At 36.0% G+C, this 66010-nt stretch overlaps 7 protein-coding genes across 11 annotated transcripts; 5 read left to right on the forward strand and 2 right to left on the reverse strand.

The window, feature by feature from the left end:
- The first annotated feature begins 1486 nt into the window (after positions 1 to 1486).
- On the forward strand, positions 1487 to 5372 carry LOC121807324 (phosphatidylinositol transfer protein 3-like). Its single transcript, XM_042207545.1, has 8 exons — positions 1487 to 1616; positions 1739 to 1856; positions 2074 to 2162; positions 2254 to 2300; positions 2379 to 2467; positions 3471 to 3604; positions 4108 to 4198; positions 4908 to 5372. The coding sequence occupies exons 1-8, from the start codon at positions 1530 to 1532 to the stop codon at positions 5288 to 5290; spliced, it is 1038 nt and encodes a 345-aa protein (XP_042063479.1). The 5' UTR covers positions 1487 to 1529; the 3' UTR covers positions 5291 to 5372.
- A 4763-nt stretch (positions 5373 to 10135) lies between these two features.
- LOC121809925 lies at positions 10136 to 11753 on the forward strand. Its single transcript, XM_042210772.1, has 2 exons — positions 10136 to 10423; positions 10532 to 11753. Exon 2 carries the CDS (start codon positions 10557 to 10559, stop codon positions 11460 to 11462), a length of 906 nt encoding a protein of 301 aa, XP_042066706.1. The 5' UTR covers positions 10136 to 10423; positions 10532 to 10556; the 3' UTR covers positions 11463 to 11753.
- Positions 11754 to 15648: 3895 nt separating this feature from the next.
- LOC121809074 (vacuole membrane protein KMS1-like) lies at positions 15649 to 19306 on the forward strand. 2 transcript variants are annotated; one of them, XM_042209627.1, is made up of 8 exons: positions 15649 to 15995; positions 16962 to 17173; positions 17423 to 17501; positions 17671 to 17970; positions 18094 to 18251; positions 18398 to 18514; positions 18591 to 18770; positions 18852 to 19306. In XM_042209627.1, exons 1-8 carry the CDS (start codon positions 15932 to 15934, stop codon positions 19044 to 19046), a joined length of 1305 nt encoding a protein of 434 aa, XP_042065561.1. In that variant the 5' UTR covers positions 15649 to 15931; the 3' UTR covers positions 19047 to 19306. The 2 variants fall into 2 exon arrangements, with proteins under 2 accessions (XP_042065561.1, XP_042065560.1); XM_042209626.1 differs by having other exon boundaries at positions 15652 to 15995; positions 18846 to 19306.
- A 1414-nt stretch (positions 19307 to 20720) lies between these two features.
- Positions 20721 to 22528, forward strand: LOC121806816 (mavicyanin-like). Its single transcript, XM_042206968.1, has 2 exons — positions 20721 to 21029; positions 21959 to 22528. The coding sequence occupies exons 1-2, from the start codon at positions 20843 to 20845 to the stop codon at positions 22345 to 22347; spliced, it is 576 nt and encodes a 191-aa protein (XP_042062902.1). The 5' UTR covers positions 20721 to 20842; the 3' UTR covers positions 22348 to 22528.
- Positions 22529 to 22810: 282 nt separating this feature from the next.
- On the reverse strand, positions 22811 to 29545 carry LOC121808543 (chloride channel protein CLC-d-like). 3 transcript variants are annotated; one of them, XM_042209092.1, is made up of 23 exons: positions 29102 to 29545; positions 28622 to 28694; positions 28276 to 28497; positions 28152 to 28198; positions 27961 to 28059; positions 27613 to 27687; positions 27273 to 27361; positions 26935 to 27075; positions 26779 to 26849; positions 26619 to 26698; positions 26374 to 26523; positions 26081 to 26137; positions 25924 to 25998; positions 25643 to 25818; positions 24992 to 25127; positions 24578 to 24709; positions 24398 to 24475; positions 24268 to 24323; positions 24070 to 24156; positions 23828 to 23987; positions 23606 to 23707; positions 23473 to 23519; positions 22811 to 23268 (listed from the first exon to the last, which is right to left on the reverse strand). In XM_042209092.1, exons 1-23 carry the CDS (start codon positions 29291 to 29293, stop codon positions 23193 to 23195), a joined length of 2421 nt encoding a protein of 806 aa, XP_042065026.1. In that variant the 5' UTR covers positions 29294 to 29545; the 3' UTR covers positions 22811 to 23192. The 3 variants fall into 3 exon arrangements, with proteins under 3 accessions (XP_042065026.1, XP_042065027.1, XP_042065028.1); XM_042209093.1 differs by having other exon boundaries at positions 25643 to 25794; positions 29102 to 29544; XM_042209094.1 differs by having other exon boundaries at positions 23828 to 23984; positions 25643 to 25794; positions 29102 to 29542.
- Positions 29546 to 35214: 5669 nt separating this feature from the next.
- LOC121808282 (cyclin-T1-5-like) lies at positions 35215 to 40842 on the reverse strand. Of its 2 annotated transcripts, XM_042208683.1 has the most exons (7): positions 40629 to 40841; positions 39553 to 40186; positions 39364 to 39445; positions 39042 to 39176; positions 38739 to 38914; positions 36024 to 36169; positions 35215 to 35627 (listed from the first exon to the last, which is right to left on the reverse strand). In XM_042208683.1, exons 2-7 carry the CDS (start codon positions 40179 to 40181, stop codon positions 35596 to 35598), a joined length of 1200 nt encoding a protein of 399 aa, XP_042064617.1. In that variant the 5' UTR covers positions 40182 to 40186; positions 40629 to 40841; the 3' UTR covers positions 35215 to 35595. The 2 variants fall into 2 exon arrangements, with proteins under 2 accessions (XP_042064617.1, XP_042064619.1); XM_042208685.1 differs by lacking the exons at positions 35215 to 35627; positions 36024 to 36169 and adding an exon at positions 37357 to 38427 and having other exon boundaries at positions 40629 to 40842.
- Positions 40843 to 51033: 10191 nt separating this feature from the next.
- Positions 51034 to 53380, forward strand: LOC121806640 (WAT1-related protein At5g07050-like). The gene is made up of 6 exons (XM_042206757.1): positions 51034 to 51289; positions 51493 to 51555; positions 51643 to 51759; positions 52072 to 52486; positions 52765 to 52916; positions 52989 to 53380. Exons 1-6 carry the CDS (start codon positions 51096 to 51098, stop codon positions 53206 to 53208), a joined length of 1161 nt encoding a protein of 386 aa, XP_042062691.1. The 5' UTR covers positions 51034 to 51095; the 3' UTR covers positions 53209 to 53380.
- Positions 53381 to 66010: the final 12630 nt, after the last annotated feature.

Below are 66010 nucleotides of genomic sequence, written 5' to 3' on the forward strand. Positions count from 1 at the left end.
ATCAAATCAAATTATGCATTACTACTATTTTATGTATGTCGCGTTTCTATATTTATTAGTATAAGTAGAAAATAGCTTTGAGAGGGAAAAAGAGACACCAATAGAACTGACGCAGAAAAGCAGCGCAATTTCATGCATTATTTATGCATAACAACAAAGAACAAGTGTACAAAAACACAGTATACATATCTTAATAAAGCACAAATAGTGTGCAGGTCAAAACTCCTTAGTTTTACCATTTCTTAGCAAATTCTCTCTTTTTCCTATTCTCCCAACTTTCCCGTCACAATTTATGTCTTTCATTCAGTACATTATTTTTACATATTTACACATTGAAACTATCACTATGTACGTGTGACATAGGATAATTACGCAAGAATATAAACGAACACACTATTTGACTTGTGACCAATGGTGGATCTAGTGGGCTGGGTCGACTGAGCCCACCATTGCCTCATTAGGGTTAGAAAACTACATTAAATTCAATCTTTGGAACTATCGCTAATTCTACCGTATACGACACTTCATCTGGCATCTATTGCTAGTGACAACCGTTGAACTACATGCTTTCTAACGCTAGCGATGACCTTATTAATTGTGGCTTTACATGGTCAACTTTAAATTCATAATAATAATAATAATAAAACTTTAAATTCATAATCTAAATTGCGAAATTATTGATTCTTGCTTCCACCAAGTATGTTACTTCTACTAAATTTTAATTCCGTGACTAATATATAGGGGAATGTAATAATAACCTTTTTTCTGCTTTGGAATTATACTATTGATAATTTTTTCTTTTCAATATCCACTCTATGAGCAACAAATTTTTCTCTGAGAAAAAAAAAGAGCATAATTAATGTTTTATTACTTGTACATATCCACTCATGAGTGTGAAACATCATTAAATGGACTGCACCAATAATCTCGATGCCTCCCACTAACATAGACCCATTAACAATTTGAATTTCAATTTGTTTCCTATATATGGTTGCAATAATTTTCTTTAACCGTATGCAACAAATACTGAAGTTATACAAGCTTAGCCATAAATCCTTATTAAAATACATATATAATTCGTTTATTACGAAAATATTGCCTTACTGTAATTATCTTTAGTTATTCAAATTATACTAGTATTAATTTTTTAAATTCCCCAATTCAACATATATATTCAAAGCAATCTTTACCAATATTTTTCCAGTTTCACAAAAATAACCCAGTCATATTATCACTCCATTTTTTTTATCCTTATTGCAATTCACTTTATTTTCTGAAAACGGAAAGATTGAGATATAAAAAGTATGTTTCTCTTTAGAAACCATTAATGCAGGTTATGAAATAGGAGTGTTAATTACATAATTTAATGTAGCCATTGAGACTGTTTAACGGTTTTGCTGAACATCCTAATTCCTGAGCTCTCATTTACTCACTCCTATAAAACCCCCCTCTTTTCCCACAAATCCCAATCTCTCTCTCTCTCTCCCTCTCCACACACACACTGACTTCTTCTATTCTCTTTCAACAAAATGGGATTTGGCAGAGAAGATAATCACACAGCTGTTCAAAGTGTTCTTCAACTCCTCAACAAACAATCTCCACTTTCTCTCGAACAGGTATATATATATATATGTGTGTGTGTGTGTATGTATGTATATAATACAGTATCACTTATTAATTTCCTTCTCTTCATCATCATCATCATCATCATCATCATCTCTCTGTCTCTCTTTTGCAGGAGAAATTCTGCAACACTGCATGCGTGGAGAGGTTTCTCAAAGCCAAAGGCCAAAGTGTGAAGAAAGCAGCAAAACATCTCAGAAATTGCCTTTCTTGGAGAGATTCCTTTGCCACTGGTAAATTCTCCCTTTTCCTTTCTACACATAGTATTTAATAATTTTAAACTTTTTATATTTTCCCCTTTATTTCATGCAACACAATTTTCTTGTTTTCAGCTGGGAATATTCCTTTTCTTTTTGTGAAAATTTGAAACTGATGAAATATTTAGGTAAGTAAAGACAAATAGTATGAAACAGTATATAACTATTATGTTGACTTTTGAATTATTTGAAGATCATTTGGTGGCTGATGAATTCTCCCATGAGCTTGCTGAAGGAATGGCCTATGTTGCTGGTCATGACCATGAACTAAAACCTGTCATGGTATATGTTTATTTAGAAAAATTTAATTATTTTTAGTTTTAATTTCTTCAAGAAAAAAGAAATTTTAAATCTTATTATAACCTATTTGCAGATTTTCCGAATAAGGCAAGATTACCAGAAATTCCACTCACAGAAACTGTACGTATATTTATCTATATCTGGATTATATTCTCCTTTTTTTAAATGTACTTGAATTTTATGTTTATTTCTCTATAGATTTAATCGGTTGCTAGTGTTTACACTGGAAGTGGCAATTCAAACCATGGCAAAAGATGTTGAGCAATTTGTCATCCTCTTTGATGCAAGTAAGTTATAGTAATATTTATATAGTCACTAAATTTTAAATTTTAGTACTTTTAATATTGCAAAAGTATATGAGCCTTTACTTTGAAAAATTTAGTCTTGCATCGATTTTAGCCCATACTGCTTTAATTTGTTAGCTCGTGCATGAATATTATTTTCAGAAATACACCTATAAAATTTATGAATTACTATATATACACACTTAATATTATGAATATGCATATATACGCCTACACTACATATGTCACTGGTCGTGCTAGATATTTTACGATGCTACAAAAAGTAATAAATAGTTCATCGTAGGATCCTACATGTTTATATCTATTGTGGGTCTTTCGTATCTGTACGAATATTAAAAAATTATAGACCACATGAATTTCTCGTGTAGTATTATAGAATTTTCCGAGCTGGAAATCACTATAAATTATTAAAAGTCAAACATGCCTCCAAAAATGTCTTTATGCTAGAGTGGTTATTATTTCTACAATTACGATTGGTTAAACACTAAATGTTCGAAATTTTTAGTATTATCTTATTATGCCCTCTTTAATCTTCCCAAAGCCACGCCTTTGCAATAAATCACTAATGTATTAAACTAACTAAATCAGTAAAAACATTACTACCGCAAAAGGTGCCTGAAAAATGAACATCCAACAGAAATTGCCCGGAATGCCCTTGATGTGTCGCGATCAAGTTTGTCCATAATTAGGTCATTTTCATGACTAAATCAGTAAAAACATTACTACCGCAGGGGTATATTAGGTCATTTTCATGGCTAAAATTATTTAAAGCAAAAGTGTCCATAATTCCCCTTTTTCCGACCTGACACAACAGCGAAGTTGAATTTTCTGTTGACCTTTTTCATAGTAATAACTTAACAACTTAAATTCCTAAATAATCATTTTTATTACTCCATAATATTACAAAAGATTAAAAAAAAATCCGTATTTTATATTAAAAAAGTAATCATAAAAATTTATTGATGAATAATGCTGTTTCATACAGGCCTTTTCAGATCAGCAAGTGGGTTTATGAACATGTTGGTTGGAAGCCTGAAAATCATAGGCGATTATTACCCAAGAAGGCTTCACAAGGCTTTTGTGATTGATCCGCCATCTCTCTTCTCTTATTTCTGGAAGGTACACCTTCAAATCATGTTCTTTTTCATATATTCGACAAGTAATATTAGTGTTTCAATGAAAATATATTTACTTTTAGAGTGGTTGAAAAAATACGGTCAATTTTTTTTTCAAAATTGTTTCTATAGTATTTCAACGCCTCCTTCCAGCTCTAGGGGCAATTTGGTCCGAAAACTTCTAGACAAGATATTTGTTAGCCTTGCTTGATTGAAACATTAATATTTTCGTGATTACACATTTTGCCATAAATTGCTAAAAACGATAGCGTTTTAACGAAAATGTTTTATAATTTTAAGGTGATTGCTTTTGGAGTATTTCAACTACTCCCCTTCACGCTCCAGGGGTAATTTGGTCCGAAAATATTTTGGCGGGAAATATTTTAAATCATAATTGAAATACTTATTAGTTATTTTTGCATTCACCTGATATTGCGACATTTCCACATAAAATGCTAAAACCATGGTACAAAAACGAATATTTACCTTAACACGCGGGTTTTGTAGGGAGTTAGGGCATTCGTGGAGCTTTCGGGAATCACAATCACGGTATCAACGGCGAAGTGGGAAGAATCACTCGGATTCGACGCATCGCCACCACTAGGGATGTCAATCGGGCCGGCCCGTCGGGTTTCGGGCCAACCCTACTCGGGTTGCGGGTCAATCGGGTGCGGGCTAATCGGGTTGTGATTTCTTTCGGGTTATAAAAGCTCAGCCCTAACCCTAAAAGCTCGGGTTTCGGGCTAGCCCAGTGGGTTAATCGGGTTGCTACCGATAATATTAACATGCGATCAACCCAATAAATAATTATTAAAATTACTAATATTCATGCAATGTAAAACATTTAATTATGATATATTTGAGATATATGCTTAAACTCAATCATAAACATGATCAAATACTAATATTTCAGATATTTCGTAGAATTTTAATGCATGTTTTAGAAATTTAAATATTTTTCTTGTGAATTTGAAGTTTTTAATTTATTTATCAAATATTATATTAATAAAAATTCAATATATAATTTGTATATATAATATAAAATTGAAAGTTCTTTTTTAGTTAAAATTAATCAATAAAATGTCGAATTAGGAGTAAAAAAAATAGAATAATAGAAACTTTATCGGGTTTTCGGGCCAGCCCATCGGGTTTTCGGGTCTGGCCCTAATGGGTTGCGGGTTAATCGGGTGCGGGCTAATCGGGTTTTGATTTTATCGGGCTAGAAATTTCCAACCCTAACCCTATAAATTTGGTGGGCTATTCGGGCCAGCCCACGGGTTACGGGCTACATTGACATCCCTAGCCACCACCCTCGAGAAGACTAGGGTCGTCGTCGTCGTCAAGATTCTCCTTCACCGTCTCCCATCATTTGGATTTGCAGAAACCGTGGTATCTTTCGCTGTCGTCAGAGCCAAAATCATCGGCCGGGCGGAGGATCTCTCACCTCAATGCTAGGTCTCTCTCTTTCGCATCAACGCCCGCTATCTCTCCCGGCTCTCTCTCCTTCGCATCCACGCCGATGCTGTCGTCACTATTTTTGAGGCGAGGCCGGGCGGAGCGAAGCAGCGAATCGTTTGCGCCGTTTGTAAGGTTTTACCGACGGCCCTATTGCGAGATCATTTATAGGTCCAAGATCATCAGGCGCTCACAGCACGTGTCTCATTCTCAACGTTTTTCGTCGCAAATTTGATTTCTAATTAATTGTATAAGCAGTACATATTTCATGTTTTTGGTTATGATTTCATATATTGTAGCTTGATTGAAGAACAAAATTTGGCATCATTGGTTTGTTACTAATTTAACGTGACGTACTAGTCCATCATGTCATTAATTAATAGAGTGAACTAAATAAAATGTGTCAACGTAACAACAAAGATATGGAGCTTTTTGATGAAATTTTATATCGGTAAACATTGGGAATCTAGATTTTGGTCAAAATTTATCGGCGGTTAACGTTGTCGGTACATTTTACCGATGGACTATTGACTATAAGTGTCCGGTGAAAAATTTATCTTGTAAATGCCAGATTAATTCGTCGTGAAAGTTCCTAACGGAATATTATGTTGATAATTTTTATTTTCCCAATTTTAAATAATACTTATATTAAATTAAAATAATTTTGCATATGGAATTAAATGTTAGCAGTTGGTAATACGACCACACACTTGTTTGTTGATAAAGTCGGTGGTAAATTTGGTCCGAAGCATGCGTGCCAGCCAACATCCTTATAAGAATTTACCAGTGAAAAATCCTCCGGTAAATGAGTGTTGGTAAATCTGTCACTAAATTAAGTCTTTTTTGTAGTGTTCTATTACTCTATTATTAATTCGGGCATTTTTTTAATCTTTATTTTACTATCAATGGTTGGCAATTGAATCTTTCTTTTAAATAGATAAATATACTTAATTCAATCTTAAAAGGCTTTAATGTATTTGCTAACAATGTGTTAGCAAATATAAAAGAGAGGAGAGAGAATAAATGATTAAATTAGCTCCATATGGATTTTTGTTATAACTCACAAAATTAATTCAAGAACTTCAAGCATATTATCTATCCATGGTAAAATAGAAAGAGAGTTCATTTTAAAAGCTTGATTTTCTTTGGCGGGTTGTGGCTTTTCTTTAGCTTTGAAATTTTTATAATTATTTTTTTTAGTTTTTTAGTTTTTTTTTTAATGTTAAACCCTTTGCGTTAATTATCGTTGTGTATTTTCTTCTTATTTCGTTTTTTCGAAAAAACAAGTCAATATTAGGTGCATGTCTTTCATCAAACTGACTATTACAAGAACTCAAATTTCATCAAATTATAGTAGTAGATCATATTATATAGATAGATACTGTTTGGCTCTTGGAATTTTGTAGATTGTAATTTTATAACACACAGTCCATGACTTTGGCAGCAGCCTTTTACAAGTGTCGTTTATGAGTTCATTGCTCTTCAGTCTTCACTTTGCAGCCTTTTCATTTTCAAAATTGACATTCGCATGTGTCATAATTTTGTGTAATAACTCATTTAATTTCATACATATATAAAGCATATCTCACAGTGTACGTATCTTTTCACAAATACCCATCTCAATAGTTTAGTTCTAGTTATAGATTGGCTATGTGTACTACTAGACTATAGTAAAATTTTAATACTTCCTACACACTATATAGTACTCCTTCTGTCCCAAAAGGCTTGTCCCAATTTGACTCGGCACGAGTTTTAAAAAATTATTTTTGACTTTGTATTAAATGGAGATGTGTAGTAGAATAAGGATACAACATTGAGATAAATGAAAGGGGTGTATTCAAATGGGACAAATTTTGTGGACGCACAAGAATGGTAAAATGGGACCAACTTTGTGGAAGTGGTATATGACATCATATGATTTTGATTTTGATTTTGATTTTGATTTGTATGATTGGTTATGTGTTGATGTATTATCACATCTAACAATATAAACCAAATGTGTACATATATGGTCAGGATTTATCAAGACGTTTGAAAACTCATACATATATTATGATGTTTGGTGGGAGCCATGTATTATCTGGTGTGAGTTTTCATATCATGAAAACTCACTACTTTGATCTCTTGTCAACAATAATTCTGAAATTCCTTTGATTGAGCATTGTTTATGACAGTTTATACAATTGCCCCACGTGAGTACTACACACACACGTTGTAATAATACATCAAAATTACTAGCTCGGTTATTAAATAAATAATAGTACGATTTTTAATACACAATTGATAAAGTTGGAGAGAAGAATTGGTAAAATAAGAGAGGAAAAAAAAAACAAGTAAATTAAGAGGGGAAGAAAAAAAATAATGAAAGTAGTATTAGTGAATTGTTTCTATTTTATATTCTAAAGGGCTACTCAAAATATAAATAGTTCTATTTTTAAGGGATAAAGGTAGTACTAATATTTTTGTGCGTTCTGAGATTTTCTTTATTTCACTTGTGACCTTAGTACAAAAAAAAATCATTTCCCCCCATAAATTCGATATATATTGTGTGCTTTATTGGATCCAAGTGAAATAATGCGCTTTTTTGTAGTAGTACTACAAAACTTGAATTTCATTTTATAAATCGATATTCTTTTTTCTCTATATACGATATGAATTGTAATACTAGCTTAGGTATAACCTTTTATATCAATTGTAAATTTGATAATTCTATCTGAGAAAAACAAGGAATAATGTTGACGTGGAATATATTAGAGTAATTCATAGAAATAGTGCGTAGGCTATTAGTAATTACAAACATGTGGCCTGGCCTGGATCCAATAAAGATATTTTGGTTGGGCCTTATTGAAATAAACTAATTACTTGGGCCAATTTCTTAGACCAATGGATCATGAAATTAATATATATAGAGAGAGTTGTGATCAATGTCGAACCAATTTTAAAGACCGAACTAGAGACCAAATTTGGGCCATTAGATCTAGTTTTTTTTTATGAGATGTGCTGCTGTGTAAATTTTTCGGTCTTCATTACAAGCCCATTTTACTTCAATTACTTCATTCCGTACGTAATACCTTGAAACTACAACATGTTTTTACTTTCTTCCAGTAGGTTTTGAAATGATTCAACATATGTTTCATTTGAATTCATTGACTTGAGTTTTTACTTTATTTACATTAAAAATGCAATTTATTCAAGTGCGTTTATTACTTCATTCAGAAACGTTATTACTTCATTGGATAAGGTTTTTACTTCATTCCAGTAGGACTTCAAATGCTTCTACACATACTTCATTCCAATAATTTATTACATCATTCCATGTGTTTATTACACCATATCAGCGTTGTGGCGGTGGTGATAGATATTGTAGAGAGAAAGAACGGCACGTGACGGCAAAACCGCATTTACGTACTGGAATGAAGTAATAATCCTACTCGAATGAAGTAAAAACCTACTGGAATGAAGTAAAAACCTACTGGAATGAAGTTAAATCTTCGTAACATGTTAGTATGACTTATTTACCTTCGGATGAATTAAAATAGGCTCGTGATGAAGGCGAAAATAATTGATAAATTTGTGTCTCTCATCCATAAAAAACTAGATCTAAAAACCCTAATTTGGTATGGTTCGATGGTTCGGTGTTTAAGAGTGGATTTGTGAATAATGAGACTCAAGCTTCTTTAACTTCATCCAACTACCTTAGTTCATAATTTCAAGATATCAAGTCATGCATAATCACGATTAGTCTAATTGATGCTATAATTGAACAATAAATATATATATTTAATATACATAGGCACTTATTTAAACAGAAGGCAGAATATAGTGCCATTTAAAGGGAATTTAAAAATAAAATTTTGATATAAAGATTTAAAAGTGGTGAAGATCACAGGGCAGAAGGGCTGTAAAGCTTTCAACTTTTTATAGCCAAACAGCTTTCATTTAATACTTTTTTTTTTCTTGGCTGGCCAATGAAGCATTAATATTTAATCAAAATTGTTATAATACATGACGAATATATATTGATGTTAGTTACAACAATCCATCAAATAATTTTCATATTTTGGGCATGTTTTTTCTGTTACAAATCTACCTTTTGACCTTAATGATCTCTCCCGCCCACAAGTTGTTATACATTTTAAATTACTATTTGAAATTTTACCCATATAATTAACAAAGAAAAAAAAGAGGGTAATTGATGCTAATTCGTCAAATTTGTACAAGTGCAATCTTTATTCAAAGGCCTAAACAAAAACAAATACTTTACCTTGGATTCTACTTTATCAATAAAGTTGTTATTGCCAATATTTTTGTTCATTATTCTGTTGCCTACACGCTTTTGCTTTGTGTTAGTTACACGCTTTATAGTTTGTAATCATCCACAACGAGAATGTTGGTTCCTCTACATTTTGATTTTGTTTTCTCCATTTCAATTAACTTTTGAATTGACGGTGAAATAAAAAGAAAAACGAACAGGTAAAAATATATCACGCATTTTCCTCTCTCTTTTTTTTTGTCAATTCATCAAAGAAAAATAATACTCCTAACAATTTATTTTTCGAAATAATATACTCATATTTACATAAAATTCAGTGCATTAAATACAAGTACAATTATTAGTATCGGTTGGCACATCATTTAGCATTCATTATAGTATTTCTTTTTCACATAAATGAATGCTTGACCAAAATGTGGATATCTATCTATTTGTCCACAGTCTATACTATACTACACCTCATTAAAGTATATGTAGTTTCTAAATCATATGCCAATTATCAAAAAATAAATAGTGAATTTTTTAAATTCTCAAAATACCTCCTCTCTATGAGTTACCGGAATGAGAAAAAATACTTTACTTACATAAGAAATTTCGACAACTGATACTTAACCACAATTAGTAACTCTAAAATTAGCCGTAAGTATTTTTTTTATTTGGTAATAAAAGCAATGCGAGATCGTGTAATCATTAAACAATTGAAAATTTGTCAACAATCTTGGTAAGGTAAACCCCACTGCAAAAAAATGGATCTGTTAAATATTCAACCTTGATTTACTTGCATTGATATGAGGGATCTATCTTACACACTGTTAGCAGTAGAGATTTATTTCCCTTTTTCCATTTCTGGTATTTCAAGATAAAACTCAGAGAGAGAGAGAGAGAGAGAGACAGAGAGAGAGCGTCACTTGTCCTTTCCTTAAAAAAGATGATTCCTTGTACCTCAAAGAACAATTCATCTTCCGCATTCAACTCCAAGTGTTCATTGCATCACTACCCAAACTTGTTAAAGTAGTTCCATTTTCCATGAATTCAAATCCCCCACACCGAAACACACCGAGAAGCTGAATTTCTTGAAAAAGATTCAATTATTTGGTATGTTTTCGCCTGCCCTTTTCCATTTCTCCAACTTTACTTTCTTGCTCTTCTTCAAAAGGGAGTATAAAGATTAGATTTTTATTAAGGTAGGGTTTTTTTTTCTAGGTTTTCTTCTGAATTTGGTGGAAAAATGAGGGATTTCCCTTCTTGTTTCGGCGAGAGTGGAGTTCAAGTTGCTGATGCCTCTTGTTCAAGTGTAGCTGTGAGTAAAGCCTCTCAGAATTCTGTGACTTGCATGTATAGGTGTAGGCTGTTTGATAAATCTTGCTTGATTAGCATTGTTTGGAACAAGAATTTGATGGGGCAATGCCTTAGTGTTGAAATAGATGACACATCTCATCAGTTTATATGTAAGATGGATGTGAAGCCCTCCTTGTTCTCTAAGAGGAGAGGCTCCAAGTGTCTGGAGCTGAATTCTTGTCAAATTGAAGTGTTTTGGGATCTCTCTGTGGCGAAATTCGGATCAGGGCCAGAGCCGTTGGAGTCGTATTATGTAGGAGTTGTGTGTAGAGGGGAGATGGTTTTGCTCATTGGGGATCTGGCAGAAGAGGCATTCAAGAAAACCGGAGCAACTTCTTCGGTTTCTAATGCAATGCTTGTTGCCAAGAGGGAACATATTGCAGGGAAGAGGGTTTTTGGTACCATGGTCCGATTCTGCGATAAGGGCCCTGTTCATGATCTCAAGATCGAATGTAACACGAGGGGGAGTGATGATCCATTTCTTGTGATTCGTGTAGATGCAAAAACTGTTATGCAAGTGCAGCATTTGCGTTGGAAGTTCCGTGGGAACTGCACAATCTTGGTTGATGAGATGCCGGTGGAGGTGTTTTGGGATGTCCATAGCTGGTTGTTTGGTTCGGGTGTGGGGAGTGGGGTTTTCATGTTCCATTCAAGTCTATCAGCAGAGAAACTGTGGAGTAGCCCTTCGGTTTCTGATCCATCTGCCTGCTCGTGGAGCTGCTCCGGGAGTTTCAAGGAGTCTAAATCGAAAAGCCTTGGATTTTCGCTAGTTTTATATGCTTGGAAGAGTGAATAGGTATTTATTGATTTTTCCTTTGTTGCTAACGTTTGATGTTATTTTATCGGCTTTTCTTTGATGGCGAATTTGGTTGCTTCTGTTACATAGAATCATTCACTGTCACCATAGGATGTTAGCAAAATGGTATTATGATGCTTCAATTCGTGTCTTTGAATGATTTCATTGAGAATTTCATCTTCATTCATCGGTCTTTTTTGAAGAACAACTTTGTAAATTTACTTCTAAGAACCATATGTATAATGTAATTTCTCTTTCATACATTAGTTGATGATAGATTCAACCAGAGCCTGACCTGTCTGTAGATCACATTTTCTAGCTCAACAAACAATTTTCTCGATAGTTCTACCTACTTCGTGATGCTAGACACGATAAACTTAGTTGGAGATTAGGTGTTGTACTAGCATCATTCTTCCTTGGAAGGAAAATTTTTGGTATTGTTGTTGCTTGAATATTTTCATGTTCACTCTTAACTCTATATTGAGATTATGATATAATGTGACAATATCTTTTTCCTTTGCTATATGTTGCCTTCTCCCCATATCCGAACCTTGTTTCTTGAATGAAATTCAACTCGGTTGGAGCCACGAACATGAGGTAAAGACGAACACTAGTAGACTGTAACCTTTAGGTGATCTGACATACAGTATGTCGTCGTTCACATCTAGCTGAAAAACTATGATTTATCACGTTTTGAGATCGCGTTCAAACGAGCTTTTCGTAGGATATTGGGAGTCTTGATTGTCTCCCTTGTTTTGGTTTCTTGTATGAGTAAAATATATTCTTATGCAAATTTTCATTGGTTTGGATTTGGATTTTCGTTGTGATTTCATCTGGTTTGAATATACTGTTATTGTGATGTTAGTTTTGTGACTTTTGTCTCATAAGTTGAAAATATTACATGGTTAGTTAAAAGAAGGAAATTGATTAGTGCCTTGACTATGTTAGTTGACAGCTATTATGATATTGTTAATTTGTAGTTCAACTATAAATTCTCTGTTCAATCATGTCCTAATTTGGTGCTTAAATTTTAGTATTAGTTGAGCATCATCTTACAAATTTATTTGTATTATTTGATGAGAAATGTGTAATCGTGTGATTTTTTATTAATATGAGAAATGTGTGATCGTGTGATTTTAGTGATTTTTTTTATTGTAAATTCATTAGAACTCTACACAAATATATCACCTTAGATTTCACAAAAATAGTTCATATTTTATAGTTGAAAAATTAATTATTATTTGAATTCTGTCCTATACATACTATATAGCACCACTGACATTACGACCTAGTAAAAAATGTATCGTTAAAAAAATTAAAACTTAACCTTAAACTTAAAATATAATACGATATTAGTCAAATTATTAACGAGTTAACTTATAAGCTATAAGACTATATATAAGTATTTTTTTTCTTTAATCAAATTGTAGTACTGGGTTTCATTTGATGGCCCATTTAATTTTACTAGCCTATTTTAGATAAAATAACAAAAAAAATTGCATTAACCACATTAGGACTTTTGTGCTCATGTATAATACACCCTCACGATCATGTCCATTAACCAAATTTAAATATAAAATATAAACTACACTTCGTTGATTTGCTCGTAGCCTCACCTATACCCAAAACAACTCGAACGACCAATCTATTAATTGAAGAAGTAACGTTTTATCAATTGAAATACACTTTGTTGTGATAAAATATCAAAGGTTGGGATGGGGAGCATGATGAAGTGGTAATTTATATAGTATTTTTTTTCAAGTATTGCTAATATTGCTATTATTAATAGGAGTAGTATTTATTATTTAATCCCAAACATGAATAAATGTATAACATAGTATAGATACGAACATATATATGGAATGGTTCAAACTTCAAATAAGCAATAAGTTGGCACGAGTAAGGTGCAAACATTTAATGACATTAAATGATAACGATATTATCTAAGAAGAAATTCATTTTTGAGCAGTAGATTATATTTGTATTTCTCATCCAAATATTCATTTTCATTAGCAGAAGAAATTCCAAATATTTTATATTTATTCTTTAATCCTATATACAAGAGGCCCTTTACTTTTTTTTAACTTAAATACATACGGAGTACTTATTAAACTGATTAAATACCAAAAAAGAAATCATAATATTATAAATTCTCAAATATATCATCATCGATTTTAAATGATATATTGGGGGGAGGATCCCCTACTGTGGGGGAAAACACAGCACAAGGTGCTGTGCTACAAAACGACACAGTTTTGACATAAGTTACTGTACATTTATTTTCATTAGTCAGTCGATCATCATTTTCCTCTTTTTTCTTAGTACATAACACATGTTTACTTAAGATGGGTTCATGGTCCATGGAATTTGAATCATAATTTTTTAGCGTTTTTTTATTTCGTACTTTGCAAAATTTTAAATTTTGAATTTTATTACAAATATATAGAAAACTAGAATATAGGATTATATAATCTTTTATTTCTTACATATATTTTTAACCATAAACTTAAACGGGTCAATTTATTGAATTATTTAATAAATAATTAAAATTTTCAATATATCAAAATACTACTCCCTCTTCCCTTTGTCCTACGAGGATATATATTTTTTTATTGAGCACGAGGTTTAATGCTCAATTGCTAAAAAAAAGGTAGAAAGAAAAAATAATTTATTGTTAGTAGAGAATGAGTTCCACCTTATTTGAGTGAATTTTTTTTTTCAAAATTAGAAAAATAGTACTTCCTCCGTTTACGAAAAATAGTATCATTTTGTCATTTTGGGGGTGTCCATGAAAAATAGTCTTATTTCAAAAATGAAAACTTTACCTCCCACTTTATCTACTTTTCTTATCATCTCTTTTACTTTTTTCTCTTATATCTCATACTCTACCTACTTTTCCTCTATCTCTCTCGTACTCTACTAATTTACCATTAAAACTCGTACCGTCCACAAATGAGACTATTTTTTGTGGACGAATGGAGTAATATATATGCATATAGGACATGGTTTATTTCATAACTTTTTTTAAAGTTATAATACAAACATTAATATCAGTTAGTATCACAAAATATATTCTGTCTCAATATCAGTTTGTTGATTCATATATATTAGTTCCTGAGTCAAATTAGTTCATAGGACAAATATCAGTAATTGATATGTTTTGTGATATCAATTGATATTAATATATCGGCCAACTGATATGATTTTTAGTTCTCAAAGTTATCATTTTAAATAAATTATCACCAAAATAAAAAATATATAATCATTTATTCCAGCAAATAATTCAATAGATTGACTAATTTAAGAATGTTAAAAGTATATGTAAGAATAATAGTAGAAGATTGGATCGTATGTAATCATCCTATATTATATATATTTGCATTAAATTTGAAATGTTAGTATAGTATTTTTGGTATATTTCAACTATGTTATAATTATAAAACAAACTTAAAATTTGTGCGAAATAAAAGAAACTTTAAAAAATTATATACTTCTAATTCCACTGGCACTTTTTTATTTGTGGAGGCAGTATAAAAACATGTATCATATGAACAAGAAAAAAGGAGGAAAAGAAAAGCATTGTGCCGTGATGTCTGTGTTTATTGACAAAAGATGAGTAGTTTATGGCAAAACTACGTCGTTTTAGAGCACAGCACCTTGTGCTGTGTTTGCTTCCACAGTAGGGGATCTTTCCCCGATATATTGAATTATTGATCTTGACCGCTGACCCAAATTATATAAAAGTATGTGCCTCAATTAAAATGATGATAATTTGAAATGTATGCACATTCATGGATTATGAACGTAGTTATGAACATTTATAAGTTAGACACTATACTTAAACGTGACTCCACCTAACTTAATTTTCCAAAAATAATTTAAATTATATTCCTAATTTCATGGAATATGCCTGCACTATAAAATCAATGCCAAACGTCGAATATTACGCAACAATAGTAACAAATTAGACAATTTACACGACAAGATACTCTATTGACTCATTGACGTTATATTCAACTTGTTGTTGTGACAATCTTAAGCATCAAATATTTCAAAATATTTATATCCATAATTTATATTTTTATATTAGTAGTATTATATTTAAAATAACATAAACTATTAAGGATATTTATGATTGAATTCAAAATAGTAGTCCAATTGAGTAAAGCATAATTCTCGTTTCAATTATCCAATTTACAGTGCTTGTGTGTGAGAGAGAAAAACGTGATAAATCAATCTCCTCCGTCAAAATCAGGTGAATTTTCAACCAACACAATCGCCTCCACAAACACACTCAGATCTCTCTCCAAAATCCGATCTTTTCTCGTTTGATTTGAGCAGAATCAAGATTATTGCATCCCCTTTTACTCTCGCCCTGCAATTCAACAGTAACTATTACACGCACGGAAACGCATCAGTGTGTGTAATGCCTGTTTAACATGGCGTGTATGTGAGTATAAAATAAAACAATGGGGTCGAAGAAAAAATCGAAATCCACCAGTAGTCGTCGAAACGGCGGCGTATCTCTCTCAGGCAAGTTTTTTCTTCTTCCCGGATTTATGGAGTTGGTTTTCACAGATGTGCTTCATTAAATGGAAGAGCAGAAATCTACTTTGTATTTGATTTAATGATTCGTCAGTTTTTGTTGATTTGCCTCATTAAATGGATGAGGGAAAAGTTTTTTTGTTTGTAGTTGATTTAATGATTCTTCAGTTTTGTGTATCCACGCTTTGGGTGGGATGAATGTTCGTTTTTTTATTCTGTTTTGCTTATTTTAGAATTTGTTGATGAGAAAGCTTTTTGTTATGTGCAGATTCATAAATGGTGTTGAACTTTCTGCTATATGAACATTCATGGGTTTAACTATTTGATTAATGATTAATGGTGCCATTACTTTTATTAGGATTTTTAATTTTTCTTCTGATTTAGTAGATGTTTTTTTTGGAGGAAACTAAGAGACTGCCACAAATAGTCACCTGCACTGAGTAGTTACTATGTATGTATGGCAGTGTGTGCTTTTTTGAGAAAAATGAGTATGTGTTGAAGACTAATGGTATGAGATGTCTCTGCAATGCATTAGGTCGGTCGAGAACTCGTATGCAAGTTTGTCTGAGTCTTTTAACTTGGTTCAAAAAGTTTGTCGGATAAAATTTGAGGAATCAAGCCGTGCCCTTTGTTGCTAAGTATAAGATGCAAGTTGAGTTGGAACTATTATGCGCGATATAGTGATGTGGGAAGAGAGATTTGAATTGGTGTTGTACTTGTAACTCTCTTAGGTTGGAGGTTTTCCACTTTGCTTATGTATGGATTGAGAGGGAGGGATGGCCGTGCTTGATATTTGCTCTAGTACTAGTATGCAACGGGAGACACCTAGTTATTTGATAAATGGACATATGTATGATACTGAAAATTCTCGTGGAGTGTGTTCCTATAAGTATCTTGGTTTCCGGTTAATGAATCTTATGTTGATTTCTTACTGTAAAATATATGCTTTTGTAGGACTTCGAGTGAAGCACCAGCAAGAACTAGAAAAATTGAATCTGACCACCCAACCGTTCAAGACGCTAAAGCTATTCCTTTTTGCTGTTGTACTCTACATCAGACGGTCGTTTACATATGTTTTGTCACATGGCGGTTGGCTTATGCTTTGTGGTGCCCTTGTTGGGGTTGCAGGGATACTACTCGTTATAGTTGATGGTCCTCATGATAAGGTAATTCATTTGGTCATCCTAAATCAGAGAAGTCGTATTTAATGCGGACTTGGTAATTATGCAATAGTTTGGTGTTAGTGTCTCGTCATTTAAACTCAGAATCTCAGATCTCCAAGCATCTTCAGAAAATGATAGTTCTCTTATATTACTATTTATGATTTTAGGAATGAGAGAATGCTTGTTTATATTTTTCTGGTCAGAGTTTGACACATTTTGGGTCTTTCCACATGTATCTTAATTGAAATGCAGCATGTTGAGGAAGTTTTACGTTACATGCGGTTTGGACTGTGGTGGGTGGCTCTAGGTGTAGCATCTTCCATTGGACTCGGTAAGAAAAATTAGCTTAACAAGATTATCTATTCGATATGCTGATGTTGATGACTTATTTGATGATTGATTGTTGGGAAAATATTTTGATGACGAACAATTAAACATGTTTTCTCATGCATATCTTCGCAGAGTATTATCCTAGCTTCATAAGTTCTTTATTTTCGTAGGTTCTGGGCTGCACACCTTTGTCCTCTATTTAGGACCCCATATTGCGTTCTTCACATTAAAAGCAGTGCAGTGTGGTCGAGTAGACATTAAAAGTGCCATTTACGACACAATACAACTAAAGAGAACTCCTTCATGGCTTGGCAAAGATTGTTCCGAATTCGGGCCTCCTATATTTCCGTCCTCACAAGGTGTGCGAATTCCCATCAGTAGCATCTTACCCCAAGTCCAGTTAGAAGCAATACTATGGGGTCTTGGTACTGCACTCGGCGAACTGCCCCCGTATTTCATTTCAAGGGCAGGTATGTAAATTCACAAAGTTGTTAGTTACTTTAGATCTATTGTCTATTGACATATGAAAAACAGGAATTATGTGGTTGGTATGTAGTATATGAAGGACCTCACACATGCTATTCATTATACAGCTAGCTTGTCGGGAAGTACAGTGTCAGCCATGGAAGAACTGGATGCTTCCTCGACAGGAGACGAAGGGTTCCTTTCTTCCCTCCTGAGTAGAATGAAGCGCTGGTTCCTTTCACATGCCCAATATATGAACTTCTTCACCATTTTGGTTCTTGCTTCGGTTAGTTCCTTTGTCTACTTTAACACCACCCCAATTACGGTTATTAATCCCTATCTAGAGTTTGTTACTCACAATTAGGATCTAATCCACATTTTTTAGTCAATTTTGGGGTCCATTTTAATGAGTTGTCTCGATATGCTCTGTAGATACCCAATCCTCTGTTTGATCTCGCGGGCATAATGTGCGGACAGTTTGGAATTCCTTTCTGGAAGTTCTTCCTAGCAACGATGATTGGGAAAGCAATAATCAAGACTCACATACAGGTTTGTGATTCGAGCTTACTCCACTCTCTTCTTTATTCACAGGACATATTTTCTCACAAATGTCGATAATCTGCAGTCACTTTTCATCATCTCCATCTGCAACAACCAGCTTCTTCACTGGGTAGAAAACGAACTACTTTGGGTGCTCAGCTTCATACCTGGCTTCGACACCATCCTATCCAACCTCATCCCCAAGCTTCATTCAATGAAGGACAAGTACATGTCTGCCAAACCTCACGCTCAAGCAGATAGCAAGGTTCGTGTCGTTCAAACTTGTCTAGTCCAGTCCAACTTCTATAATCACCCCGTTGCTCACAAATTCGCTTTCCAGCCTCAGGGGAAGAAATGGGACTTCTCTCCTGCTTTTATTTGGAACACCGTGGTTTGGTTCATGCTGATGAACTTCTTCGTCAAGATTGTGAACGCAACTGCACAACGGTATCTGAACAAGCAGCATGACAAGGAAATCGCTGCAATGAAGAATAAATCATCGAAACAATCTGATGATTCTGATACTTCTTCATCCAGATGAACTTTTTTTTTTCTTTCTATTCTTCACCCCACATTAAGCTATATCTCGCATGATTCATATGGATTAGGGATAGGGGTTCGGATTCCGGGTGATGACTGTATGCATTCGCTGCAAACAACCAAATGCACCCGCAAGTTATCAATTTGAAATTGTTTAGGGAAAGAAGGGATGAATTGTGGGAAGTCTAAAATACATTACTAGTGATTTAACATGAAAAATTGGAAATTTGAGTAATTCTAGTCAATGTTCTAGTTCTTGTATGGATTTATGTTTTCTTACAACAGAATTTGAAGACAATGACACCATGATTTATGACTTGTGCCCTAAATTGTGTGATGTTGCTTTAAATGTAATAATTCAATTATGTATAACAAATTTCATCTAGAATGTTGTATGATTGAAATTTCAATTTCTAACCAAGATTTTTCCTATACTAATAGCTAGGTTAAATGGGCAAGATATTATACTGCATAATGAGTTCTGTACAATATCATGGTTTTAGGATAATAATTAGCGAAGAATTAGTATTTTTTTTCTTATAAAATCGTACTGGTGACACTTTCAATAAAATATTAGCATGTACACTTAATTAAATCGATTGTTAAAGTTCAACACATCAAGAGAAAAACTTATCAGTGATTAACAATAAATTATGTTGTTAAATTCCTGTAATTAGATAAGAATTATTATCTGTGAAATGAAGTAGAAAGATTATAAATAGTCAATGGCGAATGAAAAATGATGTAAAAAACTGTATAATAAGGTTTCATTAATTCAAATCCTTTTGCAGAGATTGAGTGCAACAAAATCATGTCTATTGTCCATGTATAAAGCAAATATACAACTACATGTCATAATTGAAGACTTCTTCACCCCAAAGTATAATTTATGTACCAAACCAAACAAACCTACTAAATATATAACCTTTGCTTACAAGTTTTTCAAGTATTGTTTTCATGTTAATTAATGCCAACAGCTGAGATGTGAGATCTCTACCCATATTGATCACTACGTAGCTTTTACCGAGTATTCGTTAGTAGAGTGACGACTTCATGACTAGAATTGAATTTCTTTGTCCACACCACACCCATGAAGTAGCATATGGATAGTAATTTAAGAAGAAAAAAGGAAAATATTGATGCCTACCAATATATGTTTTCAGTATGTTTCTTGAAATTCTAAGAAAATGATTGGCCACTATCTCATGCTTGATAGTACAATTTAATTACTCCTATAGTAGGGAGCTTGATTCTTTACTAAAAACCAAGTTTCATAATTATTTGGGAGTGAAATTCCTTGAGAATTAGAGTGTACTACAAGTTGATGAACAATGACATTTTACCATGCCACTAAATCATCATTATTGTAAATTTAAATGGTATATTATCATTAAAAAATAATTTTATTAAACTTTGAATAATATTTACGTTCAAAATATTACTATCATGCAAACACAATTCTAAATTAGAATCCAATGCAATGTGTACATTTTTTGGTACTCAATTTATGGAAAATAAATGGAGTTTTCCTCATTTGTCATTTTATCCTTATTTACACCACCAAAAATTGAGTACCTAAAAAAGAAGATAATAATAATTTCCACTTTTTCATTGTTATTTTACTATATTTATGATAGAGAGTAGTCATCACCTAAGAATGGCCCATTATGAGAACTCCAAAACCACCAAATGTCAAAATATTTCACTATAAAAACTGACACAAAACTTGAACAACAATAGTCATTGAGATAGCCCTTTTTGAGTTCTCAAAAAAAGAGTCTTTGTCTTTGAGGGAAAATGGATTCAGTTCTAGAAAAGAGATCTCTTGTAGTACTAGCATTTTTGTTTTTGATGTCAAATTTGGCTCAGCTTTCATTTGGAGCAGTTCACAAAGTGGGAGAATCAGCTGGTTGGACCACCATTGCCAATGTTGATTACAGACAGTGGGCTATTTCTAAATCTTTCCAAGTTGGTGATATTATAGGTATAAATACTCTCTCTCTCTGTGCATGCAAGTGTTTGCTGTTGTAATGTTTGCATAATCATTTTGTGTTTTCTGACATTTGGTTTTGGTTGAAAGATGAAATTTTTGAACACTTGATTTGTGCAATTTGTTGCTTCCATTATGAAAAAAGGATCCTTTTTTGTTTTTACTGTTTCAAGATGATGTTTTCCACTCTTAATGCCACTATGTAGTTGCAGAGACCACTTGTTTATACAGCTCCCTCCCTTAGTTTCTAAATACTAGGAGTAGTAGCAATTAACTAAAAACTTTTCTTTTTTTGTTAATGTAAAATTTTGAAATACTACTACTAGTAAAAAAAATTCAAGAAGCTAGGACAAGGAAGTGGAGTACAGAGAGAGAAGAATGAGGTTGTTGGAAAATAAATGCTCCTGCATTTCGGTTTAGCCCATGATGTCTTGTCTTGAATCAATGCATAGTCTAGTGAACAGTGACTCAAGCAAAATCAAAAATTTACTTTAATAATTTAGTAGTTATACTTTTATTACTCCATCCCTTCACCAAAAATAGTCTTATTGGTAAACTATGCAAGAAAAATAGATAAGGTGGGTAAAAGTAGGAGTAATAAAGAAAAATGTGAATAAAGTACTACGAGATACTAAAAGATAAAAAAATTGAATAATAAATTGAGAGTAACTATCCATCTATAGTATTATGTGGCTAATTTTGGTTGACGGACGAAAATATAAAGATAGACACGGTTTTTTGTGGACGAGTGGAGTAATATTTTATGACTAGTTCAAGGAAAAACTCGGTAATGCACTAAAAAAACACGGAATACCGAGAACAAGTTAGCGGGCACGACGACTAGTTACGGCGCTGGCTCGTAAATTGAATTGCTAATTAACCATAGAATTTGAGATTTTGTGTTTTATGTTTCGAACTCCCAGTGTTCGAGTACAACTCTCAATTTCACAACGTGATGCGAGTGACGCACGCTGAGTACAAGTCGTGCAACGTCTCGTCCCCGATCACCACTCACACTTCAGGCAACGACTCCATCGTCATCGACACCCACGGCCACCACTTCTTCGTGTGTGGCGCGCCAGGGCACTGCCAGGCTGGCCAGAAAGTGGATATCAACGTCCCCCGGGCACCTAGTGTAGCAGCACCTAGTCCGTTGGGATCCGCCTCAGCCACTCCGGCTCCTCCACTGGCACCCGGAGCACCGGCTCCGAGCAGCGGATTGTCTCTCTCCGCACCACTAACTATCCCTTTTGGTAAATTGGGATGTATGCTGCTTTTGCAGCTAGCATGCATTGTGGTTCGATTGTTTTAGCTTTGCTACTCACAATCTATAATCCTCCACTAATAATTCTACTATCGACTTTGTGTTTTTTTTTGTTCGATTTATCTGTTACATTTTGGTGTTATTTTTCGTTTCGTGTTCTGCAACACCTAAATGTAACAGAAATTTTCGTATCATGTTTCCTCAATTTTATACTCATATTGTTCTTCAAGTTTTAGTGTTCTCAACAAATTTTTGCACTACAACTATTATAAGAAATCCCAATTCACAACACAAATTAAAAATTTCTAGGCTGTTTCAGTGGCATAATTGATTTATAATATTTTTTCTAATTCTAAAAATTAAGACAATTCTAAATCCACGCTTAAGAAAAACACTATCAAACATTTACCCTTCATTAATTGTCTAAACACGAAATTTATTATAAAAAAAACATTAATTTTGAAGTATGAACTTCTATCTCGAAAGGATAAAGGAACGTGCCTAATTAAAATACTCGAAAACAAAACTTTCAAATTTCACATTGAATAAAAAAAATCAAAAGGAGAAATGTGACCTGCAATCATTCCTATCTCAATATACAAAGGCCTAAACTCATGACTCCTTCAGTTCCCAGATTACAAAAATTACAGTTTGGGCCTTGCCCCATCAAGAATCACATACCACACAGCTTGCATTGTACCTTGCATCTCGTCGTATCTTTCTATTCTCCGACACTTGGTTTCATCGGGATCACAAGAAACACACTACACACAGTTCTATCCTATAATGAATCTCGAGATACTAAGGAATGAATCTCGAGATAAAAGAATTGGAGCAGGCAGAAAAAACCTGGTCTTTGAACGACAGATGCAAACGAGCGGCCTTGTTGCAACTTAGACGATAAGACCATCAAGCAGAGGTTGCTCAGCATCTTTCCTCCTCGACACCCTTCTGTCATCTTGATGATCCCTGCCGAACCACAAGGAGGATTTAAGTATAGAGATCTATAGCAATTAGGATCAGACTTAGGTCTAAATGAAGAGAAGATGGTAACGTGTCCTAATGCATCAGCCTTACATTTATAGTTTCAAAACCAGCACTCAATTATCAACGAATCATTATGGAGTATGATGCAGTGGAGTTAAGCAATAAGTTAAAGAGCAGATTTGAGACCTTACACTAGTGGATTGAAGTTCTACAGCCGTCGTATCTTCATGGTCCTGGGAAAGTAGGAGGGAAAATATTTCCAATTACTACCAAGTGTTACCACATGCAACTGAGTACGAGAATATCAGTATTAAAATACCTCTATCAACAGATCCTTCCTCGAAATCATTCCAATAACACGAGAAGCACGTGGAACAACGAGAAGATGTCTTAAACCTAATTGCCGGAATAAAGTATATACCTAAATCATCATCACCACCACGGTCATCAGGTGAAGTTGTGGCGACTATTTCAACCTCATTTCTTAAATGAAGTAATACAATGACAACAAGAGTAAGATAACATGTGATAGATTTGTCACCTTCGTTAATGACATGTCTTCTGGAACAACATAAGGTGACGAGTTTAAAAATGGAGCAAGGTCAATGTACATTTCCAGATCATCAGGAGTTAGGTGGATGTCATCAATAGTAATCCCCTTACTGGAAACAGGCTTGACGAATTCTGTTAGATTGTGCCTGCTATGTGGACGACCAACCAACAAAATTAGCATATTCTTCATCTAACTATATGGATAAGAAGAATGAAACTTTTTTCCACCACCTGATTGGTACAGGCCCATCTGTTGAATTAAAGGGCAACGGACTATGTTGAAAGTCGACCTTTGACTGTAATAGTACTAGTAAATGACTGCAATAACGAAAAAGAATTGGCGTTGAACAGTAAGTAATTCTGTATGCTCATAAGCAACATATCTAGGGTATTGTAAAGTTTTGAAAACAAAAAATTTGTAAAGCCCACCTTCTCAAGATGAGGCCTATGACAAGCGTCTCTCCACTTCTTGTGTGATCAATGACCTGGAAGGCACATAAGGATATATATCAAATACGGCTCGTAGAGGCTAAGAACTGAAAACACTGCACCAACTTACAGGAAACCCATTGTGATTGTTACTCCTTAAAATAGAAAGTACATCCACAACCTTCACCACACGAGGGAAATAGACAACCTACAAATAAATAAATAAAAATAATTAAATGAACACTTTCGAGACAATGGAATGGGATAACAACAGTGATAATATAAGATAACTGGGGATGATACCACCAACCTGTTGATTTCCTGAAGCCTCTTTTGCTGTCATACTCCGCATTTGATATTTTGGTCTTGATTCCAATAAAGGAATAGCCCTTAGTCGAGCCTGCTCTTCATACAGGCCTTCATTGAAAGCATCACCAACAGCCTACAGACAGCTGTGTCAAATCTAAAGAATGGAAAGGAAGAAAGCAACTAGAGACTGTCTTTTACACAGCATATGGCTTTGCTTAATTCGTAATTATGTGAGCACAAGTAAGGTTCTAGAAGATTCTAGGACTTCACTATAGACACATATATACACATGAGGGGAGTGCGACTGAGAATTATTGATAGCAAAATAGCAAATTGATAAAAAAAGAAAGAAGCAAAAAACTTATTTGTTCAATGCAGCAAATAGTTCTTAGGCATATAGGTTTTAAGATCTTACCTTTGATATGAGGAGAACCAACATGATGAGAGGTAGAAACTTCAAGTTATTTGAAATCTCAACCATAATTACACAAAGTGATACAGTCATTCTCATCGAGCCTCCAAGAAAAGATGCAGCACCTAAAAGAGCATACCTGAAATTCCAGAGGGTTGAAATTTTTTCTTAGATTTTTGAATAGACTGTGAAAATTCATAATCATAAATGCAGAGGTGTATCCCTACATTGACCGCCTCAAACTTTATAGCTATCATCACCACTTAATGTTCAACTCAACTACGATAATAATAATGTCATACTATTATACTCGTATGATAACAATGATTTTGTACCCTTCAACTCAAAATAAGGGAAAAGTAATTGATGCAGAGCATATATCAAAATTTTGAGGAGCAGAAAATAATACCAACATATTTTACGTGTTCAACTGGACATCTCAAGCACTTCTTTATTTTTCAGAAATCAACAGTGTAAAAGTTTATGGCTTATACTCCAGTCACAAAAAATGCAAATACTTTAGTATTTTGGGTCCAGTAGTTTCTACTTTATACTACCATTAATTTTGATTTTAAAGATGGTTCCAATACATTCAGTTTTGAGAGTAACAGCAAACAATTGATCAACTAGCAAAGAGTGGGATTGGGCACTTACGTTCCTTCTTCAATATTCAGCTTCTGGTAAAAGTTTACAGCAAACATGCCAACAAGCCGGCCATAAGTAGAGCCAATCATTATGCCGGGAACAAATTGACCAGCTGGAACAGCAGTGCCAAAAGTAACTACTGCTAGAGAGTAAAACATGACCTGCACAAGAACCAAAAAACAAATCTATTCATGTGGAGGTCAGAAGATCACAGCGTTATTAGCATTTATAGTGCAGACAGGAGCTAATTTACTCCTAATAAAGCATCATTCAAAAAAGTAATGCAATACCAAAAAAGTAAGGAGGCTCTGAGCACTAAATTCATGAATTGTTTTAGCACTGAACAAATTTCTGATTGCATCATCCTGCGAGCATTACTGAATCATTAGCAAAGATCATTTTAAAAATTTATTACCATCATAAAGATAGAACTGCAACAAATTTGACCTGGGTGTTGAAGAATATAGTAGCAAGATCATTGTATTCCTTGTCACCGCAATAAAACTGTAACATAAAAGATTCAATATCAATTCACTGTTCATACAAAATCACAAAGGAGCAACAGCTGTGTTTATCTAGTGGAGACCATACGGACTCATGATGCCACCAATCTGTGATAACTGATGACACGAGGCATAATTTCATAGCAAGTGAAACTACACTGGTTACACAAAAAATTATGCCTAAACTAAAACTAACCATCCAGAAGAAGATTAAGACAGAAGCTAAAGAGTTCTTACATTAACATAATTCCCATACATCCCTGGGCGCTGTGGACATTCAATGCCAGAATCAGCATCTGGTTCAGGGCAGGAAGTGCATTTTCTAAAAAGCGGCAATCCAAACGAAATAAGAGAGGTTATCAGAGAGACTATGCACACTTCAATAACCTACAATACGAGGGGTGTTGTGGGGAAAGTCAATTTATAGTTCACCAAAATAATGCCAACTACCAAAGTATAGTAATCTTATTTCAGGAACTTACCTTCACACGATTCCCTCTCTTATGCAAATAATTTCGGCGCCAGTAAGCTATGTGAAAAGTAAGTTGATTGAACAATGCTCCTGCAAAGGCAACATTCAGGCAAGACTGCATCACCAAGGAACATTCTAGCGCTTTTCATGAATTACTTATTCATACATACCAAGAAGTCCTCCGATAACGCCTATAACTGCCATTGGCAACAACTCCTGAAATGAGTAATCTTCTTGACCACTAAAAAGAACCATCGTCAGAATGAATGTCAACACAGATGGATCAGTATGAAACTCATGATCAAGTAAAGCTTTAAGATTGTCACCCTGAGATGTCCCATATGATGAAGCCTCCAGAACCAAAATGTCCACATTTTCCACTCTTACACCATGCCATTGCTGTCTGTACAACCACACCCACAATGGCAGATGTGAAAAAGACACGCCACATGAGCTGACTCCTCCACCTTGAATAAGAAAAAATAAATCACTGGGTTCAGGCAAAAATGATACTCGGTCAATCCAAAAAAGTGTCAAGACTAGGAAATTCAAGTAGATTATTGAAATAAATTAGCCGTTATTAATTATTGCCGCCAGCATAGGAAGACAAGAAAGGTCATACTAAAAAGTAAAACGATTTGCTGACATCAAGAGAGCATATTACCATGATGTTACTTCTTCTAGTGCAAACAATACACCACCAACAGGAGCTCTAAATGCAGCAGCCACGCCTGCTGCACATCCACAGGTGACCTTGTTCAAAAAATTAAAACAGTACAAATGAGCAAAGCAGAGAAGCCTTGTTGCCTCTTCAATCACAATAACAGTATACCCTTTCTAAAATAAAATAAAATAGGCCATTAAATTGGCCACATAAGTTGCAAAAGGTTAGGATCAATCCAACACCACAAACAAAAGGGGAAACAGAACACAAACTAATGCTAATACAAGTTCTAAATCAAATCCAGCTTCCAGTATATCAAACAAGTTAAAATCATACTCACAAGATCACGTCGATCTCGTTCACTGGTAAAGATCTGTAGCCATCTTGTTCGCAGATGATATTTTGTGGATCCACCCTTTAGTAACAAACAAGAGGGAAGTTAAAGAACCAAAGTTGGTCCAGCATCAGCACATTGTAAAAAAGAAGAGAATTCTTATGTGGTGTGGCTACTGCAATTAATCTTCCCATAGCAGTTTCTTAGCAATAAATAAAAAAAGCATTTAAACACATGATCATTATTTGACAGGTCTATACATAGAAAATTAGAAAATTAAGTGAAATTCGAAGGCCTCAATTTACCATGCAAACAAGTTCCTTAAGAAATTCACACAAATAATCACACACTTGCCTGTCCAAACATGGAAGCAATACAAGCGCCAATATGCACAAGTGGGCCTTCTTTACCAAGTGCTAAGCCACCTCCCACGGATCCTATGCTGCCAAAAATCTAGAGATGGGGTGGGTAATTCAGTGTAAGCATTGACATAACAGTCATTTAGTATTTAATGACATGCAGAGAACAGGGACGAGGCACCCTACCTTGCCTACTAAAGTCCTGAACAAAAGTATACCATGTGTGTCGATTCCTGCACATGTAGGAGGACTGGCATGAGATTCAACAAGAAAGTAACCATCAACAGAAAGAGAAATCACTTAAACTTACCGTTTAAATAACCCTTTATTTCAGGGATTCCTGATCCTGCAGCTTCTGGTGAAAACTGTGTAACTATATAAACTGAGGATAACACTAAAGCCAAGTTGATAAGTGTATAGACCAAAAATCCAGCAAAGTATGACTTCTGAATCAGATTGAATGTCCAGGAATATTTCCATCCAGCAAAATTCTCAACGGATATATTGATAAATACGGCAGCTAGTGCAGTACCTAAAACAAGACAGTCAAGGAAAGAAGTTAATTTCTGGGGCATCTGTTGGGTGGACATGTACTCCGCGTAAACGAAGGTCTAATCAACCAATAGATCACACAAAGATGAAGGTGGCAAACTTACCAATCCCAATAAGCAATGCCATAAGCCATTTTACCACCACGCTATATGCCATATAAACCTTACCCCTTTTTGCCTGTGATTTAACAATACAAACTGAACTATCAGGATAATAAAAAATAGAATGTGCCAGTCATATACATACAATCCCAAATAAGTTATTCACAAAAAACAAACTTAAACCCCATTCAATTTCCTTAAGCATTGATTTTCAGTCTATCTACAATTGCACTAATCATTCTTTTAACAAAAACAAAAATGGACTAGTAATATAATAAATGGAATGATAAATACCTTCAAAGAAGATATAAGCAAAAGTGAAAATTGAGTTAACTACCTTAAATTGTCCTTTTGATGAAATACATCAAACAAATACAAGTAAATTCAGCTCATTAAACAAAAGATCGGTCACCAAACTACTAGCATCTAAATCCAAAAAAAAATCGGCAATCAAGCTACATAAGTGTGTGTACAAATCTGCACCTGTTCTTGTCTGTAGGCATAATTTTCAATTACTTCATAGTCAAGGCTTTCAACAGTGCTACTACCATCGTCCTTCTTAATCCGACTGAATTCTTCGGAAGCAGCCCCATCTGCTTCCACCTCCGAGTTCGGAAGACGTGACCAGATCAGCTTCGCCGTCTCCACCCCATTCTGCAAATGATTCGACAGCATCCTCTGTCTCTCTCTCCCAATATACGAGCATGAAGCGAAATTAGCACCAACCTGATCAATCCAAACACTTGAATATAGGAGAAATTCTTCAATTAGAAGAAGAAACACTCTTTCCCCGATCAAATCATAATCGTAACTTGATACGGCTCTTTCCGGAGTGAAAATTTCTTGAGAATTATACGATTCAGAGCCATCAAATTATAAAGATTTGAGAAAGATTTAGCGATGAAGGAGCACCCACGATTAACAGACAATTGAATTTTCAATTTTTAAATTAAATGTGTACTCCTTTTGTCTCACTTTTAAGTAAAACATTTCATAATTAGCGCTCTTAGGCCATCCACAACGTTGTTCCTGTACCGTTCCTAAACCGTTCCTTAAACCACTATTTGAGGGCCCACTGTACTTATTTACTCCATTCCTTAACTAAGGAACGGAACCTGCAACCCTCCGTTTCTTATCCGTTCCTTAACCGTTCCTTAAATTACTATTCATTCAATTTCATTTTTTATTTTTATTTCCAACCCAATTCAATTTAAATAAATACACTTTAATAAAAAACAAACACACTTTATTAAAAAACACACAACATTAAAAAAATTACAACTTAAACTTAAAAAAAATAAAAAACACACAATAATAAACACACAATTAAACGTGGGAAAATAAAAAACTACTCCGCCGGCTAATCATCTTCCGGAGGCGGTCGAGGTTGAGGGGGAGTCGGAAGGCCAAGTTGTGCTGCCATATGCACAATTCCGTTCCACCAGGCCGTGAATTGGGCGTACGAGAAGCGGGAAGTGGCCGCCATTGTGGCGGTCATGTACGCCACCATAAGTGTGTCCGAGCCTCTCCGCGAGCCCGATCCCGAGGCCGACTGGCTTGATTCGCCTCGGCCCTTCCTCGCTCTAGCCGCCTTCATCCCTTGCGGCCGACGGCGCCCACGGCTGGATCCCCCGTATTCGTCGGGCGTTGGATCCCTCGTACCCCCAAACACCTGCGGTTCACCCTCGCTGGCCTCACCGGTGTCACCAGACGAGTAGTTGCCGGTCGCCGTATGCTTCGTGCGCTTTGAGGTTGAGCCGGAGCTCGAGCGGACACCGCCGGCCAACCTTTCCTCGTCCTTGACGAGCTGCCAAATATCAACATATTTGAATTGTAGCCCGGTGTCCTGGTAGAAGACGCGCAAAGCCGCCCTTAGAATGTCGGCGCCCGAAGCTCCGCTTTGGTAGTTCGCCTCTTCGGCCGAGTAGATGCCGCAAAATTTTTTGACATGTACTTCGACTCGGCCAAAGTGAGCACGGAGCATTGTATATTTGCGCTTCCGGGCCCCTTTCGGCTTAATCTGGTGGTAGACATCGCGGACCTTTTCCCAGAAGCACTTGGCGGCTTGTTGATTCCCGACGATGGGATCGTACGAGACGGTGAGCCAGGCGGTGTATACCGCCTTTGTTTCTTTGTTGCTGTACGGATGCCGGCCCAGATCCTCCGGTTCCTCCTCCTCCTCGGCCGCCTCAGACGCAGCCCTGGCGCTTTCACCGTCTCGGCCTCCTCCCTGGGTGGGTTCAACGGGGATATTCTCCCGAATCTGGGACAAACCCTGAGAAAGCCGCGAGCCGGGTGGTCGTGCGTAGGCATCCACATCGAAAGTGGGTGGTTGGTACCCACCCGGCGTCGCCGACCCCTGGGTGCCCGGCGTCGACGACCCGGAACCACCAAGTGTGTTGTACATGGTCTGCCAATCGCCCAACGCGTTGAGATCCCACCCACCGGAGCCGTCACCGCCGTAGTTGCCGTCGCCGGACATTTTGTGTAGAGATTGAATATGAAAATTGGAGAGGAAATGATGTTGGTTGTGTGTGAAATGAGAATGAAGTATGAGTATTTATAGAATAAGAAAATAAAAATAAAAAAAAAATTAAAAAAAGTTAAAAAAACGGTAATATTACCGTTATAAAAAAAAATTTTAAAATAATTATTGCGTCAGCAGATGACGTGTCCCACTCGCGGGCCGGCGAATGGGACTCACGCACGCCGCGGGGAGCGCCACGTCGCCGAAGCGCGTGGCGGCACAGACCGTGCCGCGTTTCGTTCCGTCGGCACCCGGCACGGAATGGGAACGGAACCGGGACGAAACCATGCGCCGCAACGCGTTCCGTGGCGAAACCGTTCCGGCGGAACGGCACGCGGAACGCCGGCGGCCCGCGTTGCGGGTGCTCTTAGAGCATCCACAACGGTGGCGTCAGTCGCCACGGCGGTCCGCGCCGCTGGCACGGACGCCACCCGCCGCCGCAGCGCCGTGCCAGCGAGCAGCTGACGTGGCGCACCCTCATTCGTCAACGGCATAGCCGTTGTGTTTAAATTATTTTTTTAAAAAAAAATCGATTTTTAATTAAAAAAACCGATAAAAAATAAAATAAAATTCACTTCCCCAAAAAATTATATCCGTTTATAACCGTTTTTTCCTACTTTTAATTTTTTTTTAAATTTTTTTTACCCCAAAAATACACACTTTCATCTATAAATAACCCCAATTTCACTCCCAAAAATTCACATCAAACTACACAATTCTCATCATCATTCTCTCATCTCCATTCTCATCTTCAATCTCTCATATCCATTTTCATCTTCATTCTCTCACACCCTATAACACCACTATGTCCGGTCACGACGATAACCCAAGCGGCTCCCACGGTTGGAACCCAGCAACTTCAAACGCACGAGACCATGATATTGGGTCTCCAAAAACAATTGGGGTTGGTGCCGCCGGATGCGTAGTCTTCCTCGGGTAATATTAGCCAATAATTGTGTGATTTTTAATTTTTAGGATTTTAATTATGTAATTTTTAATTTTTAGTATTTTAATTATGTAATTTTTAATTTTTAGGATTTTAATTATGCCTTTTTTATTTTATTTGTAATTTGTAATATTTATTGTGGTTTTTTAATGAATTTTAGTATTATGGAAATGTTTTTGTGTAATTGAATTTTAAATTAATTGTGCTCGTCCTTGCGGAAGAGCACAGCTGTGGGTGTTGTGCTCTTGCCAGAGAGCAGGCAGAAAAAGTGGGGTCGTGCCCACAACCGTGCCGCTGACAAGAGCACGGTTGTGGATGCTCTTACTTACTTAGAAGTGGAGTAAAAATATACACCTTTTGTCTCACTTTTAAGTAAAACATTTCATTTTCGTCATCAATTTATATATTTTTATTTTATGAATTAAGTGAAAATTATAAAATAAAATAGAAGAAAAAAATAGAAAGATTGAATTTTTCATTTTTAGAAATATGTCATTTAAAGTGGAACATCACAAAAAGAAAAATGTGTTACTTAGAGTAGAACGAAAGAAGTAGAGCTATTGTAGTGTAAAATCTTTTATTTATTCATTTTATCAATCGGACTAACCCCTTTAGATTCGAGCTCACCAATTTGGGTTGTCAGACTATTTGGATGCGGGCTATTTGGATTGTAAATTTTCACCCCTAATTCTAATCTATCGTTTCGGGCTAACCCATCGGGCTATTTGGGAAAAAAAAACTTTCGAAAACTAACTCTTGTAGTTAAATTTTCCTAAATAAAATAATTCTAAATTTTAGATATTTTTCTCTTCATAGTTTTAGAATCATAAGTACTATGACATCCGCAATGGGGCGGACGATGGCACGCCCGATGGCGCGCATCGTCCGCGCCCGCCATCGTCCGCCCCATTGCGGGTGCGTGACATAGGCCGCGAATGATCGTCGCGCCCTATACTAAGGGCGCGGAGTATAGGGCGGACGATGCCCATCGTCCGCCCCATTGCGGCCTACGCGGACGATAGGCCATCGTCCCCACCATCGTCTGGCCCACTGTGGGCTACGCGGACGATGGCACGCGGTTTCGTTTTTTTATAAATAGAGTTCATTTGTGATTTCATTTCACGATTTCAGTTTCGAAACTTATTATTACATTTACATAATTACTGCGAAATGGATTCAAGTCCCAATAGTCCTATGTTTAGCGGAGAGGCGCGTTGGCCGGGTACAGAACCCGGCGAATATCCTTCGTTCGACGCCGACACCCAGTACGATCCATATTTCAGTACGGAATCGTACGGGTTGTCTGACATGGAGCCGTCTTCCGATCCCGATCCCGAACCCGCCGCGACCGCTTCCGCCCCAGCCAAAAAGAAGCGGAACCGGCAGCGAGCACAGAAGTTGTCGCTTCCCGGAAATTGCGATGAGTACGCCCCCGGCCGTACGAACTACACCGACGACGAAACCCTCATTTTGGCCCGGTGTTGGGTAGATATATCGGAAGACCCGATTTTCGCGAACAACCAGAGGCAGGGCGCGTACTGGGAGCGCATCGCCGGCCTCTACAATGAGGCCAAGTCGCCGACCGCGTACTAGCGCAAACGTGAGCAACTCCGCAAGCACTGGGATCAAGTGAAGAAGCAAGTGAACTTGTACGCGGCGGAGTTCGAGAAGTCCACGCGGGCACAGGGGAGCGGCGAGAGCTTGAGCGACGTGCGCGCTAAAGCGCTGTTGTCGTACCGGTCGATGTACGACGACTTCAAGCACGAGGCCATCTGGGCGCTCTTGAGGGACAAGCAGAAGTTACAAGGTGAAATTCTGCACACTGGTACGCCGAAGAGGACGAAGACCACCGAAGCTGGTGATTACACTAGCAGCGGTAGCAGCAATCACCCGGTTGACCTCAACCGGACGTACGTGGATGAAGGGAGTTCCGGCACACCGGTGTCCTCTCGGAGTCAAGGCTGCGAAGGCCAAGGGGAAGGCGGCCGCGACCTCATCCTCGACCGCTGCAAACCCATCTCCGTTCCCGGAAACGCTCCCGACCCAGACGGCCACCGCGTTTGAGTCGTTGTCAACAGCGTCGATGGCGAGGACGTTATTGCAGACGCACAAGGCCCTCAAGAAGTGTACCGACCCCGACGAAGCCGAATATCTCCGGGCGTTAATCGATGAGCTGCGTCGGAAGTTGGGAATTGCACCGACTTAGTTGTTCTTTTTTGTAAGTTGAATGGTGTAACTTTTTTTTTATTAATTCGTCGCCATTTGTTATTTAGACGTTTTTTATTTACTCGTTATTTGTTATTTGAAAACATTTAAATTAATCAAACAAAACAATAAAATGATTATGTGTCGCGCCTTAGGGCGCCCCACTGCTGATGCCCTAATATATTCAAAATTTTCATGATTTTTCACAATAATAATCTTCTTTCATCTTAATCAACTAAAACATAAACAAAGTTAAATCAAATTAGAGGAATTAATTTGAACTAAAGCTTGTTTTTATGTCATTATTTAGACATTACATGTTAATGCTCATTGTTGTCGATTGGCGTTGATAAGTCGGTGGTGCCGGATGAGGGGACAATAGAAGAATAATAATTACTCATATAGTAGAAGTAATAAATATTGTCGTAAAAAATCTGTAATTTATTCCTTTTGTCAAGCATAATTGTTAACGTTTTATGGTTGCAACTGTTGCAAGGATGGGAGTTGGAGTTTCAATTTCTAAAAAGCTAGGTAAAGTAGATTTTGTGAAAAAAAAACATAAGAAAGCAAAATGTGATCTGTCCATAAAAAAAAATAGACTAATTTTACTATATTTGGTCGTCCACTAAAATTAGACTAATTCTAAAAATGAAAAATTTTAAACCAATAGTAACATTACACATCATTTTAAATATGAAGCCCACAATCCACTAATATTACTTCTGTCATATTTCACATGCCTCTCTTATTTTACCAATTGCATATTAAAATTCATGTCATTTACAAGTTTGTCTATTTTTTTGGACGGAAACTCTAAATCATCAAATTAAAACAAGTATGACTAAAATTTCTTTGTATAGTCGTAAAACCTAATTATATTACTTTATATATTTTCACTTATTTCGAGCTCAAAGGCAGTGAAATGCGATGGGACTAAATGCACTCGATAAGATATCAGCATACAAAATGTATAGCCCGAACAGATTCGGTCGGTCCGATTCATCTACAGACCTACCCACTTACCTATCCGAAAAATATAGAGCAACACAAAAAGAAACCATAAGACTGAGACAGGACTCAAGGTGTCGATATTCCATTATCAAGAATTCAAGATTAGTCATATTTCACCTAATATTTATACGCCTAATATTTTTCATGTAATTTGTGTATTACTCTACAACATTCTGTTCTTCATCCACTTAGCTAGAAGAAATGGTTTCAACTCTAAGGTTGTCGAAATTTGAGCTTCAGGCACCGTTGAGGTACTGCAGACTTGATGGCCTGATAAGAATTGATCTTCTAAAACAGTTCCATGAGTTGATTGGCAACATCTGCATCAAATCAGTTGCAGATGATATCGTTATATATACGAACTCAGCGCAGAAAATTACGCAAATATGAAAAATTCATAAATGTAAAGCATAAACAACATATGAACTTGTAGAGCAAATCGATCTGTGACATAAACCTAATGAACTAAGGTTAAATTCACTCGACTCTGTCTGATAAATCACAAGCCTCAAAAGTTCTGGTGTCTCTTAAATTAGTAACATGCATTTGGTGAATGCACCAAATATCATTCATGGTGCTAGAGTGATGAACCATTTTCTGTGGTTATTTGGTTTTTACCAAAAATTAGTTAGAAATAATTATTACTACTATAACTGCCTTCAGTCTGAGGTGGAAAAGAGAAGGTGATAACATGAAGCACACGACACGATGCTTACCTCTGATAACAGATGGCGGCGTGTGGAACTCGTGCCAAACATTATGGCATGATGCAAGATTCATATTTAGAAATTTGGCAGCAAGGTATGCAGCACCTGCAGCTATCTGATGAGGCTTGAACTGAAGCCAAAGAGAGCTTCTAAGTCTGCGAACAGGAAAAAAACCGGCATGACGTCAGAAACATGACTAATAATTAGTATAGCGGCATCAAAGTAAAGGCAAGTAGCAAACCAAACCGCTTGAAGCAACACAAAAACTAACTGAGATGGTCGTGTGCTGATTTTATGCATTTTCCACAATTGAAGGTGACAGTTATAAAGGGGATATAAAATATATCATAAACATCATTAAAGTTAGTAAAGCCAAGAGGACCAAAACAAATTTCCCTTACCAACGAATAATTCTGCAACTGAGATGGAAAAATCCAAGATTCATCTGCAATGTGGTGATTGTGTATAGTATACTAATATAGAATATATGTTACACCTTTTATAGAAACATTGACTTCAGTTCAAGTCCCACCTTTGCTGGCTAATATATGATGACCTAAATGTACATACAAGCAGGAACAGGCTTAAGCAAGCTAAATCCCCCGTGCACAGCCAGATTATTGAAATTGATTGCCAAATCAATGCCCATGATATCATTCAGCATCTTAGGTGTTGAATACATATTTCAAAAACTAATCAAGGTAATATATAGGGGTGTGATCAAATAATAGCCCTGAGAATATGCATAACAAATAACTATGTATAGTACTCATTGTATGCAGGAGTAATTAAAATTTTATATATATATATATAGGACAAACCCTGTAATGAACATTGCACTAAATTATGAAATAGTGGCACGTGGTATGGATGGTTAAGAAAATAAAATAAGTTTTCACTTGTCAGGTGTCAAGAAGTTAATCAGACCACGACCACACAGACATTAAAATAACACATAATACGTTCATGATAGATACAACATGATTTAATGTAATAAAAGCTGGCAAGATATATAAGGTGAGTCCTATCACTAATCACTATCATAAACATTCTGTTAAATGGCGCTTATAGATGGTGTCGCTACCAAATTCCAAATCTCAGGACAACTGAAATGCAGCACTTAAAAGCACGGCTGGAGCATCCAGCACCTGGGGGCGAATAATTTTTTAAACAGCTACGATTTCAAACTGAATAACATTACTGCCATACAAAATGAGACCATCTATTGTCAATTACTCAATTATAACGTTTAAATGTATGTAGAGTACTAGTAAGAATTTTAATTCTTCCTTCTATAGCCAGACTTTTGAAAAGTTAATACACCGATCAATTTTTTTTACAATGCAATTACTTCTCCCAGCCAAGAAATTGCTATGTTTCTGTGGGTTCCACTGTTTTGTACTATTACCTAACAAACAAACAAGGTAGGATGGGTTGATGCCACACAGCAATGTGACGGCAAGCTACCAAAAGATGCATATTGACCATGAAAAGATTATACTTTCCAATAAAGAGAAAGACACAAATGATTCCTTTCTCTCCCCCTCACTGTTTCAACATACCGGTTTCAAAGAGGGAGGGAGTGTCAAAAAAGTATCTATAAATTTATTAACCCAATAAACCATATATGTTTGTTTTTAATGCATACACTGAAAATGCAAAATAGCAGATGTCTTGAATCAACTTCGTACCCCCACGGGCACACTCCCACACACTCATTTTCTTCAAATTCAAAGACTCTTTTATTAAAAGCCTAGATAAAGAGGACATAACCATATATGTCTCACAGCAATGTTAAAATTGCAGATGATCAGACCAATTTCAAAACAAAAACTTTGAGTACTATAAGAATGGAAGACATAGAGAGTTGTTTAGAAGATCAAAGCAAACTAGAATATCTTCAATGTAAGTTTGCAGGGGTTGGAAATATTGGAGGTGGATAGTGTATACAATGAAAGTAAGTCTACGGGAAGTGATGAAAGCAAGTGACTTTAGGAAGTGATGAAAGCAAGTCTTTTTAGGAAGTAATGAAAGCAAGACCTTTGGGAAGTGATGAAAGAAAACCAGTTGGGTCCTATTCTGAAAATAAAAGACAATCGCAAAAGCAGTGCAGCGAGAAATGAATCCCTGAGACTGTTCTTAGGCATCCTATATGGAAATAGAGTCAATGGGAAACGTATGCTCCCAATATGGATTCCCAAACACCGATCAGAATGCCCAAATGACAATATTAGATTTGATTCATCCATGATCTTCTACAGCCAATGAGCATGTCATTAAGGTTCAGCATGGAAAAGGCATCCACATGATATCACTATTTCAACTTCAGATGAAAAATAAAACATTTGATGAACAGCACATCAACCGCCAGCTATTAATATCATAAGGTGAGCATGCTAATCCTCTATAGACCCTGCAATTATACGCCAATCTGAAACATCAATGTCACATTCCATAACGACAAAACAAGCACTGGAAAGAAGTTAATGCAGTTCAAGAACAACAAAGTAATATTCTTGATTACACTTATCCAACTCCGCAATTGCTAGGTTCAACAACAGGCAGTTGATTATTTTATATAATTCCATTAATCTGATTAACAAAATAATAACAATAAAGCAAGCTCAAAAATTTTGAGAGCTTAGCTCAAAACTTATAGATTGTCCAATGGAAGCAACAAAATTCAATCAAGAACTTCCAAAATAATGGAAGAAGTCAACTTACCCTTCACTGACAAAGCTCAACGCCAGATTCACCAAAATGGATTGTGAGAAACCTAATTTTTCAAGAGTGGATGTCAAAGTTTCATAAGGATGCTCCACGCCAAGCTCAAAATTTAAGGTTGTCAAAATCAATTGTTCAGCATCTGTAATTCGTTCACGATATTGCTCAAACCAATCCTGTCAAAGCAAATCATATAGTTAAGTACCCTCTGTATGAGAAATTTTACTGGGTACAAGGCAGACAAAAAAAAACCACAGACATGGAACATTCAGCATATAGACGATAAAGAGATAGCATACTTACAACAGGGAACATGCGAGAGAGCACAATGAAATCCTGCTTGTGGAAAGTTTCACATGACACTCTCAGCACGTCATTAAGAGGTCGTGGTGTCTCTTCTGACTTAGAGACAAGGAAAAGAGCAGCAGTAGCTATGAACTGAAAGATGCACACATCATCCAATTAGCTTTTGCAGTCATTGACCAGTTGAATTCTAACTCTTCGTTCGCATTACAAAGTTACTTCAGGTTTCAGAAGAGTTTCATTTTAATCAGGAAAATTTCTTTATTGCATTTAAATCTCATTTTGAAAAGAAAGATTGTCAGGTTCAAATGACAGAACTTACAAATCTATCATGAGAGGCATGAGAGCGACGAGCAAAAAAACGATGACACACAACCATAGCAGTTCCGATAGTGGTCTGTGGCCTGCAAATGAAAATTCAAAAATGTTTCAAAGTATCAGAAACAATTAATTATAGCACAACAGTTCTTCACAGCCAACTCCATTGATATCTTGGTGGTATATATCTTACAGATCAAGCCGAACTCCAAGATTCTGAAGGAAGGCACAGTACGAATATCGCAGATGTGTCTCATGCAGCAAATCAATGCCATCTTTTCTTGAAGGAGAGCACCTCTCTATCTCATCCCTTGACAGGAAAACCACTTCTTCATCATCCTCATATTTTGAGCGGTCCCGCTTGGAGGTAGTTGAAGAATAAGAACCGGTATCATCAGGCCTCATTCCAGCTGTTATAACTGACCTATTGTTGCAGGCTGAAGGAACACCATTGTAAGCATTGGCATACAAGGGAGGTACATGTTGCCAAATGCCAGCAGTGTTTTCAAGACCATTTTCATGAATAAGTGATTGTTGATAGGGCCTGCCAGTGTTTTCATGCGAGAAATCCGAGACCTTCCTCCTCTTTGAAGGAGGTACGACGTCATGCCAGACATGGTCATACTTTGGTCTATACTGCATTAAGTCCCGAGAGAAGTCACTGGACGAGCCGTGATTCTTCATATAAAAGTTTGAATCAGAGGAGCAATCGTGGCTCCACTCGTAGTTAGCAGCTGCTGTTGCTCTCATTCTGCCATAAGACGACCTACCATCACTTCGGAAATGACCATCTCGAGCCCAGTGAGGCCGTGCAAGAGACATGATTCCTGTCCAATTCACTGAGTAAGAAAACGTACAGTAACCATATACACATGGAATCCGAAACGCAGATGATCACAGTAGCTCACAGAAAAAACAAACCAACGCGAAAAACAAATTCAAGTTCTAAACGAAACAGCATAAGAGAAAGACTAAGCAGCCTAACCAAAGCAAATCAACAGAACTCTCTACAAAAAATCTAACACTATACCATTTAACTCATCAAAACATGAAATTCAGTAAAACCGACTCCGAGTTGATCAAATAAACAGAAAATTCAGCACGGCGTGAACGCGCAAACCGATTCCCAATGAGACTCCGTGCAATAGTTTCCAAAAATACACAAAACCTACTCATCTACACCATTAAAACATAAACAGAAAACGAAAAAAGCTCCGTTATAATTGACAGCGTAAATCGGAGAGAATTATACAACCAATTTCAGTTTACCTGAACAGAAACGTAACGCAAGGATCTAAACGAAAATCGCAGCTGAATTTGAAGCTATAAACAAATCAATTTATCGGATTGCTTGCTTGAGATCAGGGCTGCAGATTGTGAGGAAGGATGAAAGAAAAGGGAAGAATAGAGAGAGAGAGAATTAAATATTTTTTCTTGAGCAAAAAAGAAGGCTAATATTTTGCGTGAGTTTTGCCCTATTTCATTCTTAAATGCACACTGAGTTTTAAATACACTCTTAATTTTTAAAATTGGAAATATAGTTCGATCTTGGATAATAATACAAGATATTCCATTACATTAAGAAACATTGATTAGCTAGTTAAAAAATGATTTTGGACTACGACACTATACACCTTTATTGGTAAGACGTTTATTGAAGGTTCGAGTTACTTTAAACTCATACCTCAAATGATAAGACGTTTATTATAAGTTCGAGTTACTTTAAATACATAAACACAGGGTACGGTGCGTATAGATTATTTAGTTAAAAAATGATTTTGGAATTAGGTAAAGGAGCACAAAAATGTCTTCTCCACCATAATGGACATATTCCATGCTTTTTATAATTCTTTTTCCTTATAGTTTCATTTTCTAACTTTGAATCTGAAACCAGATCAGTTAGTCTCAACCAAATTTCTAGATAAGCCATATTTAGAGGAAAGTATATGCCAACAATCTGGATAAATTGCCTAATAAATTATACTGTACTTAGATTTTATTTTTGGTATAGGAATAAGTATAACGTGGAAAACGTGTTGGAGTATTCAACATAGTTTCGCAAAATCAAGATATTTTTGCCCGCCCTAGTTTCTCCTAATTTTATTATTCAACCATAAAATTATGCATAGAAGAATCGACAGATAATTAAATTTAAAAAAATATGTCAGAAATTTCTAACTTTCACTATCTAAGTGTAATATTGGATTATTCTAGTCAATCCACAAATTTTCGGGTTACATTACATCTCTAAATAAAATAAAGTTGTTTTTCAGTAGTTGTACTAGTATTTGATTGGAAATATTTTTGAGCCATTATCTTTTGGGTAATATTCAATGGGCTTATTAAGCCCATGTAACTCTTATTGCTAATTGATTTTCGGTCATGACATTTCAAATCTTAATTATAGGCCCAAAATTAAATTTAATCACAATTAGATGGATGCACCCAAATATGCAATAAGTAACTATATTGAATTATTGGTTCCCAATTTTAATTCGAATGAAATAAATGGCAACCTTATTTTATAATTTAGTGATTGACTTTGGCACGTCGACTTTGGTCACAAACAATGTATCCAATGTTGAAGAAACAGAGGTGACAATAAATAAACATCCAAATTATTTAAAAAAAACTATGGTGGAGAATCGTCTCACCTTGATTATTTGTTTGCAGAAAAGGCTTCTTTATACTAATTTTAAAACTTATGATTGGTTTACATGTGGAGATGGGTTTTGTTAAACTGGGGCTTCAAAATAGAACAGTCAATTAATTAGTCACCATCAAATTAGAGATTAATTAAAGTGATAATCAGTTTCATCCTTCAATGCTAAGTAAATTATATGGTGGTTTGATAAGTGTATTCCACTCACTTAGTGCATTGCTATTTGATTTGTTGAGTTCAATTTTATTACTTCTTTTTCTTTCATTTTGTTGTACTATATAAATATAAATATCGATATAATGTATTTTTTGCATCCTTTGATACCTTGATTGTAAAAACATGTTACGTGGATGGGACTTTTAAGATATTTGACACTCTTTTATGCAATACAATATTTTTAAAATTGCGAAATTCAACATGTATAATTTATTAGAAATAAGGATGTTACCGTCATATATTCAATAAACTATCGAAATCGAAGGTTTTAAATTAAATTGGTAAATTCTTTTTCATAGCAAATAATACATGCGATACATCATACACTTAAAACTATTCAACTTAAATGGGGTTTTGATCTATACAAAACTAGATTTAAATACAGAAACGCAGAACAATATCATAATTAGGTCACTTTTAGGTCATAATTAGGTAATTTTTAGGTCATGCTAACAAAGCATGACCTAAAACGATCTTAGCATGACATTAAACTCAAATTTTATAATATGACCTAAAATTGCTTAATTATGACCTTCCGTGTTTTTGGTTAATTATTGACCATTAGATCATCTAATCCTAGGGCCAAGATTTAGTCTGCATTTCTGGATTTAAACACATACTTATTTTGATCATCTCCCAACTTAAATGTATATGACTAATAAGTATTTGATACAAAACACGTTTTTACAATAGTAATTAATTAAAGAATACGATGAAAAAATGTACTAGCGTAAGATTCTTTTATAATAGAAATAAATTATATAATCCCTCCTTTGTAAAACACGTTTTTACAGTATTAATTAAATAATCACCTAGCCTGTCACTCGCAGCTCTCTTCTAGAATAAAAGTAAGTAAAATTATGAAATTTTATTTGAAATTAGTTAAGTTGTGATTATATTTAATTATTAATGAAAATCTAATTAAAACAAATTAATTATAGTTAGGTTAGCGTGCTTGCGCCGCGCGCAGAGAAGCCCAACCATTCTGTGTATTATTATTATTATTATTATTATTATTATTATTATTATTATTATTATTATTATTATTATTATTATTATTATTATTATTATTATTATTATATATGCACAATAATATCATAGATACAATGGTGATAAAATAAAATAAAACACGATTACTTTAATTTGCCAAAAGAATAGAACTATAGAAGACTAAAAAACGATTTGCCCTCACGGTCGAAGAGATTATTAAATTGTTTTTTTATGCAATAAAATGTTTTAAAGGAATATTAAACTTTTACTTTGTACGAAAAGGCAATTGCATTTACTTGAAGTTGAGATTTAATAGAAATAAAGCGAAAGATATTGGTAACTAATTTTTGGAAATGTTGGGCGGTGATCTAAAAAGAGCACTAGAAGAGCATTCACTATATGCGGCCTTCCACAATAGTCCCGCCCTCTTTTTTTGTCTATAGCCCCAATTTTTTTGTCTTGTCCCAAAATTTTATTTCCGCCATTATAGGCGGACATTTCCAATAGCCCCGAAATTTAATAACCAATTTTCATTTTAATTTTAATTCAATTATAAGTAATTAAATTTATCGGACTAAACGTAATTATAAAAAAAATGGCTATAAGTGAAGAAATTAAAAGTAAACACTACATTTTCGTCGTATTAAAGTGGAGGTAAAATTATACAACGAAATATTAATATATTAAACATCATAATAGTGTTCAAACTGCGCCGCCACCTCCCCTACGTGCCCAAACTTCTTAAACCAAATCGGCATGTAGTGTGGTATGTGTTGTGCTCCTGCGCATATCACTGAAACGTTGGATCAAATATTCATTGCTCCGTGGTACACCCATCCGGATCGGTGCGAAGGCGAAACCGTTACTTGTACTTGCGCCCTCTTCCGGTGCCCAGCGCTCTGCCGCAAATCCTTCATCTTCTATTATCATATTATGCAATATGATACATGCTAACATAATATTTGCGACATCATCTTCGTGCCAAACTCGTGTCGGGCACCGTATAATGGCCCATCGTGCTTGGAGGACACCAAAAGCTCGCTCAACATCCTTCCTAGCACCCTCTTGTTTCCGCTCAAAGTATTTTTTCTTCGGTCCTACCGGTTGGCGAATTGTCTTGACGAATACGGGCCACCGAGGATATATCCCATCTGCCAAATAGTATCCCCTACTATACTGCGTGCTGTTGGCTACGAAGCTGATTTATGGACCCTCGCCCCGACACTCGTCATTGAAGAGCGGCGATGACTGAACATTGAGGTCGTTGTTCGAGTCGGCAACACCGAAATACGCATGCCAGATCCGTTAGCGGTAGTCAGCAACAACTTCCAGAATCATCGATGGATGTTTGCTTTTGAATCCAGTTGTGAACCGAACAGTTCTTCCACTCCCAATGCATGCAATCGATGCTTCCTAACATTCCTGGGAAACCGTGGACCGAACCATGCATATCCAGCCGACTTTGACACTCAGCCGGGGTGGGCTTTAGTAGGAACTCCCCACCAAATATTTCCCGAATCCCCTTACAAAACTGCCTAAGCACCGTGAGGCCAGTCGTCTCATCCATCTGTAGGTATTCGTCGAACATATCAGCTGGTCCGGCGTACGCAAGCTGCCGGATTGCAGCGGTGCACTTCTGAAGCGTAGACAGCCCGATCCGGCCAGTGCAATCACTCCGGAGGGTGAAGCACCGGTAACGCTCCGCCAATTTCGTCACTATATGGTTAAAGAGGGGTTGCGACATTCTGAATCGCCGGCGAAAAATCTCGGGTGGATAACGGGGGTTATCCACAAAGTAGTCCGCCATTAGACGCTGGTGCGCTCCGCTATGGTCTCGTCGGATGGTCCGCCGACGACTAATCGTACGAGGGATCGCGCCCTCCGCCACTTCCGCCATGCGTTCTGCCGTTCGCGCCGCTTCCTCTTCCTCGGCCTCGTACTACACCTCTTGGATCAGAGAATTCCACGCGTTATTCCATAAATCGTCCATTTCAGACCACAAATTCTAGTGAGAGAAAATATGTGTGAGGGAGAGGTGGAATGGTGTGAAAATAATAAGAGGAATGAGGTGTATTTAGAGCATCCACTATAGGAGGAAAGGGGGCGGACGAAAATCTGGGCCGAGGGTGGGGCGGTCTATAGTGGATCGGACGTCCGCCTCGGGGCGGACAAGAAATATGGGGCGAGGGTGGGGCGGTAGAGGCTTCGCCTCCTACGGGGCGAGGGTGGTGGCGGCGGGGCGATCCGGGGCGATTGGGGGGGCGATCTATAGTGGGGAGACGGGCTATGGACGTCCGCCCCGTTTGAGTTTTTTATTTTTTATTTTAAATTTTTTCGAAAATTACATCTATAAATACTCCTCATCCACCATCCATTTTTACACACTTTCACACACTTCATTTTCACACACTTTCCCCGCATTCACTATCTACACTTTCACTCTAAAAAATGCACGGTGGAGACGACGAATCCCCCGGCTGGCACGAATCGGGATATGGCGGCAATCCTTTCCAGCCGTCGGGATATGGCGGCATACCGTCGGGATATGGCGGCTTTCCGTCTCAGCCATGGAGTTGGAATCAACCTCCCCCGCCATGGGCATCGAGTCCAACTCCGCCACCATCTCAGCCTTGGAGGTCTTCTCCCACCCAACCTTTGGCGAGGAATCTGAGCCGCTCGGCGTTTGGAGATTACAGACCCAACCTCGACGCCCTTCACCATGCGCGTCCGGATACCCCTTTCCAATCCAGCAGCTCTCCTTTCACTGAGGCAGATCAAGAAACACTGGATACGATGTTCAATCTACTTAGTTCCGGCATACCGGATACGCCCGTTGCGACGGGAGTCGGAGGGTCCGAACGCGGTGGCGGTGGCGGTGGAGGATCGGGCAATGTCAGCGGAGCCGGCGGATCGGGCAGCGGCGTCGGCTCCAGTGGCGGTTCGGCCAGCGGCTCAGTTCAAGTCGGAAAAAAAGCCCATCCACTACACCAAAGCGGAGTCTGTTGCTGTGGCGACGGCGTGGGATGCCGCCACATCAGACCCCGTAGTGGGCACCGATCAGACCGAGTTTAGCTTTTGGATGCGCGTCGTGCAGGCGTACAACGAGTTCAAACCTCGCGACGCCCTCCCGCGTGACGGGGAACAGCTCCGCAAGAAGTGGTCTAGGATTCTGCCGGCGACCCGGCGGTTCGCGGGCATATACCAGAACAACCTGCTCCATGCGGAGAGTGGCCGAAGCGAGGCTGACGTGAAAGAACTTTCGATGGAGCAATACCACACGCTTTGCCATCCGAAGTTCACAATGTGGGAGGAGTTTCAAGTTCTCCAGGACTGCCCGAAATTCAAGGCCATCTGTGCCCAAGAGCAGGGTCCGGCGACGAAGCGCACAAGACACAACATTTCCGGGGACTACAGGAGCGGCATCGGCTCTCAATCATTCGACATGAACGAAGAGCAAGCCGCAGAGCCCTCTACTACACACTCTAGGCGCGCCCGCACTCCGGGACAACGTGCCTCTATCCGACGCGCTAGAGAAGCCGGCGGTTCCTCCCGACGATCGTCGGTGGCTTCTGGATCGCGCGCCCCGCAGCCCGCGCCTGTACCGGCTTCAAGGGCCCCTTTTGCCAGCGAGGTCTTGAGGGATAACGTATATCCGCAGCTGGCGCACGAATTGAATGATGCCTGCAGCAAATACGAGGCAGCAACCGACCCGTACATCAAGAATATATACTCCGACCTCATACGTCGGATCCAGCACCGTCTGCGCTTGGCTGATGAGGGTCCTGGGGCAGCGGCGGCCGGCGGCAGCGAGGGGGACGTTGAAGGCGATGGAGAAGGCGAAGGAGACGAGGAAGAAGAATCGGACGACGCCACCGATTAGACGGTGACGACGTTTTTATTTGTATTTTTTTTACGTTCGTTGTATAATTTTACCTTTGCCAATACAACGAATATTCGGTCTCAATTACCTCGTTTTATAATTATTTCAATTCAGCTAATTTAAAAACGAAACGAAAAAATTAAAATAAAAATTGGTTATAAAATTTTGGGGCTATTTGAAGTGTCCGCCTATAGTGAGGCAGTGGAGGAAAAAGTTGGGGCTATGGACAAAAAAGTGGGGTTGTGGACAAAAAAAGGGGGCGGGGCTATTGGGGAAGGCCACCTATAGTGGATGCTCTTATAGGTAAATTAAATTGAATTAAAAAAAATAAATAAAATTCGGACGTCCGCCCGCCCCTGAATAGGCGGGCCGGGCACCGCCCCGCCGCCCCTCCATCACCCCGTCCTCGCCCCCTATCCGCCGATAGTGCGTCCGCCCCACTTTTTTTCGTCTGCCCCGAGGCGGACGTGCCTCCCACTATTGGCCGCCCCGGAATCGCCCCCTCCGGGGCTGTAGGCGCGCCTCGCCTATAGTGGATGCTCTAAATATAAAATAATAAAAAATCATCCACTAATAAGTAATCTTTTTGCATGGAATGATATGTAAAAGGATTCAATCATTGACGTCTGTTTTGGACTTTGGTTAAGGAAAAGTGACAAATCATTACATTTGATCGATGTGTTCATCGGTTGTCACAGAGGCTTATTTTTTAATATTTATATATAAAAATAGAATGCACAAACAATAAATTCTTATCTACATTATTATATTTAAAATGAGATACTTTAATTCTGAATGAAGAATGTATTACATTATGTAATTTCAAAATTTTCTCATCATATATAAAATGGAGTCATATTTTTTGACGAACATTTTTTCGTAGTTAAGAAGTGTTCAAATTATTTAATGAGATACTCCAAAATAGCATATCAAAATATACACTATTTTAAAATGGATCAGCGAGTTCTAGTTATATGTACTCTTACCGAAAATTTGAAAAATTTACTCTTAAAATTTGAAATTTAATAATTAATTTAATAAGATTGAGAGAAATAAATCTCCAAAAAATCTCCCCTCCCTAGTGCCGTACCCTCAAAGAAAGAGGAACAAAAGGCCAAATTATACCAACATTTTCTGCAAAAAAGTGTTTGACGTAAGTTTTTATTTAACCAAAAGCCACTTTTATTTTTAGTTGTTACATCTCATAGTATATAATCTAAATATTAGTTATTATAGCTTGGAAGAAGTCTTTGATTGCATATTCTGCTTATTTTCAGATTAATCTAATAATACTATTTAATTAATCAAGATGATTCTTTTTTCTTTTTTTAAAAAAATCAAACTCCAACTCTTTTATGTAATTAACTTTGATAAATTTTGTAAAATAATACTTATCGATATTCCTTATAAAAAAAATTGTTAGAATGGAGGAATTGTTAAGGACCTACAAAGAAAAACGAATATTCTCTCATTGAGCTTTATGAATGATTCCAAAAAGATTCAATCATGCCAACTCCTTTATACTTTCCAGTCAAAGGAAATTAAATGACTCAAAAGAAAGATATTGCAGTTTCGTATTTTATAACTAAACAATGACAATTGTCTGAATTTCCTTTTCCTTTTCCTTTTCCTTTTGGGAAATAAACTTAAAGAAGCCCCACTATTTGAGTGCTTTATTTAATAGTGCAAGTATTTGGTGTTTGAATCTTCCATTTTTTTTGTATATACTAATTAATTCTTGATCAATATGTAGACATTGTGTTGTAGACGATTACGCTAAATAAAGATTGGAATAATTGGTAAATGATTATTTTAGTGGTGTATTACTTGCCAAAACATACCCATCCAATAATAGAACTCTTTTGTTGTGTGGATTCTGCACCAAACACAAATCCTCAAGATCGATGTTGGGTTCCCGGTGGTGCACACCCGAACTCCACATTAGTATGATATTGTCCGCTTTGGGCAAAGCCCTCACGGTTTTGCTCTTGGGGTACTCCCCAAAAGGCCACATACTAATGGAGTTGGGGTGACCCATTTATATGCTTGCAACTCTTGTTCATTCTCCGATGTGGGATATGGTTTGCTTCACCACAACCGACAAATTCACACCAAATTAATGTCGCATCGCCTAATATCTATCTACTCACGTAATATTCTATTAACATCTAAATATCAATATTCAAATTTATGATATTTTTAAAAAATCATTCAAATCATCTAAAATTTAAATGAAAATGGTGGCGAGTAAAGAACTGGCAACGTTAATTAATTGGTACTCCATTTTAATAGTGTTAATTGTTAAGTGATAATCGTATCAGCTTATTCTTCTCTTACACAACAAGAAAATTCATATTCGAGAATAATGAGATTCTCATAGCAACACGAAGTTGTTTTTTCTCCACTAATTTTTGTTGTTATTGCCTTTTTTTTGTGAAACACGCTCTGCAATTATATTAAATTGGAGTATTAAGTTATATATTGTGATTAAATACACCAACATGCCATTACTAGTAACATTATGTCGGTATTCAAGTTAAATACTAGTAGTAGTAATCTTTAACTACACCATAACAATGAATATATTCAGGTTATATACCCATTTCTACCGTTTTTACTATAGTAGATATTAGTAGTACATGATATAACGTCTATTTTCCCCTAGCTACCCCTATATATAGATAATAGTAATAAGGAATATACCTATGTGAGCAAAGCATGCTTTAAAATTAATGAATGATCATTATATGCCAAGATACTCAATCCAAGCTATGTGTTACACTTTAGCTAGCCATTCACAAGTATATGGAGAGATTGATTGATTGATTAATCAAGTTGTTTTGATCAATTTGGCAAGAGGAAGAAAAGATAGATATATTGTGGGGCAAATGGGCAGCAAGGATCCCATGATGTAGTAAAATAAATGGTCGAATATCAACTATCACTATATTTAAGGTTGCGTCACATGTTTATGTATGTGAAAATTGGAGATGATTAGACGTCCATTTTAGTATTTGGTGCTCCACTTTACCACTTTTTTTATTCGTATATAAATGTTTTGATTCTGCTTCTCGATCGTGAACTATGATTATTTGTTTTTCATTATACTGTATTAATTAACATGATGAGAAGAAGACTTAATTAGAATCTTTCTTTTTTTCTCTGATAAATCCAATCTCGTAGTATTAATAAATCTTATCAACATTCTATATTTTTCGATAAGACTTAACTATATAAAGAAGATGTAAGCAAGAGGCATTTATTAATTATCCCTTTAACTTTCAGTAGTCCAGGTACTTAACTTAGTCATAAAAATTCAGTGGTCTATATATAGTATGTGTGAATTCTAAATAATAATAATTGCATGAAACCACTTATCTTCTCCTTTTTTTTTCTCTCTTTTTGCAATTATGATTAGTTGGATAGACCATGTAACTAAGTCGTAACAATATAGCCGTATTAATTTGTTCTTAATTGTTTTCTTAATAAGCAAATAAAATATGTTTTTCTTAACTGGTTTGTCTAACTAATTGCTTTATAGGTTGTGTTCAAGAATGTAGTTTTACAAAAAATAAATAGATTTTTACCATATATAAACAATAAGACAACAATAATTATTATTCTCATAATGACATCGATTGTCTTACGCAATACAATAATTATTACTACTTATTTTTCATTTGTTTCCTGACTCAGATACCTTGTTCTCTTTCACTACGTGTAATCCATCATCTACCTCTTTTTATTTTATTTCTCGTCAGCTTCCAAAATCAAACTAAATAATATCTTATAATTATTCCCTCCAAAACATGGATAACACAGAGTTGCTTTATCCAATATCCATCAGATTCCACACACCATGATTCCTCTTCACTCTATAAATAGGTTTGATGCTTAGGTGTTCATCTCTTAAGCACAAAGCAACTACACACTCAATTCTCTCTTGTGTAGCATTTGCTGAGAGAGAATAAAAATTAGTAGTAAGAAAATGAAGAGTGATGGGAGCTTCTTCAACATCTGCAAACCCTATATTGCAATGATCTCTCTGCAATTTGGATACGCAGGCATGAACATCATCACCAAGATATCTCTCAATGGTGGGATGAGTCACTACGTTCTCGTCGTTTATCGACACGCCATCGCCACTGCCGTCATTGCTCCCTTTGCTTTCTTCTTCGAGAGGTATCTCGTTAACGCTCATAACAACATTGTTTTACTATAATAACCGTATTTTCTATCCCGTTCTTTTCTTATATTAATGAAACGCGTTGTTTTAGCATCACTTATATATAATGAAACATTTTTTATACATAAATAAGAGAAAATTTCAAATTTTGTGATTTAATATTAATTAATTGATATGAATGTTTGGATAATTATTTCAGGAAAGCACAGCCAAAGATAACGTTCCAGGTGTTCATGCAGATTTTTATTCTAGGCCTTCTCGGGTAAATAAATAATTAATTAATTAATCATCTCATATAATTATATATACATGCAATAATTAATTATATTTTGTTTTATTTTTGTGTTAGGCCTGTGATTGATCAGAACTTCTATTATGCTGGTTTAAAATTGACTTCACCAACATTTTCATGTGCCATGAGCAACATGCTACCCGCCATGACATTTGTTATGGCCATAATATTCAGGTAAATATATAATAATATAGTTACATTATGGAGTAGTACATAATAGTATGTCGGCATTGTCACACATCGAAATTGTGAAGTAAAAAAATCAATTCAGAGACTGAGTTACCCCTTCTATCATCAATTAATTATAAAATAAAACCACACTCTAAATTAGGTAATTTTATTTTGTATTTTAATGAATGAGACTGTACCTAATCCTTGTAAAAAAAATTATCAATTAATTATAAAATAAAACCCCACTCTAAAAGGTAATTTTATTTTGTATTTTAATGAATAAGACTGTACCTAATCCTCGTAAAAAAATTAAAGGATGGAGAAAGTGAATATAAAGAAGGTGATATACCAAGCGAAAGTGGTGGGAACATTGATAACAGTGGGAGGGGCGATGCTGATGACATTGTACAAAGGCCCATTAGTCGAAATGGCGTGGACGGCCCACCGCCGCGCCATCGGTGGAGGAGGAGGAGGCGGAGGCAAGGACACCAGCGACCGCGACTGGTTCATCGGGTGCATCCTCCTGATAATCGCGACGCTAGCATGGGCGTCCCTCTTCATCCTTCAGAAAGCCGCCCTCAAAACGTACTCGAACCACCAACTTTCTCTCACATCAATGGTCTGCTTCATGGGCACCCTTCAAGCCGTCGCGGTCACCTTCGTCATGGAACACAATCCTTCCGTCTGGAGAATCGGCTGGGACATGAACCTCCTCGCCGCTGCATATGCGGTATGTCTCTCTTTCTCTCCATGAAATCTTCTGTTATAGATATCACATATTTGACTGGTGCGAGTTTTAAGAGATTATTTGACTTTGTGAAAGAAAATAGGTGGAAAAGATTATTGAAATATAAATCTTTAGTTAATTTATAATAATTGTCACTAGAATGAATTAATGGAATGTGTGGTCAACTTATGAAAAATAATAAAAATTAAATGAGAATGAGGGCAGATTGGAGTATATCAAGCTATATAAATACTAATAGTTGTTCGGGTTTGAATGAGCAGGGAATTGTGACATCGAGCATATCATACTACGTGCAAGGGCTGGTGATGAAGTCCAAAGGCCCGGTTTTCGCCACGGCTTTTAGCCCGCTCATGATGATCATAGTCGCGGTCATGGGATCCTTTATCCTCGCGGAAAAGATCTATCTTGGAGGGTGAGTGAATTAATTTACTTAATTAATTATTACTCCCTTCGTCCGCGACTAATTTGTCTAGTGAATGAACAGGGTGATTGGATCTGCAATCATAGTGGTGGGGCTCTACTCAGTGCTGTGGGGGAAGTACAAGGAAGATCAAGAACAGAAAAACACACTCGTAATTCAAGAAATTCCAGAAATTGTCAAAGATAACAATAATAATAATGGGATTGTTGGAGAGGAGAAGGCAGCAGTTGCAATTGATTTTCCCATATTTACTTCACCAGTCAAACCAACTCAGCAAGTTTGAAATGAACACCAAATTATTCCTCTTTAATCTATAATTTTCTGAGGAGTTTTTTCTACTTTTTGGTTCACTCTTTTTGATCTGTTGGAATTTTACACATATCGATTTTGGTTGGATTAATGATCTATGTAAAGTACTACTTTTGGTATATTATGCAACCTTTAGAGTTGGCTCATTTCAATTTTAATTTAGATAACACACAATCACTAAAAAACAATAAATATACGTGAATTGGTAATTATCTTACTATAAAGGATATTTGATCGTCTCGACCTCAACCTCGATCTAGATACTATATTAACGTCATTTTATAGGATACTTAAGTTTATTATGTAAGCATACATAAGAATCTCTTTTATAGATGAATAATCAGTTGGAATAGAAGATATGATAAATCTTTGTGAAATATGCCAACTACTTATATAAATAGTCGGCATTACAGTGTATATTATTTGGTTGCCAAATCTATAAAATTCGATTATTATTCTTACATTCCTAGAATTTTTTGGTTCCTTGTATCTTTATGAGGAATTTTATGTGTACCTATTTGTGCATTAGAATCAATTTAAGTGGGATGGAATATTTGAGGTAATCAACACAACATAATGCTGATGAGTTTCAAGTACTCTACCTTAGGTCGTGTTTTAGATTTTTTATTTTTTATTTTTTATTTTTTATGTATAAAGTAGTTTCGGATGTCCAAATTTATTCCTAAATGCAAGTATATGATTTCTCCCCTACTTTTAAATCCCCTACTGTCTCAGTTATATTCAATTCAAATTATATTAAATTAGCAAGCATGCCTCTTGTCTGAATTATATTAAATTAAAATTTTAATAAAGTTTAATAATTAAGGACGTATTGGATTAAAAATCATTCTTAAAAAGAAAATTAGAAAATATCGAAGCATAGCAAACTCAGGCATGCACACGGTTCAAAAACCGCCGGTTCCGAACAAAGTTTGATAATTAAGGACGTATTGGATTAAAAATCATTCTTAAAAAGAAAATTAGAAAATATCGAAGCATAGCAAACTCAGGCATGCACACGGTTCAAAAACCGCTAGTTCACGGTTCAAAATTTCATTGAACCTGAACCTGCCCGCCAAGGTTCTAGGCGGTTCCGGTTCCGGTTCAAAAACCGGCGGTTCATGGGGCAGTTCAAAACCGCCGGTTTTCTGCCAAAACTGCCGGTTCCGGGCCGGTTCGGCAGTTCAAATTTTGTTTCCCAGTTTTAGTCTTTGTTACAACAAGAGTACAATTCACAACTTATAAGTCACTTAATGTTGGACTTGAGCCTTTGAGTTGAAAGAGAGTATATTGGATGGTTCTCTTTTATAGCTACATGTTCTTAGATGTGTTGCTCTTTCTTTCAATGTGGGATGAAAGTCATTATTTGTAACTACATGATGGATTTTTCATCATCTTTGTTTATATCTTGACTATCTTCTATTATTATAATTTAACAACCAATATTATTATATAAAGTATTATTCTTTAATTCTTTATCATTATTGATTTATTTGTGTATAAGTTTATGTATATGTTAACTAATAAATACCATTATACACAATAAGAGAATAATTATTACAAATTGTATTAATCTAGCGATAGCTATTATATGAATAATTATTTATCTATATACAAATTATATTACTCAATAATTATTTATTCTTATAAATCAAGAATATATTCACAAATAATAATTTTACTTATATGAACTATACTACATCTATTAGAATAATAGCTATTATACAAAATCATACTATTAGTCTACTACTAATATATAAATATATAAACTATATTATACCACTATACAAATCATTCTTTAGTGATCTATTTTTATCATTATTATACAAATTATATTAATTGTTGTTTTTTTTTCACATTTTAGTCAATATATTAAGAAAAATTAGCAACATACTTACATTTAAATCCAATTATTTGAACACGCCCACATTCTATAAATATACAAATTATGAGCAACATGCAACATTCAAATTTAATTAAACTATTCAAAGTTTCAAACTAAACTATTCTTGATACTATTATTATCTATAAATTTGTCTTAGAAAAAGAATCATAACAAAAATAAAGATAAAGTTAGTGAATAATAAAATGTAGTAGTTAAAAATAAAGAAAAGTAGAAAACAAAATAAAGTTTTGTATCCCACATTGGAAAAAGATGAATGAATAATCTAAACATATAGTTATAAAAGAAAATACTTCAACATATTTTGTCCCACATTAAAAGTGAAACACAAAATATTCAAGGATGTCTCTATAAAAGTGAAACAACCAAAAATGGTTTCTTAGAATTATTAAAAGTGAACACATTTAAATCCAATTATTATTTGGACACATCCACATTCTTTAAATATACAAATTATGAGCAACATGCAACATTCAAATTTAATTAAACTATTATATTTGATGCTATTATTATCTATAAATTTGTCTTAGAAAAAGAATCATGACAAAAATAAAGATAAAATTAGTGAATGATAAAATATAGTAAAAAAATAAAGAAAAGTAGAAGACAAGAGAAAGTTTTGTATCCCACATTGGAAAAAGATGAATCAATGATCTAAACATGTAGTTATAAGAGAATACTTCAACATGTTTGTCCCACATTGAAAGTGAAACACAAAATATTTAAGAATGTGTCTATAAAATAGAAACAACCAAGAATGGTTCTTAGAATTCATAGGCCCAACAAATAAATATGGGCTATTATTTATTCTTGTATTTATTTATTTATTTGTGAAAATTGAATTTTATAAATAATAAATATATGTTTTTTAAATATTATTTGAACTGTCGGTTTCGGTTCCTGAAATTCTTGAACCTGAACAGGTTGGCATGAACTGCCGAACCGTCTGCCGGTTCGGAATCGCCGCACCGATTCCGGTTTGTGAACCGGCGGTTCCTAACCGCCGGTCGGTTCGGTTTGTGCATGCCTAGGCCAAACTGGGTCGGATTGGGCCCAATATGACTGTGTTTCAAAAGCTAGGCATGACCCGTCAATCTATTACTATTTGTACTGATTTTTTTTATCATTTGACCCGGTCCAAATTGGGCCTATAATATCAAGCCCAACTCGACAAAAACCGGGCTGGTAGCCTGAGTTTGCCACCTTTAATTAATAAGAGGCTTTTAAAAAAAACTTTGTAGTTTCTTTAATCTATCAGAATAAAATATACTCCCCGTCCAAAGATATTAGACTCATTTCTTTTGGCACAAGAATTTAGGAGGTGTTTTTAGGGGTGTAAGTGGGGTTGGTAATAAAGTAAATTTTTACCATAAATAGAAATGACTAAAGTATGTTGGGACACCCCAAAGTGATATACGAGTCTAATATCTTGGGACGAAGGGAGTACTCTACTCCCTCTTTTGAATGAAGATGACCCTTTTCTTTGGATAACATGAGAAATTAGGGTAAAGAAAAAAAAATTGTAGTGTATTTTTAATGATTGTTTATTAGACCCTTTTTAGTAAGGTTAACTAGTGATTAATTAGTTTAATTTATTAAGATTTAATTTCTCTTAATTTGTTTGAATTATAAATGCATTATTTTTATTTGGACATACTAAAAAACTGATATGAGTAAATTTTGTTTGAATAGGGAGAGTATTATTTTTGGGAAGACGAGAAACAAGTTATCATATATTATTGTCTCCATGTCATTTAAGATGTCTTTCATTTTTGGAATCATAAGTTCATACCAATATGGGCTACTTCTATCTTTGGAATAAATATATCTCGATCTTGTCTATATTTAATTAATTATTCAACTAATTTTTAGGGGGATGTCACGTGTGACTGGGATTTGGTTTGGGGACATAGTCACATATTATATACTCCATATTCTATGATTCCATCACACCCTTTCAATATACTAGTAACGTGGTATAAATCTATAATTTCAACCACGAACTTCCTATTCAATTGCCACATGAACATTTCACATTTCAGTCACGGTATCAATATTCCAGCCATAAATTTCATCCGGGATATTGGCAATTGAAACTAAAAATATAATATATAACTGTCCCACATCGGTGTCAAGAGAAAATTGAAACTAGTACATAAGTCTCATGGGCCTCTCCTCTTATCACCAATTGGTTTTAGGATGGAACACATGAATTTCTATCATGGTATCAGAGCGGGTCGCCGACTGTGAGTCAAATTTAACTGACCCAGCAGTATATCTGGGCCGAAACCGAAAAAATGACTGACCCAACAGTATACCAGGACTTAAAAATTTGGGCCAAGTGGTCCAACCGATCGAAAAAAATTGGGCCGATTGTCCAATCGAGAAAACTGAAACTAGTATTTAAGTCTCATGAGTTTCTCCTCTTATCACCAATTGGTTTTAGGATGGAACCCATGAATTTCTATCACGGGAGTATTTTGTTCAAATAAAATCTTAAAACATAGTATAACAGTCCTTACAATAATATTAATGCGATGTCCGAAGACTAAAAAATACTCTACAATAGTAATGCATAAATATGCTATATATAAGTAAATGGACCTAGAATGAACAATTTAAAAATATAATGTTTCAACATTTACAACCTAAGTATTTAAAATCAGATACACAAAAGAAACCAAAACACGTTATTTAATGCCAGATTCGTCTGTTTTGCAGTTAGACGGATCTATGAAATTTAAAAGTACTTAACTCTCCATCCATTTTCGAATATAGTACTTTTTTTAAATAATGCCAATAAGATGGACGAATTTAAACATTAATAACTTCATTAATAATTATTCGTACCATGATCCTACCCCATCCAACACAACACATTGTTTACAAATTTAATCGTACCTTTTTTGTTAAAAGGAAAAGGCTTAAACAATGAGTAATGAGCATAAATTCATAAGTCAGAACAAATAAAATACAAAAATTATCAAAACTAGCAAACTACTTCAATGGTAGCAACAAAGGGTAACCAACAAACACCCAAAAGCTAACAAGGCCATCACTATAGCTAAGTATAAACACTAGGAGAAAGCAAACTAAAAAAATCAAACAATCAAAATGAAAAAATCGCGTGGAGTAATCATATTCATACCTATAAACTTAGTTACCTTGGCCACCTACCTAAGTTTTATTATAAGTATGTAACAAAATATTTTATAATTTTGATATTAAATTAATTTATTAGTTAGACTCATAATTAAGTTATTAATTTGGTTAAACACTTTCGACAGTTAAATTTTTAAAAAATATTAAATTTGGATCAAAATATATTGTGTGAAATAAAAAAAATAGATTTACCACCAAAAAGTAGATGAAATATAAATGACCAAATTTAAAATTTAGTAATAAAATAATCACACTCTTCCAATCTAACGTGGTACATTTTCCACCATCCATGATCTAGCCTCAAATTTTCAACCATAAAGACATTTCACATTTTAGTCAACCGTAGCTCTGCTATTTCAATTCATAATTTTTTCAATTTATATAAATTGTGATACCTGTATATTAAAATGAATGATTAAAAAGTTGACACTCAGTACTTAATTAAAGTTTCTAATTTACATCATTTAAATATCGAAAATTACAATTGAAGAATAAAATAATAAACTTCATAATCAAAACTCATGCGGTGAGTGTTGTCACTTGTCACAGGTGATTGTCTTTGATTTTAATTTTGTTCTATCATTTGTACCTCGAATCTTTGATTTTTTTTATATTGCATCCTCTTAAAATTTGTCATCAATTTCTATTTTCACCCGTTTTCAATTATTTGTTACTCCATTCGTCCGGGAAAATCGGGTTTGTGGGGGAGTTTACACTAAATATTACGTAAATGTACCCATTTTGTTATCTATTCCACAAATGGGAAAAACGCCAACCACATTGGCGTTTTTATTAGTAAAAACGCCAACCTCATTGGCGTGTTTTTAGGTAAATACGCCAACGATGATGGCGTTTTATACTTGTGCCGTATTTTGGGTGTATGCTCTCGGATTGTAATTACGATTAAACACGCCAACTTGGTTGGCGTGTATAAATAAAAAAACGCATTTGTAAATGGCGTGTTTTCTTTGTTGAAACGCCGAACATATTGACGTTTTGTAAAAGACGCCAACCGGAGTGGCGTATTTACTTAATCATGAAAAACGCCATTCTGAGTGGCGTGTTTAATCAGACTGATATACCAGGCGTTCCTCCCCCAAATCGCGAAAACCTCACAACACACAGCCTTCGCGATTTCTCCAGCTGCGCACCTTCTCTCCGTGATTTCGGCCTACATTCATCAATCGGTGCTATTTTCCCCCAAATTTATCTATTTTATTCGGTTAGTATGCTTACCTTTTACATAATTATAGTAATTGGTGGATAGCTAGGGTTTGTAATGGGTTGTGAATTGAGTAGAAATATTATGCATTTTGGATTGGTTGAATGATATTATTGTTGATTATTATGTTGGATTGTGTTGGGTTTAAGTTAATTTGTGTATAAATTTGATTATAAGCCTAAACCCTAGGGTTTTTATAGCTAAAAAATTGGGCAAATTGTTTTGATTTATGTGGGTTTTGGTTGATTAGTTTAGATTGTTAAATTTGTTTAGGTTAGGCAAAATTGAAATTGGTAGGTTGGGCGAATTGTTAATTGAAATTGTTAATTTTGTGTAGGTGAATTGGTTTATGATTTTGAATGTGCAATGTTGTGTAACTTGCTTATTTGATGTTGGTGTTCAATTTTGTGATATTGGATTAAATTGTATCTAATTATTGAAATGGTTTATGGTTGGTTATTGTTGAATTTGGTTTATGAAATTGGATTAAATGTTATGGTTGGTTATTGTTGAATTTGAATTATGTAGGTAAATTATGGCATCATCTTCAACCTCTCGTCGTCGGCTTGCATGTGGTCCTGCGGATCCATCTGTATTATATTTTCAGAGACAACACGTCTCTAACAACATATGGGCAGGAGTTCCATCCGAAGATGTACGCTGCCGACGATTTGAAGGAAAAATTTGGGATGTTCCCATCCAGCAACATGTCTTGACAATAGTGGACCAGATGGGGTTTGGGGGTATGTTAAGGTGTGGTAAACCAAAAGAAATTGACCACCATCTTATCACAGCTCTGATTGAACGTTGGAGGCCAGAGACTCACACGTTTCACTTTCCAGTCGGTGAAGCGACTGTGACACTGGAAGACGTGGAGGTCTTATGGGGCCTGAAAGTTGATGGAGAGGCTCTGACAACTTACATCCCCCCGACGGACGCGGGATATTGGACGGACAGGTGTATGGATTTTCTAGGATTCATACCGGAAGCATCCGAGTTGAAGGAAATGGCTTTTAAGCAGACGAGCTTATCGCGCCAATTGAGGATTGAGCTGTCTAATGACCACGAACACTACATATATGCTCAGCGGGCTCGTATCTATTGTCTGCTATTACTTGGTGGTCTGATGATCCCCAACGCCACCGGAAATAAAATTCCGTTCTTCTACCTACACTTTTTCATGGATATAGAACGGTGTTCTACATATAGCTGGGGTGGGGCGACGCTTGCTTGCTTGTACCACAATTTGTGTGAAGCGGCCGTTGGTCAGAGGACGGATGTAGGGGGAGCCTTAACTCTATTACAACTTTGGGCTTGGGAGAGAATCCCAAATATTAGACCGAGGATGCTAGATCCCGTGCATACAGACTATCTACCATGTGCAAGCGCGTAAGTTGTTCATTAATTGCGTTTTTAAACTTAATGTTCATCAATTTTCGTGTTCTTCGCTCATAATTTAAATTTTTTAGATGGAATGGCCCGGCGTCATATGTAAAAGCACCCGGACATTGTGTTGAAAATTTCCGAGATCAGTTCTCCATGATGCATCCTAATCAGGTACTTCATATATTTATAAAATGTTTTTGGTTTTTTGTTTTTTGTTTTTATGGAAATTATTTTGAAAAATTTGTATCACATGTAGTTTATTTGGAGGTCTTATCTCCACCGGGAGTTGCCGGAAAGTTGTGATGCCGGTCGTCCTATATGGATGTCGATCACAACGCTTATTTGTTGGAATCTGGCTGAGCCACACCTGCCACACCGAGTGTTGCGCCAATTCGGGATTGTCCAACCGTATATCCCGGATCTCCCCCGGTTCCACGGTTCTGATTTTTTGAAACAGGATCGCCGTGGAAAAGCTGGTCGGAATTGGGTTCAATGGCACGCCAATTATATACAGGAGTGGGACAACAGACACTTTACGATATGGACTGATCTGGAGGACAGTACTGAGCCTGTTGCAACGGAAGAATATATGAATTGGTTTCGCCAAATCACTGTGGTGTATTTAACCAAACCCGGCGTGCATGCTGAAGAGGGATTCCACGAAACCGCATCTTCTCATAACTTTACGGTACATTATTCATACTTAACTAAACCCTGATTACTTATTCAAATTCATATTATGATATGTACTTAACTTTGAAAAATTGTAGGTGGAGACGCTTCACAAAATACGTCACTATCTAAGTGGTCGAGCTGCGACAGGACATTTCTGTCCGGATATGGAAACCATTTCGAGGATGGTTGAAGAAGGACTGCAGATATCCGGGGAGCCTCAGCTGATGGACTACCCTCCTTCGCAGCGCTCTGCAATGGACGTGGACGTACCCATAAGGCAAAAGGCAAAACGACGAACCAAGCAGAAAACCGTCCGCGGAGAGTCGTCATCTCAGTTCGTACACGACTCCGATGACGATTTTGAGGACCCACCTCCACCGAGCTCTGCACTTCGAGGCCGTCATTCTATTAGCCATACCGGTGGTACCGGAGAAGATATTGGCCTCAGTGATGTCCCCGCTTCTCCACCGCGGTCGTCTGTGCAGGAGGATCTTGAGAACGCTGTTGTTCAAGATACTCCTCCCTCAAGGATCCCTAGATCTACATCTACTATTGGGAAGGGGATACGGCGTCTGTTTATGCGGAAACGTCGTGACGATTGAACTAATTTGAACTCTTGATATTACTGTAATTTGATATTGATGTTTTTTCATTTGATTTGAACTCATTGATTTTAAGTCTTTATGATTAAGTATTTGGATGTCTGAATTATTATTTCCTAGTAGAAATGAAAATGAAAACAGGCAAATAAAGAGATATTGGCGTTTTTGTGAATGTAAGTCTTTGTGAAAAACGCCAATGCTATTGGCGTTTTTAAGTTAGTTTATATTTTTGCCCGTTTTGTCTACGACGAATGCGGACATTCTGAACAAACACGCCATTCCCGTTGGCGTTTTTAATAAGACGCCATTCCCGTTGGCGTGTTATTTAAAAACGCCATTCCCGTTGGCGTTTTTAAGTTAGTTTATATTTTGCCCGTTTTGTCTACGACGAATGCGGACATTCTGAACAAACACGCCATTCCCGTTGGCGTTTTTAATAAGACGCCATTGCCGAGGTGCCGAGCCAGCGGCCGAGGTGCCGAGCAGGCGGCCGAGATGCCGAGCCAGCGGCCGAGGTGCCGAGCAGGCGGCTGAGGCGTTTTTAATAAGACGCCATTGCCGTTGGCGTGTTATTTAAAAACGCCAACGCCATTGGCGTTTTTAAGTTAGTTTTTTCGTTGCTCGTTTTTTCTACGCCGAAAGCGGACATTCTGAACAAACACGCCAGTCCCGTTGGCGTGTTTCAGTAATAACACGCCATTCACGTTGGCGTTTTAAAGTGAAAAGACGCCAATTAAGTAGGCGTCTCTTCAAACACATCACAATTGTCACGATTGTCAGGACCTATTATGTCCTCCACCACATCACAATTGTCACGATCCCCTAAATGCACGCCTCCAGCTTCAAAATCTTGTGTTGCAGCTAAATATGGTTCTTCGGCTCTCGTAGACGTACCAACATCAAAATCTTGTGTTGCAGCAAAATATGGTTCTTGGGCTCTCGTTGACGTACCAGCATCATAACTTATGACATGATGACTATGATGTTGAGTAATTGCCGAATACTCAACATATAATTCAATTACACCTCCAATAACCATACTCTCACTAAACATTAGTTGCATGCATACTTCTTCTAGTTGAACACCTATAAACGTGACTCCGGATCCAAAGCATATAGTACGTTTCCATATTATTTGAATATTGTTTTCATATATGCTTATCCCCATCCTTTCACAAATTTTTTCCACAAGGTCATCGTACGAAATTGTTTCATCCAACATAATGAATCCTTTAGCAAAAGGAGGATCATACGAAATAACTGCTCCGGGAATTATCTTTCCACCCCAATATAAATTGACACACCACGTCATACTATCTGCAATAATGTAAAACACAAATAAATATGTATTATTTTTACATTCATCATTATGTAGAGTCAGCCAAAAAATTGACAAAATAATTCTATTAAATACACTACAATATGTATTATCATAACAATCCATAAAATATACTATAACATATAATAGCATAACAATTGGTCAAAATATTTCCATTAAAATATATACTATCATAATAATCCATCAAAATATTAGTGTACCCATAATAATTGGTCAAACTATTATATTAATTACACTACAATATATATTATCACAACAATCAATCAAATATTGGAAGACTAATGTTTAGAAGAATGAGTCTAAAATTTGATATACTAACCGATTAGAAGGACTAATGGTTGAAAGAATTAGCCAAATTCAAAATATCCACGCTTAAATCCACCACCGGGTCGACCCGAGCGAAAGGTTTTTATGCGTTTGGGAAGGGTTTTCGCGTTTTGGGGAGGGAAAGTGTTTAGGGTCGCGATGTTGGGGGAGATCTGATAAGGATATGGTTCAACAGAAACACGCCGCTCAAATTGGCGTTTTTAAGCATAACACGCCAACCTCAGTGGCGTTTTTATTAATTAAACACGCCAACTACATTGGCGTTTTACCTGGTATACACGCCAACTTCATTGGCGTTTTTTTCCCGTCGCTGTATTTGGCGAAAATACACCTCCAATACGACGCGAAGATAAACGCCAATGAGGTTGGCGTTTTTACTAATAGAAACGCCAATGTGGTTGGCGTTTTTCCCATTTTTGGAATAGATAACAAAATGGGTACATTTACGTAATCTTTAGTGTAAAGTGCCCCATAAACCCGATTTTCCCCCATTCGTCCGCCATTAAGAGTCTCATTTTTTGGTAGCACGAATTTTAAGAAATGTTAAGAAAAGTGGGCAGAAAAAAATTAGTGTAATAGATGTCTCACTTGTATATATATGTTTTAAATGAAATGTGAGTAAAGTGAGTTAGTGAAAGATGGGACCCTATTACTATTTATGGTAAAAGTGAACCGGGACTCCTATTCGCGGACGGAATAAAATGAAAAAACGGGACTCCTATTCGCGAACGAAGTGAGTACAATTTATTAATAGTGAATCTTACATTACACTTATATTTTATTATAAAATTAATATATAAAAGTATAATTTATTAACATAAAAATACACATGAACCTAAAAAATAATGCAAAATTCTTTCATTTGGCAGTTTGATGCTGAAGTTTAAATGTATTTAATTCTCCATTAATTTTCGCATATGCTTTTGTGAATAAGAATTCCAAAAAGATGGACAATTTTAAACATTAATAATTTTATTGACAATTATTCGTATCATGGTCCCACTTCTACCAACACATTTTTCACAAATTTAATCATACCTAAAAATTTTGTTACCTTGCCCACCTAACTAAATTTTGTTTGATGGAGTATAATAGTACTACTATCAAGCTAAAACAACGGCGAGGTCACGAGTTAGCAATATAAGAAATAATTCAAAATATAAATAATAAAAAAGAATAATAAAACATACTATATTCTATACATAAAACTATCAGAGAAAGAAGAAAATAGAAATAGGCTAGATTCACCATAAAGTAGTAGGCTAGATTCACCGTAAAGTAGTGATTTCATTGCTTTTTTTTTTTATTAGACAAAAGGTATTTATCGATGGACTTAGTGACTGGATTTGTAGACATCACGAGGATGAGAAAGCTGATCCAAAGATATAAAGCTCTTCCATGCTAAAAGGTAGAGATCATTCTCTTAATTATTTAGTTAAAAGAAATAAATAGGTCACGTATCACTCGAGCTATCTCTTAAGTTTTATCACTGCAGAAAGAGAAGGTCCAACATTAACATCAAAACAATTTTGCAGCTACATTTGGCATTCCTAGCAATAAAGGAAATAAACGTATCATTAATGATTTACTATCAATAACTAAAAATCAATAAATGCAATAAAATCGGAGTGCTGGTCGATTTCCTCAGAGAAGATTTCGGGTATGTGATTTTAGAGTTTATGAATTTGGGGTGAATTTAGGTTAGGTTAATTTTGAGTGTAAAATTTGAGTGTAATTTATTTGTATTTACTGAATTTAAATTGTTTAAATTATTTAATTTTATTTTGTAATTTTATTGTGTAGTTTTCGTTGCATAGTCAATAATTGTTGACCATGTCAGTCGCCACGTCAATTAAAAACGACACGTCAGCTCACTCATTGGCCGGAAAAACCATCATGGGAAATCGGCGACTAAATGCAAAGTTTGTGACTTTACACGCCAATTTTATAGGTTGTGGGAAAAACGAAATTTGGTGAAAGTTTATGACTTTTAAATAAGAGCATCCACTATAAGGCGGACACTTCCAATAGCCCCGCCACTTTTTTTGTCCACAGCCACTTCTTATTTGTCCGCGCCCACAAAAAAAAGTGTCTGCAGCTATAGAGGACACTTTTTTAGCCACTCTTCATTTTATATTTTTTTTTTTGTTTATTTTAGTT

Source organism: Salvia splendens, chromosome 6 (assembly GCF_004379255.2).
Source record: "Salvia splendens isolate huo1 chromosome 6, SspV2, whole genome shotgun sequence".
NCBI lineage: Eukaryota > Viridiplantae > Streptophyta > Magnoliopsida > Lamiales > Lamiaceae > Salvia > Salvia splendens.

Bases quoted from the DNA above. Each gene is read 5' to 3' on its own strand.
- LOC121808543 (XM_042209092.1), bottom strand. From the start codon at position 29,293: ATGCTGTCGAATCATTTGCAGAATGGGGTGGAGACGGCGAAGCTGATC. The intron at 23,708-23,827 runs GTGACAAATCTA...ATGATGATTTAG, and splicing joins AAGACATGTCATTAACGAAG to GTATATACTTTATTCCGGCA. The intron at 23,269-23,472 runs GTCTCAAATCTG...GTGGTTCGGCAG, and splicing joins CTTCAATCCACTAGTGTAAG to GGATCATCAAGATGACAGAA.
- LOC121807324 (XM_042207545.1), top strand. From the start codon at position 1,530: ATGGGATTTGGCAGAGAAGATAATCACACAGCTGTTCAAAGTGTTCTT. The intron at 2,301-2,378 runs GTACGTATATTT...ATTTCTCTATAG, and splicing joins AAATTCCACTCACAGAAACT to ATTTAATCGGTTGCTAGTGT. The intron at 3,605-4,107 runs GTACACCTTCAA...CGGGTTTTGTAG, and splicing joins TCTTCTCTTATTTCTGGAAG to GGAGTTAGGGCATTCGTGGA.
- LOC121806816 (XM_042206968.1), top strand. From the start codon at position 20,843: ATGGATTCAGTTCTAGAAAAGAGATCTCTTGTAGTACTAGCATTTTTG. The intron at 21,030-21,958 runs GTATAAATACTC...TCGAACTCCCAG, and splicing joins CCAAGTTGGTGATATTATAG to TGTTCGAGTACAACTCTCAA.
- LOC121809074 (XM_042209626.1), top strand. From the start codon at position 15,932: ATGGGGTCGAAGAAAAAATCGAAATCCACCAGTAGTCGTCGAAACGGC. The intron at 17,174-17,422 runs GTAATTCATTTG...ATTGAAATGCAG, and splicing joins TTGATGGTCCTCATGATAAG to CATGTTGAGGAAGTTTTACG. The intron at 18,515-18,590 runs GTTTGTGATTCG...GATAATCTGCAG, and splicing joins TAATCAAGACTCACATACAG to TCACTTTTCATCATCTCCAT.
- LOC121808282 (XM_042208683.1), bottom strand. From the start codon at position 40,181: ATGTCTCTTGCACGGCCTCACTGGGCTCGAGATGGTCATTTCCGAAGT. The intron at 39,177-39,363 runs GTAAGTTCTGTC...TGCATCTTTCAG, and splicing joins ATGCCTCTCATGATAGATTT to TTCATAGCTACTGCTGCTCT. The intron at 35,628-36,023 runs GTAAGCATCGTG...GATTTGATGCAG, and splicing joins GCCGCCATCTGTTATCAGAG to ATGTTGCCAATCAACTCATG.
- LOC121806640 (XM_042206757.1), top strand. From the start codon at position 51,096: ATGAAGAGTGATGGGAGCTTCTTCAACATCTGCAAACCCTATATTGCA. The intron at 51,290-51,492 runs GTATCTCGTTAA...TAATTATTTCAG, and splicing joins TTTGCTTTCTTCTTCGAGAG to GAAAGCACAGCCAAAGATAA. The intron at 52,917-52,988 runs GTGAGTGAATTA...GTGAATGAACAG, and splicing joins GAAAAGATCTATCTTGGAGG to GGTGATTGGATCTGCAATCA.
- LOC121809925 (XM_042210772.1), top strand. From the start codon at position 10,557: ATGAGGGATTTCCCTTCTTGTTTCGGCGAGAGTGGAGTTCAAGTTGCT.